The sequence below is a fragment of the Chelmon rostratus genome, chromosome 10, assembly GCF_017976325.1.
Source record: "Chelmon rostratus isolate fCheRos1 chromosome 10, fCheRos1.pri, whole genome shotgun sequence".
Taxonomy (NCBI): Eukaryota; Metazoa; Chordata; class Actinopteri; order Chaetodontiformes; family Chaetodontidae; genus Chelmon; species Chelmon rostratus.
This window is the reverse complement of record NC_055667.1, coordinates 25198109-25268274: the sequence shown is the minus strand read 5'-3', so window position 1 is coordinate 25268274 and position 70166 is coordinate 25198109. Positions and strand designations below refer to the sequence as shown.

Sequence of the window (70166 nt, the reverse complement as noted above, 5' to 3'; positions counted from 1 at the left end):
GACAGAACTGTATCTGATGTGTGATCATTGTGTCTCCCTCTCTATCCTCAGGCTGACCAGTGCACCGGCCTTCAGGGCTTCCTGGTTTTCCACAGCTTCGGAGGTGGCACCGGCTCTGGTTTCACCTCCCTGCTGATGGAGCGTCTGTCTGTGGACTACGGCAAGAAGTCCAAGCTGGAGTTCTCCATCTACCCAGCTCCACAGGTGTCCACCGCTGTGGTGGAGCCCTACAACTCCATCCTGACCACCCACACCACCCTGGAGCACTCTGACTGTGCCTTCATGGTGGACAACGAGGCCATCTACGACATCTGCCGTAGGAACCTCGACATCGAGCGTCCCACTTACACCAACCTGAACAGGCTGATTGGTCAGATTGTGTCCTCCATCACTGCTTCCCTTCGTTTTGATGGTGCCCTCAATGTTGATCTGACAGAGTTCCAGACCAACTTGGTGCCATATCCCCGTATCCACTTCCCTCTGGCCACCTATGCCCCTGTCATCTCTGCCGAGAAGGCTTACCATGAGCAGCTCTCAGTGTCAGAAATCACAAATGCCTGCTTCGAGCCAGCCAATCAGATGGTGAAATGCGACCCTCGCCACGGCAAATACATGGCTTGTTGCCTTTTGTATCGTGGTGATGTGGTGCCCAAAGATGTGAATGCTGCCATTGCCACCATCAAGACCAAGCGCACCATCCAGTTTGTGGACTGGTGCCCCACTGGTTTCAAGGTTGGCATCAACTACCAGCCGCCCACTGTAGTTCCCGGTGGAGACCTGGCCAAGGTCCAGAGGGCCGTGTGCATGCTGAGCAACACCACTGCTATTGCAGAGGCCTGGGCTCGGCTTGACCACAAGTTTGATCTGATGTACGCTAAGCGTGCCTTTGTTCACTGGTATGTGGGTGAGGGTATGGAGGAGGGAGAGTTCTCCGAGGCCAGAGAGGACATGGCAGCTCTGGAGAAGGATTATGAGGAGGTCGGAGTCGACTCCATTGAGGGTGAGGGAGAGGAGGAAGGAGAGGAGTATTAAAAGGGACACAAAGGCTTTAGTTAAACAGGAAATAATATTTCCATTCGTTCTTAAAATACATTCCAAAAAATGTTTACTGATTTCCAGTTTGGCTGTTCAGAGTAAAAGTTTCAGAGGGTGTAAGCAGGTTGTTGGGTTCGAAGTAGGTCGGAGTCTTTCAAAGGTGGGGAAGAGATATTTTAAGAGACCTTAACCACTTGATTCCAAAATGTTTGTTTATCAAGTCTCAGTTTGGCTGTATTCTAAATAAAGTTCCTGAAACACATGAAGTTGTCCGTGTTGTTAATGTGACTTTTTTTGTGACTCCTGGATCAGTTCCTGTAATCCAAAGAGGAGACTGTAGACTTAATCTGACAAATTGCTGTACACCAATTAACATATTATATATACATATATGTCAACCTACACAGTGTGCACGTTCTACTTTTAGACCATTGACATAAGTGTTGGTTGGACTACAGTCACATGAGCTTTGGCCTCCCTCTGCAGATTTACAGTGCTTTCTTTGAAATTATGTGATTTGATTTGTAATGAAATCAGGTGACATAAACCTGAAATTTTGACTTTGATTTGTCCAGTTGTGCAGATTTATGTTTCAACTCTGAAGACTTAAACTACAATATTGACATTTTTCAGGAGGTTATTCAGAAATGCTCAGAAATCACAACATTTGTAAAGAAATGTGTGAATGAGAGAGATTACATTCACAAATCGCTGCACTAATCCTTTCAACAGTAACAGCAGCTTCTTAAAGCCTCAGATCAAGACACTAAAAACATTTTATCATGTGGGGTTTGTGATTTCATGCATCAGTATGAGCCACATGCACAAAATAAATGAGAGGCATCTGCCACTCTAACATAAACACCAGTCTCCCCCTGTTTTCTTTAAAAGGTTTAAAACTGCGGGTCATCGAAACAATTTTACTGAATGAGACAATCAGGGAGGGTCTGGTTGGCACAGTCCTGAACCGTTTTGGATACGAGTCCAGCTGCAGTATTCCATCATCACACCATCTCAGGACACACCAGCGTATATGAGGCAGCTCACAACATCTGCATGATTCCTGTTCCACACCGAAAGGAAACCCTGTTAATCCTCTGGACAGCAGATTGTAAGAGCACACAGCTGCACCTGTTCCAGTCTCAGTTTTCATCACCACATGCACAAATAGCAGTGACACTGCAGATTTTAGCTTGAATTATGCAAACATAACTTTATTGTGAATGAGAAATCCCAAAACATTTAAATTTGAGTCAGTGCACAAGTTTGTTAACCAGCAAACGTTGTATGCAGCGACGGAGATTTGGTCAAAATTCAAACAGGACTTAGAAAAGCTCTTCTTTCATTCTTTCATTCATTCATTCCTGCCTAGCAGGATTAGCTGCAGTATAGTACGGTGGCCCTGAGGGCTCAACATACTGAGACTTCGACAAAGAAACTGCAAAGTGTGACGACAGTCAACGACATAGCCACTGTAGCCTATCAGCATGTACAGTGCTGTGAAAAAGTACTTCAGAAAAAAAAACAGACATCTTGAACATCCGTTAAATCACAGTTCTTTACAAAATTAATGAAAGGTCTCCATATATTCTCAAATATGTGCTGTTTAGCCTTTAGTATATAAGTTATCCTTTCTAATGGAAGGTTTGTCTCATCCATTGAGCAGTATTCGGTCTGTGAATATTTTTCCATAATTGTGCAATATATTTTTTGGCATACAGTAAGCTGAGGTCTATAAATGCTCGTTCATCTTTACTATGATTATGTGTCTCTGGATATAAGCCCAACAGAAAAAGCTTAGGGTCCAGTGAAATCCATTTTAAGATTATCTTCTCAATTATGGCTCTTACCTCCTCCCAAAATGTTTGAATTTTTGTACATTGCCATATACAATGAAACAATGTCCCTCTATGTTCCATACATTTTGTGCAAATGTCCGGTATGTTTTCGCTGTGTCGATTTAATTCCACCGGAGTCACGTATGTCCGCATTAACCATTTATATTGAATTACTTTTAGGCGTGTATTAATACATTTAGACTGGGCAGCAGCACAGGCTATTTTCCAATCTTCATCTGGAATTTCACTTGAATTGTGAGCTTTCAGATGAGCCAGATGTCAGCAAGTTGTAAAACTCTGATATAATACCCTTTCTCAAACTGTCCTTTGTCATCATTTCTTCCAACAAAGATTGTGGAGGTCTAATGAGTGCATTATTTTGATTTGCTTTAACAAAGCTTCTTATCTGGAGGTATATGAAGAAATGTTTTCTATTGAGCTTGAATTTAGACCTCAGTTCATCAAAGGACATCATTGTATCTGAGTTTACCATATATAGATCCTGGATCATTCTAAGCCCCTTAGAGTGCCATAATTTAAATGTTGCATCCGCTCTACCTGGTACAAAAAAATGATTACCCCAGACTGGACTATCTTGTAATATGGAGTGTGTTTCTTTTAAGTATTTTTTTATATCATACCATATCTTTACCACATGCTTTACAATTGGATTTTTAACTTGTTTCCGTAATCTTTTTTCTGTGTTTGAGTGTATATATAAGGGAAGAGGTAATTTTAGACCATTAGATTCCATTTCAGTCCAGTGAGGAGGATCGTTCTCTGAAAAATAGAACATAACAGACCTCAGCTGTGCCGGCCAGTAGTACCACAACAAATTTGGACATTTTAAACCTCCTCGGTCAAATGGTAAATACAGCGGAGACAAACAAAGTCGTGCCCTCCGTTTCATTATTTGCATCATATAATCCCTCATAATAGTCCCTGAAAGCATCATTAATTTCTTGAGGATCCACAATAACTTACCCGTACCCACAGTTGTGGGAGCCCCCCCCCCAAAAAAAACCCTCCTGTCTCCCGTTATGGCTAACGACAGTTCCACACTTAGTGAGGATCAGTCAATCCACTCTTTACTTTCCACCAACTTACAAATCTGTGCTGCTGTTACTAATGAGACATTAACTTAACTTGTTCTGAAATTACACCTCATAACGATTACATATTTGACCCCCATATAAAATGTGCCATATGTTTAAAGTGTATTTTTAAGTTATAACACCATCCTTCTACAGTCTCATCTATTGATTACCATTTTTGCTTCCAGTCATTTAACTGTCCGCAGCATCTTCCCAGATTTTCTTTATGAACGTTTGTGCTTCACCTGGGGTCTTAAAAGTGTGGGTTTGTCCTTTATATGTTACCAAAAGGTTTGCGGGGTGAATCACTCCATGTCGGATCCCTAGGTTGCGCAGCTCCTGCCGGACCGGATCGAACTGTTTCCTCAGCTGATGTATTCCCGTAGCCAAGTCTGAGTAAAACCTGACTTGCTGGTCTCCTTTTTAGCCCATGCAGCAGCCAAAACCGTTGTCTTGTCCTTGTAGTTGAGGACCTTCATTGGTGTTCTCGGCGGCGCCTTGTTGTCCTTCATCGGTCCTATTCGGTGTGCCCTTTCAATTACCACTGGGGCTTGTAGAGTTGCAGTATCCAGTAGTTCTGGAGTCCATTTCTCTAAAACACAGCATGAATCCTGGCCCTCGGCTCCCTCTGGTAGTCCCACAAGCCTCAGGTTGTTCAAACGAGATCTGGTTTCCAAGTCCAGAAGCTTCTCTTCCAAAGTTTAGTTTTTTGACTCCAGCCTGTTTACTTTAGCTTGCAGGTTAGCTACCCCATCTTCGGCACTGGAGATGCGTAGCTCAGCTTGTGACATTCGTTCAGAGCAGTCGCTTATCTCCTTCCTCATATCACTTATCGCCGCCATAATCCCGTCAAATCTTTTGAAAATTCAGTTTTTATGAAGTTAATAGCAGCCAGTATAGTTTCCATCGTAACATCGCCGGGTTCTCTGACTCCGTTGCCCCCCTGTTGCACCATATTAGCACTAGCTTTCGGTGTTTCACCACGAACTTGATAGTCAGTTAACTTCGGCTGCTTTGACGCTTTGCTCTTATCTTTACTTAGCTTGCCAACCTTTGGCATTACAGTATCCACACTAACACTGTGTTATGAAGCTGTGTTGCAAAATTAAGAATTTTTAGTAGAAATTGTAACAACTAAAACAGAGCAGCGCGGGATGCGTCTTCCTACGTGGCCGCCATAACTGGAAGTCAGTTACCACGGCCATGTTTGACTGTTGGTATGATGTTCTTTTTATAAAATGCTCTTGTTAGATTTACATCAGATGTAACGGGATGCACACCTTCTGCACAGTTCAACTTTTGTCTCATCAGTCCACAGAATATTTTCCCAGAAGTCTTGGGGATCATCAAGATGTTTTTTGTTGTTGTTCTTTTTGTTCTTTTTGGTTGTTTTCCCATTGATGCCATTTTTGCCCAGTCTTTCTTATTGTTGAATCATGGACACCGACCTTAACTGAGGCGGGTGAGGCCTGCAGTTCTTTAGGCTTTGCTCTGGGTTCTTTTGTGACCCTGTGGATGAGTCGTCGATGCACTCTTGGAGTTAATTGATAGGCCGGCCAGTCCTGGGAAGGTTCACCACTGTTCCAAGTTTTCTCCCATTGTGGATAATGGCTCTCATCGTTGTTCGCTGGAGTCCCAAAGCCTTAGAAATGGCTCTGTAACTCTTTCCAGACTGAGAGACGTCACTGACTTTGATTCTCATCTGTTCTTGAATTTCTTTAGATCGCAGCATGATATGTTGCTATTTGAGATCTTTTAGCCTGCTTCACTTTGTCCGACACTTTGTCTAGTATTTAAATTTGCTTGATGAGTTGAAACATTTAAAGTGTGACAAAAAAAACAGGGGCAGATACTTTTTCACAGCACTGCGGTCAAAGTCCCAGTCCTCCTGTCTCAGTTTGAGTATCTTGGTCGTTCTGGTTCTGGATGTGAAACAGTTACTGCGACAGACGGAGGAGGAGCTTTTAATGTGCACACTTCAGCCGTCCTCCTCAAGAGGCAGAGTGCGGTGCATCAGCAGATCTGCTTCAGACGCCGCCGACCTCAGACGCAAACACCGCAGCTTGTCTCATTACATTGCATAATACTGACAAGCATCATGGTAAGTAAGATTTTACATTTTCTTTTTTCTAGAGATATTGTTTGAAAGTCTCAGGGAGGGGCAGTTATTGGGTAGCTCATGGAATATTTCTCTGATGCTGCCCTCTCTTCTCCTCACTGCATCCGATTTTGACTCTGTATTGCGTAATTGTCAATATGCTATTAGACAAAACAGCATATGGCTGATTTTCATACCTTACAGAAATGTTGAATCATCCCATGGTGAAACAGCTTGGTTTGACCACTAGTTGTCACTAGTTTGTCACCCTCACTTGAAACCACTTTTTTTGCAGCTTTTATATAAATTCAAGTTCATCACACTCAAAAGATGGTTTTATGCCAAATTATACATCCCACTGTCTTCTAAACGAAGCCACCAAAAATAACTTTATTTGGTGTTTACTGTAAACGGATTATTCATTTCACGGGAGATGTCTATTCCCAGTGGAGAAGGTGAATGTGGCTTTTTAAAGAGACAGCACACTGCAACATGTCTGACCTAGATAATCCCCTCTCCCAGCAGTAATCCTGAATGCAATAGACACGGTCTTTTGTTGCAGCCGAGAGAAGCAGAAAAGGCAGATTCCTGTAAAACACACGATAAACTGAACCTCTGAAGTCAGACATGCCATTGTAGATAATGGACTGTTTGAAGTGTTGCTCTGTTTTTCCACAATGAACGCAGTTGGTGTTTTTAAATGTGCAGAAGGCTCAAGATTTTTAAACTCCCGTGATCCAAATCTTCTTTCTCTGTGTCCCAGCGTGAGTGTATCTCCGTGCACGTGGGTCAGGCTGGTGTCCAGATTGGCAATGCCTGCTGGGAGCTTTATTGTCTGGAACATGGGATCCAGCCGGACGGACAGATGCCCAGTGACAAGACCATCGGAGGAGGAGATGATTCCTTCAACACCTTCTTCAGTGAGACCGGAGCTGGAAAGCACGTCCCCAGAGCTGTTTTTGTGGACCTGGAGCCCACTGTCATCGGTAAACTCTCATTACATATATTTAGATAGTTGTCTCTTGAGTTAATTTGCTCAAACTCTCAACTCATCTTTGATTCAACCTGTCTCCTTAGATGAGGTGCGCACTGGGACCTACCGCCAGCTGTTCCACCCTGAGCAGCTGATCACTGGGAAGGAGGATGCTGCCAACAACTACGCCCGTGGACACTACACCATCGGCAAAGAGATCATCGACCTGGTGCTGGACAGGATGCGCAAACTGGTGGGTACATTTAGAGCAGCTTTTGGACTTGAATATGAAATGAAAAGACAGAACTGTATCTGATGTGTGATCATTGTGTCTCCCTCTCTGTCCTCAGGCTGACCAGTGCACCGGCCTTCAGGGCTTCCTGGTTTTCCACAGCTTCGGAGGTGGCACCGGCTCTGGTTTCACCTCCCTGCTGATGGAGCGTCTGTCTGTGGACTACGGCAAGAAGTCCAAGCTGGAGTTCTCCATCTACCCAGCTCCACAGGTGTCCACCGCTGTGGTGGAGCCCTACAACTCCATCCTGACCACCCACACCACCCTGGAGCACTCTGACTGCGCCTTCATGGTGGACAACGAGGCCATCTACGACATCTGCCGTAGGAACCTCGACATCGAGCGTCCCACTTACACCAACCTGAACAGGTTGATCAGTCAGATTGTGTCCTCCATCACCGCTTCCCTTCGTTTTGATGGTGCCCTCAATGTTGATCTGACAGAGTTCCAGACCAACTTGGTGCCATATCCCCGTATCCACTTCCCTCTGGCCACCTATGCCCCTGTCATCTCTGCCGAGAAGGCTTACCATGAGCAGCTCTCAGTGGCCGAGATCACCAACGCCTGCTTCGAGCCAGCCAATCAGATGGTGAAATGCGACCCTCGCCACGGCAAATACATGGCTTGTTGCCTTTTGTATCGTGGTGATGTGGTGCCCAAAGATGTGAATGCTGCCATTGCCACCATCAAGACCAAGCGCTCCATCCAGTTTGTGGACTGGTGCCCCACTGGTTTCAAGGTTGGCATCAACTACCAGCCGCCCACTGTAGTTCCCGGTGGAGACCTGGCCAAGGTCCAGAGGGCTGTGTGCATGCTGAGCAACACCACTGCTATTGCAGAGGCCTGGGCTCGGCTTGACCACAAGTTTGATCTGATGTACGCTAAGCGTGCCTTTGTTCACTGGTATGTGGGTGAGGGTATGGAGGAGGGAGAGTTCTCCGAGGCCAGAGAGGACATGGCAGCTCTGGAGAAGGATTATGAGGAGGTCGGAGTCGACTCCATTGAGGGTGAGGGAGAGGAGGAAGGAGAGGAGTAGGCCAGATAAGTACATTTAACTTGAAAGAGTCCTGAAAAATCCACAGAAGCGTAGCACCTTGCATTTGTAGTTAGATGTGTAATGCTGTGTTTGTGTTCTACATGTGTCACATCTGTGTGTAGTTGTAAAAACTTGTTTAAGTTGTTCGTGGACTGAAAATAAATCTGGGACAAAATTTAACTGTGAGTACTTGTCATTTGACTCACCTGTTGGAGGTAACGCCATCCGTCTTCGCTTTTTCCTCCCTCTCCATGTGTGTTCCATGCGTCGTTTCAGGCCATTCCTCTGTTTCTGATTATAGGGATCCAGTTAACTGCTACACATACATGTCAATATGAAATCAATATGGAGGCTTATTTATGCAGTAAACATATTGCTATTTATTTGGAGCAACATGCATATTCTCAAAAATCAAAATATAAATGATATGACGAAACAAAGGTGCATCTGTTCTAATTCTGAATCGATGGTTGATGTTGGTTCTTTTTTTTTTAGACCTGGACAATTTTATTAAGAAATATAATTAGAGCTGCTCACTTGTTTCACCTCTACTGCTGTAGTTATTCTTGTGAAAGGCTCATTGGTTCGCCCATTGAACGAGATATACCCCTGCAATGAACAGCAGTGACGTCAGACATACAGAAAGCACATATACTCAAAGAGGTGGATCAGAGAAAACAACATGCAAATATCTAAAATCTTGACCAGATACTGAACTAATATTTAAAAACTTGAAATAGTGTCTGGTAATATGTTGTCATAGTGCAAGTCTAGTACTCGCAGTAATACTACAATGTAAAGTTGTTCAGAATTGCTTAGATTAAAATAACTATACAGTGAATCCATATAAAAACACAGGCGACACAATATACAGATGAGTATATTACAAACAAATGGTACTGTAAGACTTTGGATAAAAACTTAAAGATGAGGTCATGGTTTGAGCAAGAGTAAATTCAACACACTGATTTACAGGGAAACAACTTGAATTCAATATTTTACTGTGAAAACTCTCAAAAACAGATGTATAAGAGGGATTTGTCTTTAATACAAATCCTTAAACTCTTTTTTTTGTGCCAGCATTATTCAAATGTCAAAAGGAAAAAAGAAATATTTCAGAAATCATTTCATTTTCATTTCTAAAGAAAGCAAAATGGAAAGATTTCTCGGTAAATGGGGACCTCTGGTGGTGGTGGAGGGTGGAAGTGAGAGAAATGCTGAGAGTACAAGAATTCATATCCTACATCAGGAAGAAGTTTTGACAGAATGCAGAGCCGGCCCTCCCTATCAGCGAACTAAGCAGCTGCTCAGATGAAACTTTAGAGCATATGTTTTTCTCATGCCCTGTGTCCACAAGTTTCTGGTAAGAAATAAAAAATTGGCTATCACTTATAATGTCCTGGATTTTGAATCTTCTCACATACTCCTTTCTGTAGATAATTTAAAATCAAACATCTCTGATATGATAAATCTAATCATTTTATTGGGTAAATATTCACTGTACTAAGTGGAGAAATAGTAAACCCTCCTTTCTCTGGTTTATTAATGATTTTAAGCTGTTTTGTCTGTTACTTAAAAAACTGCACTCCAGCAAAATAGCTAGAAAAATGGTGAAATGCGACCCTCGCCACGGCAAATACATGGATTGTTGCCTTTTGTATCGTGGTGATGTGGTGCCCAAAGATGTGAATGCTGCCATTGCCACCATCAAGACCAAGCGCACCATCCAGTTTGTGGACTGGTGCCCCACTGGTTTCAAGGTTGGCATCATCTACCAGCCGCCCACTGTAGTTCCCGGTGGAGACCTGGCCAAGGTCCAGAGGGCTGTGTGCATGCTGAGCAACACCACTGCTATTGCAGAGGCCTGGGCTCGGCTTGACCACAAGTTTGATCTGATGTACGCTAAGCGTGCCTTTGTTCACTGGTATGTGGGTGAGGGTATGGAGGAGGGAGAGTTCTCCGAGGCCAGAGAGGACATGGCAGCTCTGGAGAAGGATTATGAGGAGGTTAGAACTGATTGTGTTGGAGAGGATGATGAAGGAGATGAGTATTGAGCAGGCAGGCATTCCACTGTATTGCTGTGCCTCTGTTGTTGTTGTTATGTTAAAAATAAAGTTTGTATGCATTGATTTGGACTCTGCTATGCTGTGCTGGATTGTGTTGTTGTTGTTGTTTGGTTTTTGGATTTTTGTTGTTGTTTAATGAAAAGACAATAAGTTACGATAAAAAAAATTAAAGTTTGTTCATTGACTGCAGTACTGTTTACTTGAACGTTTTTTCCATTGGGCAGAAGTACTATTTGAGAGCATTTTAAATAGAAGTGCAGAATCTTCTGTTTCTGTAGTTTAATGCTGAGGGCAGCTGCTATCTTGGGAAGTATCAAATGGTTTGTGTGGTTTCAGATGGCATTAGTTTTAGTAATACCTTGTTGTCAAAGGACAGTTACTCTGCTAACATTGCACTCCAAGCCACTGATAAACATCTTTAAATAGCATATCTGCCTTAGATTCGTTATTAATTTGGTTCTCACTCAGATCTGAAATGTTCTGACTGTAGATGCTCTTGCTGCTCAGCTCACTTTAGTCACTTGGGGGCAGTGGAGTTCAACAGATGTTTGAACTCCACACCAGGCTGAAATGACAAACCACTGTAAATTTCAAGTTACCTACCAAATGATTTTTACAACATCAGGTGTTACAGTGCACCACTTACAGATCTTTTATCAATTGAAGGTGTACTTTATTCTTGACTTGGGAACTGCCTGGGAAGAACCGAGGCTCGACACTGGTCTGGTTTAAAATAGGGTGTGGTATTCACATTGGCCCAAGGGAGGGATAGTGGGTGTCTCACGCTGGCCGACAGGTGGTGTTTAAGAATACGTGACTCTGCTGTTACTAGACTCCATTTCTTCTGAATAATGAACGGCATTGTATGGAAACCAGGGAATGAATTTAGAAACTTATCAAACTAAAATTGTAAGAGGAAACATAATAGGGGCAGAGTGATGAAGATGCATAAAGAAAACATGACACATTCACAAGTGTTGTAAAAGTTTTTACTTAATTTTGTTGTAATTTTGACCAAGTTTGGCTACACAACTCCATTTCTTCAAATTCAGCAGTTATTTGATTTCATTAATGCACAAAAACAGACAAAAAATGGCTTCTACATGACACTGACCTACATGAATACAGTTTATTGAACCAAGCATCCAGTTCATCTGCCGATTTGTCTCTCCTGTTATTCATTAATGCATCGGTAGATTCAGAATAAAGTATCTGCCAAACATGTATTCCAAATATGAGCTCATGGGAGATTCATTAAAACTAGATTTTTGTAAATTGCTTGTAGATTTTCAGTTTTGGCATTAAAACAATGCACGACCACTAGTCTGTACGCTAATTTTCAAACTCAAAGGCGAAATGACTTTAGCTAAACACTCTTTGCTCCTCTTAAATCCCAAACAGTGATGGGTAAAAGAACAAGGCAGAACTACTAAACAGCACTTCTGGAGAGTGCTCTTGTCAATGTAAGACATGGAGTTTAGAATCATTCTATATTTTTCTCCATCTCACAGTCACGAGGTAATCTGACTCCTTTGGGAAATAAATAAATTTAGGGTTGCATATTTCCTCTGACAAAAATCCTACGACAGAATATTTTGAATGCTGAAAAGATGTGCACTTCAAAATGGTACAAAAATACAGACACATACACACAAAGTGCCCTCATGCGTACAAAAGTTGAACTCATATTTGGCTGTAAAACACAACAGGCCCTGAATATAATGCTGTGGAAGAGTGTGGACAGTTTTCTGCACTGAAACATACATGAAACCATGAACGCTACGCTAGCTCACAGGCAAACATCCCGACCCAGCTCCTGCTGCTGCCAATATAAACCAGCGGCTCGAGCAACCTCACTGCAACATGCAGTGATTGTTTCAAATAAGATCAATCCCAGCCTTCATTTCCTGCTCGCTTCTCCTATTGCAAAACATACACAACTCACATTTAAAACCACCTGGGTGCTAAACAGCACAGGAACAGACAGGACTTACGCAATAGCAGTGACACTCAAAAGCTTCCTATTTTCCTTCTCTATTTGGTTCATCAGCCCCCAAACCAAAGCAGCAGAATGACATAAATGCATGTAAATCCCAGTGAGAACAGGACATTTCACAGTGTAGAACACCACAGTCTCAAATACAGATTTTGCAGGATGTAATTAGCCGAAATGTGACAAATGGTGGAGTCTTCTTTGAGAGACTGAAGAGCAACAGGATGAAAACTATGACTTGTCTTTTTGCAGTGTTTTAGCAGTATTTTCTTCATACAACTGACACACACACATTTTTCAGCTTTTTAACCACATTGCAGATAATTAAAAGAATGATAGTGACAATCCCTAACACGTCTGCTGCAGTCGTCTTTCTCTCGACAATCAAGTTTAAGGTATAGTGGAGAGAATATTCAGTCTGCGTATGTTCACATTCCTTCAGCCGGCGATTACGTGATACAAACAAACATATGTTGTGACAAATTGTATTTATCTACAGTCTAATCTGCCTGACTCTGGTGTTGTGAGAGCCAGCCAGTGTGTGCCAGTTCAGGACTGAGTTAAAAGCCTCTTTTGTAAAATGTTCTGACACACTGTGAGCACCACCCTGTTTCTTCAGAACATGCTCTACCATCCAGGCCCGACTTCAACATACAAACATCATCATATTCATGTACCGTCCTTCAGTTTGACAAACCTCTGGGAACAGAGGAGCTCCACAGAGCCTCACACAGTCACACCAACAAAAACCATGAGAGGAGCTGTCTTTTTCTCCTTAGCCGTCTCTTCGATCTCTGGTCCTAACCGAGGAGGAGGCAGGCCATCCCTCTGCATCACTGCTGGTGACCTGCAGCAAAACAGGGCATTTCAATGGACTACCGTCACTCACAAGGCAAAGTTTACTGAATTTTCAGCAGGTTTTGACATCATGTGTGTTACCTGAGGTGGTGGACAATGTCTCATGACAAGATGTGTACGAAGAGGATGGCCAGGCCGATGTTGAGCAGGATAACCATGCAGATCATTATGGTGTTTGGGCCCTTGAAGAGACACAAACATACAGTGAGCTACTTGCTTTTTTTTTTGCTGAGAATCACATGAAAAGATTGTCTGAAGAAGTCTGTTGAAAATGAACCTTCAGCCTGGAGACGCTTCGTTTAGCTTAGCATAAAGACTGGGAGCAGGGGGAAACCGCTAGCCAGGCTCTGTCATGCAACTCTGTCTCCTTATATCACCACTGTGAGTGTTAGAGATTTAGCTTCATATCTAACAGACAAACATGACAACCGTGATTTAAACCAAACTCATTACTAGAAAGGTGTCAACAATTAGTTATGTTTAAGTGCTTTTATTTGACTCTATCCTGTAATGCCTTCACTGTAATGATGAATGCTGCATACAGTGCTGCAGTGATGAAAGGTGAGTAAAACCTCCAGACAACATTTAGTGCACCTCATGAAAAGATGGATCACTTGATGCCTGTTGTCCCAACAAATTATTCTGAACTCCAGCTAGCACCTTCACCAAATTATTAATTCCATCAGAATTAATAAATTGTGTTGATTGCGGCTCAATCGTAACGAGTGCGTCCTCAGAATGCAGCGTGACATCTCAGAAATAGGACCATTAACCTGCACATGATGGAACTACTGATGTGCTTTCCTTAGATGAGATTAGGTGACTTAAGCTAAACGCTAATGCCACCATGCTAACATGCTCGCCATGACAATGTTAAGATGCTGATGTTTAGCGGGTAGTGCTTCCCATATTTACCATCTTAGTTTAATTTGTTCGCATGCTAACTGATCAGCACTAAACACACACTACAGTTGTGTGTGTGGGAATGTAATTTTTTTTAGTTTTGCAGGTATTTGGTCAGTAAATTATGAGCTGATGGTGGCACTGGAGGAAATATAGGTTATTACAGTTCATCCTGAGGGGAATATGAATGTCTGAACCAAGTGTCATGCCAATTAATCCAGTAGTTGTCAACACATTTTAGTCATTACTGCCAGTGTCAACCTCTTGGTGGTGCTAGAGGAAAAGTGAGGGGATCACCAAAGCCACCAGTACGATTCATCCTCAGGGGATCATGAATGTCTGTACAAAATGTTGTGGCAACCTGTCAAGTTATATATATATATTTAAGCCACGCTGCTAACATGCCTAAAAATAATCAGATGTGAGCCAATGTGCATTTTTACTGCCTCACCTCCAGTTCCAAAGACTCTGCAGTCACCTCATTGCTTGGGCTCGACACCATCGCCTTCAGTCTGGCTTCTGCTTTGGGATCCACCTTCGTGGCTGGTTTGGCAACAACGGCTTTGGCTTCCACTTGCTTTGGTACTGTTTTAGGTTCAAGACTGGGTGCAGGTTTTGGGAACGGAGCCGGGCTGGGTTGGCGTTTTGGTAGTGGCTTTGTCTCTGCTTTGCTGGATGGCCTGCTCGCCTCCCTGGACTCCACTTTGTTCTCAGAGACGGACGGTGCTCGTTCGTGGACTGATGGAGCTCTTTCAGGTTTGACCTCAGTGGGTTTAGGTTCGGGGGTGACAGCTTTGGTGGACACTTTGGAGGTGGGGCGCGGTGCTTCTTCTTCATCTGGAGCGATGAGGCTATTCCTTACAGGGGCAGCAGCGGCAGGAGTGACGTCTGGAGCTTTTGCCTCGGAGTCAAACTTCTGCAGGGGCTTGATCTCCAGGTCAGAGCCCTGCTCGTTCTTGTTGCTCTGACGGCTGGGCGTGCGAGAGGGGCCATGACTACTGGGAGCCCCACCGCCCTCAGGTGCAGCCGTGGCGGGAGCAGAAGTGGAGGTTGAAGGGGTGGTGGGGCGGCTATTGGGCTTGCTGTTGGGCTTACTGCTACCCTTACTGCCACCACCTTTACTGGCTTTGTCTTCATTCCAGCTTCCTGGACTGAGGAGTTTGGGATCTTCCTTGCTGATGATGCCTGGGCTGGGGGAGGGGGTGCGGCCTGGGGATGAGCCAGGCATCAGGCTGTCCAGTTCATTCATGAGCGGGCTTTCGGGCGGCGTGGGCAGGGGCTCCTCCTCAGCCAGCAGCGGCTCGTGCATGACAATGTCTGTGTTCTCGCTGCCCTCCATGGCCTCGTGTAACACCCTCTTCTTCAGATACTCAGGACCTGCGTGAGACCGATTCAACCGGTTTATTAGTGTTTCTCTCAGCACACTCTGGTGAGTATGTGACCTTACAATCATTTGATGAATGTGACTCAGGCAAATTAGCATTTTTTGTTTATTTAGTGTCATTACCATAAAAAATGTAAAATATGTTGTTAACACACTTATCGGCTCCTCATCTCCTTTCTCATTTTAGAATCTTAAAATTTAATCCTACAACCAGACTAATTTCCTTTGACTAAAATATCAGAAAGTAGCTACAGGAAGAGAGACCTTAAATCTGAACTACACTCATTTCCTGTGACCACAGGAAGAAGCTGTGTCAGGTAGCAACTCTCACTTTCAACACAAATCTTTATTTACAAGATACAAGTTGTTTGCTCTTGTTTCAGGGAGAAAAAAGTGTGGAAAAAACGCCAAAGAAAAACACTTCACTATAAGAAATGATGAGAAAACTGAACATGTTTTCAACAAAGTAAAACTGAACTTCTTGAGAGGAAAAGATAGGGATATTTTAATTATGGTCAACAAATCTTATTAAAAAACGGCAACCAATAATGCGTTAAGGACCCGCCTCATATTTTCTGTTATTTTTAATTCAGATTTCTTTCCCCTGCTGGTCTTTGGCTGTTAGCCCCGAGGCTAATTCTTCCACTGAAGATCTAAATCTTTAAAAATATCTCACAAACATGCTTTCATTTAAAAAGTTTTAATAATAATTAATAATAATAATTATTATTTTAATAATAATTTCAGCTGCGGATTAATACAACTTTCGTATTCCCAGCAGCAGGATGATGTTTGTGAGAATAAATGGAGCTCTGTGGCACAGAGGAGTGTGATATCAGGCTGTGGATACACAGATAATATTTGTTAGTAGGATCAGTTCATTGTTGGTTTTTATCTTTTTATGAGATTTGTTGAGAATAGGCTAAAATACATAATATCACCAGCTTTATCTTACGAATTGTGAGGCTGAAGTGTTGTTTTTCCCCATACAAACGAACCGGACGGTGCTCACGGTGACACTGTATGTGTGTGTTGTTGTCTCCTTGGTGAGAGATCTTTCATGGAAGAATGCATAGCAGGACTCAGCCAGGCCTCGTCCATTTGTAGTATTAGTCAGAGACAATTCGGGCAGCCGCTCAGAAAGCTTGATGACTTTCTGTTTGTGTCTGACTCCTTTAAGCTCTCTGCTGCAAGCGAGGAAAAAAAAATGCAAGAGGCCCCGAACTGCGTGTCGCCAGACTCGCTATGAAACTGATACGAGCCCTTCGACCCAATAAGATGTTCCTTTTTTAGACATTCAAATGCTGCTACCCTTGTGTGGAGCCTCAGCCAAGGATCGGCTCGCTCAAGCTGGAGATATGCACAGGGACACATTATAAACCAGATGAGTGGTGAGCAGTTATCGGTTCATATTTGCTGTCTTGATGGGTGTGCTATTAGTCCTGACCTGTGGTGTGCATTCTGTGGTGCATTCGTGTCGTTTAGCCCACTGACCTGGCTGGTAGAAGGAAGGGGAGAGCTCTTTGGCCACCAGTCTGGCGATGCTGGACTCACTGTTGGAGGCCTGAGCGGCCTGATCAGCTGCGTCTGACTTGACCTTTGAATGGGACGTCCTGCAGGGGACACATGCAACACAATTCACCATAATTTCCTCTTGCTGTCATTGTGGCATCAGCTATAATCTGAAAGACGCCATTTTAATATTGTGGCACTCCATTCATGCACTGAAAAAAGCATCTGTGCTGATATCTGTCTCTGTACATTGTTTCACATTGTTCAGCCTCTGTTTAAAAGAAGAGTGAGGCATTCTGGGAAATATGCTTAATTGCTTTCTTGCCAAGAGTTCGATGAGAAGATCGATACCACTTTCGTCTCTACCTGTCTGTTAGATAGGAAGCCACGGCAAGCAGCTGTTTAGCTTAGCTTAGCATAATGACAGGAAACAGGTGAAAATCTGCCTGTTAGCACCTTTAAACTTCTCTCTCTCACACACACACACATTACATTTTGTTTGTTTAATTCATACAAAAACTGATCAACCAAGAAATAGTTCCAGCACATGACTCCTCGTACAACCACAGCTTTTGGTTTTTAAACTTTGGATTTTGTTTTTCAGTGTTTATGCTAAGCTAGGCTAGCCAGCGGCTGGCTGTGTCTTATACTCTTATCCTGTATTTTCTGCACAGACATGAAAGTCATGTCAATCTTTTCCAACTCTTGGAAAGAAAATGAATGAGCATTATTTCCCAAAAATAAATAAATGAATGGATGAGAGCTGTGTTTACAAAAAGTCTATAGACTCTTTGAACTTTATTAGCACAATTCTTCCAAACATGATAACGGTGTCACATTAAGCTGAAAATCACCAGAAAATAAATTGACAACAATTTTGATGAAGCAAAAATACCCAAATGACTACTTTCATCTTCTCAAATGTGAGGATTTACTGTGTTTCTTTATATGTGTGACAGTAAAGTTGAATATCTTTGGATTTTGGATGGTCGGTGGGAAAAAGGCCACTGGCAGACAGTTCCTCAGGATCTGGAAAACTGACATTGACCATGAAGTTGCTCAATAAATAATATGCATTACTAAACTTTGGCTTTTACTTTTACATCATCTGTTCTACCAATTATTATTTGTCATTATGTCACATGTTTCTGTTTGTTTGAATGCACTTTGACCTTGATTGTGACCTTCCACATCAAATTAAGTACAGACCTTGAATATTAACCCTTAGAGATGACGCCTTAAAACCGTTTATGACTGACCAAAAATACCACAGCACAGAGTTTGTTTATAGTATTCAATCATGGAGAAGTGAGGGCCGGGGGTGGGCGGCCGCTGGTCATATGGCTCATTAGTATTATTAGCTATCGAGACAGGAGGTGTCCTTTTCTGCTGTTGGGCAGGGACAGAAATAATTTATGCTTTTATCGCCCCCAGCAAGACAATGAGTTATTGCTGGCTAGTCACTGAGGGCTCCATCATCACACATATTTCAATGTGACCGGCAGACAGAGAGACAGAGAGGGCAGTTTGTATTAAAGCTTTAAGATGATGCATCACTTTCTCTCTGGGTTTCTCATATTTCCCCTTTAAATCACTGAAGAACAGGACAATCAGAGCAAATCTGGACACATGAGCAGAGCTAATACAAATAAAATACACCATAAATAATGTGGTGACTTTCACAAAACAAGCAGTAGCAATAGTCCCTATTATTATTATTTATCATCATGTTTCTGTCTTCTCAAAAATTAACAGGACTGAGAGTCTCTCGCTGCTCCGTGAGGCACAGCAGGCTTTGAGCTAAATGCTAACATCATGCTAACATTGTGACAATGACAATGCTCACATGCTGATGTCGAGCGTGTTAACCATGTTCACCAGTTCAACGTGTTTAATGTTTGTCCGTTAGCACTGAACACAGTGTGCGCAGCTGTGTGTGTCTGCATTTAGTCATGAATAAACTTTTGGACAAATTAAAAAATCTGACCGGATCAACAATTTATTACAGGTGGGGAAAAGGAACATGAAGACTCACAGCTTCAGAAGAGGCTTCATCTACTGGAGGCCATGCATTTTGACATTAACATCAATAGCACCACGCTGCTAAAAACCTGCTATCTGAGTGCTGACAGTTCAAGGCTGCCGCTGTGAACTGGGAGAATTACTGATTGTGATTACTCTGTGGATACTTGACATGCTGTAACTTTACACTGAGCTGAAAATAGCTCCCTGGTCCACTTGAGGAGTCAGTGGGGAAGGTGCTTCCCACTGGAACAATTAGAGACTCCTGAGGTTCCCTGTTCGAGACAGATGAGCTCCACCTGTCCACACACAGTCAGCACCCCCACTTCCAAGAACCCCTCCACCCTCTCCTCTCACATCTCGCTTAGAATTACGCTGCAATCATTCATTAAAGGTGGAGTTATAGAAGCTTTCTGGTACTACAAGACCATTTAAAAGTAAATCATAATCACCACACACAAAAGAAACACACTTAGAAATACACCATTTACAGTACTACAGTTCCTACTACTCATGAAGTACATGTTGTGTGTAGTTCTGAATGTGCAAACATTAAAAGTTGTGTAAAGGATAAGGCTGCTCTTATCCTTTATTATTCTAAATCTTTGAAAACAGGTCACAAGTTTACGGTTTCATTTGCATAAATAAGTCTCAGTAATTTCCTGTTCGTCAAACAGGAGGAAATAGAGCTTTTATCTGGGACTATTTTGAGGAGTGGATTAATCCACCTTTAGTGATCTAGTTAGTAGACCTATTTCTGGCAGCAGGGTGGTGTCGGTGGGATTGAGTCAAAATAAACTGCAGTGTGTGTGTCCATTATAATAAAGGCACCCAGCGCAACAGTGTGGCTCATTGATGTGTTTTAATAGTTTTTGGAAAACACAATACTGTGGAGGTGGAGGTCACCTGTACTTTGGCAGCACTCAGAGCAAATCAGTGTAGTTACACGCTTAAAAAGGAGGAAAATAAACTTGAAGTGTTAAAATAGGCCTCAGGTTGCAAATAAAACTCCGTGTTCGTGAGACCGACGGCTGAAAAATGCAGCTGAAATGTCCGTCACACACAGAATGGGGGTGTTTTAATGTTAACAAGATGGCAGCCGTTCACTTCTGCTGGGTTGGTTGCCAGTTGGTGGGTGGAGGTGAAAGGATGGTGACAAATAGCTTCATCCTGCAAACTGACTCCATCCTCCACCTCAGAGCGTTCTGGTCCCACAGTGGATCTGATCATTCAGCAGTAGCTGAGAGCACGTTCTGCACTTAAACACAATCTTTACATGAGCTTTTCCATTTTCTGACACTTTATACTCGTACTTCACTACATTTTAGAGGCAAATATTGTACTTTTACTTTTACCTGACAGCTACAGTCATTTCCAAAACATATGTTTCATTGATGTAAACTACCTAACAGCATGCAAAGTATCTGCTACAACAGACTGCTCACACAGTATTGCATCAATAATATCAACCCAGTAATATAATGTGTATATTCTTGTAAGACTCTAAAAGGGACCTTTTAGCAGAGTGAGTACTTCTACCGAGTATTTTTCATTGTGGCATCAGTACTTCTACTTCAGTGCAAGTTCTGAGTGCTTCTTCCACCACTGGCAGTACAGTGCAGTACAATACATAGTGGTGAAATAAGAACTGAGATCTTCAACTCTGTTAGGAGAGGATTATAAAAGTACTCCATCATAAGTAACAGTCATGCATTCATCATTTTACTTATGTAGAAATACAAAGTTATCACCAGCCAAACAGAGTGGCGACTGCTGGAGCCCATTTCTGCTAGTTTATATTAGCTATCTTATATTTTCCTCAGAAGAATTCATCTTTGAACTTACTTGTATTGTTTCAAATATTCTCTTTTCAGTTGTTTATCTTCTCAACACGACAATAAAAAGATCAAGTAAAAAACTACAGCTGTCAAATAAATGTGGTGGAGTAAAAACGTTTTCTTGAGGGGCAATGTGACAAAACGACTGGCTCAACATATACAAACGCATTTTGCAGTTTTTCTTATAAATGTAGCTAAAATTTGGTACGCAAACTTGTGATGTGAAAAGTAACCAGGCCTAATCTAACTGAGGGTACAAGCCTCCCATTGGCCGCCTGAAGTACCCGAGTCTGAGCCAGGAACCTGATCTATGCTGAAAATGAAAAGTTACCTTAACCTGGTCATAACTGTACGAGTGTAAACAAACCTGCATGTCTTGCCACCCAAAAGTTCCCCCTTGATCCTGTCTTGCATGTGTGCTGCTGCTGCTGCATCCTGAACATAGAGCCCAAGACGATTGTTATTGGTTGAAAGAACCAGAATAATAACAGGGTGCAGACTAACTCCGCCCAACAAAGCACATACTTTCTACCTCTGACAGTGCAGTAGCCATACAGCCGCAGCAGAATTAAACCCAACACTGAAAGAAAGCAGCTGAGAGACGGCCTGTTGCAGCAGAGTGACCAGTCGCTGCTACACCACCTTTCACAACCCACAGTGTGTGCTGGTGTCAATGCCTCACCAACGGGTCCACCAGCACAACTCTCAGTACCATAAACATGCAGAAACCTCAGACTTCCCCAGAGTTGTCTGAGTGGACTCATGTGTCCTTGAGTGTGCAGCAGCAGCTAATCCCTGCATCGCATTGCAAAGGAAAAACAGGTTTAACCCTGAAATAACCAGTCGAGTTATCCAGATGCAGATGCTGCATTACTGTATATCATTGAACCAGGAATTAAGGAGGAGGAAACATGTCATATGAGCTCATCATTACGAGCAAATCCCTTTGCATGCAAGCAGTCGTTTGATCCAGAAAATGGTGGAAGAAGTGCTCAGATCTTTAGGTCTTTCTTAAGTAACAGTACAAAAAATATTAGCATCAAAATATACTTGAAGTACTCATTAGGCATTATTTTCCACTGCTGCAGACAGAGGACTCAGGGGGGATTTCTTGAGATACTGTAAGCTGATTTTTCAGAAGTCGCCTTCTGGTCTTGTTAACATTGAGGTGTAACTGTGTTGGTCGTCCAGAGCTTCTCTGCAACCAAACATGACATTTGACACTGTGACCTAAATACCCTTTATGCTTTTAGGGCCGTCTCTGAGGAGTGAAGAGACGTCAGCTGCAGGAAGAGACTCAGCTGAGAAGAAACTGCCTTCGACGTCCAAAAATATGAGATCACAGAACGATCTGCGCCTGACAGGTTAATGTGGAGCCTTTCTCCAAGCGGGCCCCTCCGCTCGGCTGTTTTGTAACCGTTTGTTTCTTGTCACGCTGCAGTTGCCCTGGAGGCTGCCGATAGCGAGAGTTATTCTGGCATGTGCCACTGGATCTTTGTGGAGGGTCCTATTCAACTGTGTGTGTGTGTGTGTGTGTGAAAGAGTGATTTAGTTTCTATAAAAAGACGACTAAATGTTTCAGAGTCTAATTAAATCCCTTTGCCAAAATACACAAACATCAAGAGCTAATTGCAGCCTAATTATTGCCACATTGCTAAGAGGTCACATAAGGAGTAGCTTCAGAGATCTCACAGATTTCTCTTATTACTCATCAGGTATTCTTTCCTCTGCGACATCATTTCTCGTTAAATAAGTAACTCATAAAACCAGCCTGCAAATAGACCCGAGCCGAGGTCAGAACTGAACTGTGTTTACAAATGTTACGCCCCGGCTGATCGCTCACCAGCACAAAATGCTCGTATCAGCAGTACAGTATGTAATCCAAGCTGCACAACTAAAGCTAGGTGTGGTACATATATACGCTAACCCTTTATACCCAGGCACTTGCTTATGAGCTGTGTCATATTTATATCCGTCCAACCATTTGACACCACTGCTGACGCAAGACGCACCGAGATCTGCGATCTGTAACTGTTGCCGGCGAGCAGCGGAGCTAAAGAACACAGTGGGAGATAGAAACAGTCCAAATCAGCAAGCAGGCTGCTGCTTGTGCCATTTGGAGTAGGATGTTATTTGCTAAATGAATGAAAGTGAGTAAAGCAATATGCTGAAATAAGTGTGCAGACAGAACAAAAGAGCCACGGCGAGGAAACAGCCTGAGCGCGTCTGTGACGAGGCAGGAAAGATGGGGTTTGGAGGCAGGGGGGAGGGGGGATAATCAGCTGTTGCATTCCCCTGTGATTGTGATACAGCAAGAGTGTGCCTGCCCATATTTAGTCAGGGCTCCTCTGTGACCACAGGGCCCCCTGTGTGTGCGTCATTTACACCCTGTCCTGCCACACAGGTCCTCCTTCAGCCAGCCCACGCAACAGAACAATGTCCACAGAGTGTCTGAATGCCAGCGAACGCTTAGCTAACCGAACTTGAAGAGGGCAGGTCTGGCATTGCATGCAGTGCACAGGTTGGACATGTATTTTTAACAGTCGACTTCATTGCCAAAGGATCACAGAGTGAGGAACCCAGCGCCAGGAACAGACGTGTCATGTCTCCACTGCTTGTATAATAACAGATTTCAATTCAATGCTCAGGGCCGGTCAAGAGCAGCTGTTACCAGCACAACAATGCGAAAATATTCCATCGCAAGTAAAAGTCCTGCATTCAAAGTCCTGCTTCAAAGTACAGATGAATCATCAGCAAAATGTTCTGCAGAAAATGTCCCCTGTGACTTATGTATTATTGTAGATAACATTCGATTGTTAAGACTGATGCATCAAAGCAGCATTTTACTATTGTAGCTGATCCAGGTGGAGCAACTTTGTACTACAGTTTGGTAGTTTAGTCCAGCGGTTCCCAATCTAAGATCCCTCCAAAGAGTCACAAGATAAATAGAAACAATGTTCTGATACATGCATTTACTTTTTGGGTTTTAATCTCTATGTTTTCTTGTGAAATAATTAATAATTTAACAATTATTTAAATGAAACCATCTAAAAGGTGGGACTTTCTCATGAGGGGCAATGAGCCAGAAAGATGGATGACCACCAAGTTTAATGCATAAAAATACTTTGCATTTAATAAACTTTTCCAAAAGTTTGTATGTAAAATTTCAAAGTAACCAGTAACTCCAGCTGTAAAAAAAAGAGTAAAAAATACAGCACTTCCCCTGAAATGCTGTAAAGTTCAAGTATAAAGTAGCATAAAATAGGTTTACTCGACCCTGGTGAGAATATGTTTCCGATGAGGTCATGTTTGGTTTGTAAAGGCCACCGAGGTGTTGGTGAAAGCAGTCCTACATAAAGTGTTTGCTTCCATTGTCAGCTCTGTCCAGGCACCGGTGGATGTGCTGTAGGTGAGCTCAAAGCACTGATACCACGAACACCGGCCCATAACTCTCGTATACTGCTTATCCTTGAAGTACAATATTTAGATTTCCATCTGCTGGGACCAGGATCTGCAGTCCATCAGTGCAAGTCTCTCTGCTGTAAACACTGAGCTTATTTCAGGTGCCGCCGGCTGCAGATGAAAACACCAGTGCCATGTACGGTCACAGACTAACCGAAGGTAGACGTGTGCTCGTATGAACAGCACGCTGTGTTAGAAAGACACGATTCCCGACAGCTTGATCGAATGTCTTCATATGAATTGATTTCTGGATGCGCTGTGATCAGAAAGATATTCTTTTTCAAATAGGCGGTTAATCAATCAGCTCTTCAACACGTCACACTGATAAATGCTCGTGGAATCAATCTGTCGCTAAGTTAAAGGAACAGTTTGACATTTTTTTGGAAATATATTGGCTTTTTTTGAAGGAGAAGATCAATACCCCTGTCATGGCTGCCGGCGGAATATAAGCAGCTGGTTAGCTTAGCTTAGCATTAAAACTGGAAACAAGGGGAAACAGCTAGCCTGGCTGTCCACAATTAAAAAATCCACATGCCCACACACCTCTTAGCTTAGCATTTGTTAAACCCATACAAAAGTGAGGTGTAAAAATGGCAAATTGTGGTGAAACTTGTCAGTTTTGTACAGATTTAACTAACCAGACATGGCATGTTAACATGTTGGCTGTCAGGCTGTTTCTCCCTAATTTGTGCTAACATAAGCTAATCGACTGCTGGTGGTGGCATCATGCTATACAATCTTCTTATCTAACGATCAGCAGAAAAGTGAACTGTTCCTTTAAGGTTATTTTTGCAGCACATCATACATTCAAATGTTAATACCCCAAATTTAGGCTACACTAAGCCAATTTAAAATGTCGTGGTAATATCTTCGAAACTTCTTTGGGATTGCTAAATGTACAGCAGGGATCTCTTCTGCTGATGCACGGTAACTTTCCACACGGGTAAAATGCTAATGATCACATTTCACATCTATGCAAATCTATGTCTGTCATGTTTATTTAAATTGCTAATCACATAAATTGAATATCTTACAAAGGACAAGAAAACCTGAACTCATTAATTCACCGTGCACACTTCCACATATGCTTTCCACATTCTCATGGAGCACCAGGCGGAGCAGTGCTGTGAGCACACTGTGAACCCAGCAGATCTTTGTAAAGATGTCTCAGGGGCCACTCAGGGTGAACTGTAAACTCATAACTACTTGCTCCAGTGCGCAATTCTGCAACTTTTGTAAGAAATGTCCATATTTCTGCAACTGTGGGGACTGAAAAACATCATTTTTTTTGGAGACTGGAATAGAGGTCACCTTCATTATTCCATAAAATAGTCTAAAAAACTCCTGCATGTTAGTTGTTAAAGGAATAGTTTGACATTTTGGGAAACATGCCCATCATTTAACACCACTCTCATATCCACCTCCCAACCCCATTAAAGCTCACTAATTAACACGTTTCATCTCGTTTGTGAGCTTTACAGGTGCTCGCATACAGATATGATTACCTTTGGACAGGCTAGCTGTTTCCCCTTGTTTCCTGACACTCTTTATGCTAAGCTAAGCTAACCGTCGCCTAGCTTCATATCTAACAGACAGATATGAGAGTGATGTTCTCATCAAACTCAAACAATTCAATGTTATGCAAAAATAAACGTGTTTTATCATCAGGCAAAGACACACGTTAGGGATTGTGTTGCTCAGTTGAATTCCTGCAGTCAGTATCGTCACTGGTGGCACAATCCTCTGCAGTGATGAGTTAAAACATGATCTGCGCTCAGTTTAAGCCTGAGTCTGATTGCAGGGACTCACATTCATCTAGTGAATTTCAATAAACTTTGGTCTCATTTTTTAAATTCATAATAGGAAGTAATAGTTACACTTTTTTTCTGTGTAGGGGTTTGTCTTATTTTATTTGTGTTAGCTGCTCTTTTGAGCTCAGAGTCCTTCCACTCTTCAGTCATTTGCTGTCAGGCTTTGTCTTGTGCTGCATTACAGTCTTCATGTGCAGGAAAAGTAAATGAATCCTCCCTCTGCTACAAGCCGGGCTCACCAACGATCACCGGACCTGCTGCAAAAAGCATTTTCCCACTATCTCTGCAGCCACTAAGAAGAATGTTTCTAACAGTCCCAGCAGACACTTGGGACAGTGCAGCTTTAAAAGTTAGCTGATGAGATGTCAGACAGTGCACACTGTGAGGGAGCAGTGTTAACAGCGATAACACAGCAACAGTGAAGGGGTCCTACATCGTCCTACATGGATAAAGAAACCCATGATAGGCCGGAACATTAGGTTATCCAGAGCGTGATATGAAATCCTGCAGCTCGAACAGCGCGGCACTGAGCAGCCACTTCAGCTGCTGCACTCATTTCTTATCTGTATTGCAGTATTAAATAAACAGAATGACTCTTTGGTTGTGTTTTCTGTTAAGGGAATTACTGTGACCAGCAGCCAGAGTCATGAAGGCGCTGAGTGAAGTGTCTCTTTTTACTGCTGCTACTCTCCATATCAACTCATTTACATTCATCCGCTGCCCTTTGAGCACACTTGAATTTGTGGCACAAGCATCAGTTTAGCTGAAAAATAAACACTCTGTGAACTGTGTGTCATTGCTGGCTGCCGTCTGTGTTTGGATTAGACAGAAAAGCGGCACAACTTGAGAAACAAGTTGAAAATCTGTTGTGTTGTGGATTGAATATTTTCTTCATCCAGATGGTTAAAAGAATTCTGGAAATACTCAGTGTTCAGTGCTGCTAAATGACCTTTTGGGATTTTAAAAGCTCAAAACTTTCAAAACAGACACACTGTTTGCCCCCTGAAAGGTCAAGGTGGGAATTTTAAGTTTTCTGTATTTTTCATTTCCTTGCATTCAGTTTCCTCTCTGACCCACAGCTGTTCTATAACACTGTATTATGCATTATGTAGTAGACGGCGGCTGGTTGTGATCACAGTGCTCCCTCAGCTGTGGCATGTCTGTACCATTGCAGCAGCACAGATAAATGGGTGAGCCAGATAACCTCAAACCCGCTGAGGCTGATTGAGACGGACTGTAGCTGTGGTTGTGGCTGCAGCCATGGCTGCACTTCGGTATGATTATGGCTGTGACACATTAGTTTATGTTGGGTGTAACACCAACTACATGCATGGGTGTGCAGTGAATGGCTGGGCGTTGCAGTGAAGCTACTGTGTTCCTGAACTCATGCGGCGTGTTCACATCTGTCATGTCTGATAGAAGCTAACAGGAGCGGTAAAGAGTCTCACTGCACAGCTGCAGCAGCCGCATCTATAGCATCACGGATCGAAGCAACAGTGCAGCAACCACATCCACGGCTTCAACCAGCAGCTGCAGCTGTGCTCGCAGCCAGTGGATGTATACTGCTGCAGCTCGGCTTTTCAAAGGAGGAATGAGGAATAAATGCATCATGTAAAGTGTCACATTTCTGTACTATCTGCACAGCGTTCCCCTGAACTGGCAGTGAATAATAACTGGAGTGAACCATCAAGCTAACCCTTCAGAGAGTCCATAGTGTTGTGACCTGAATATAAAAGTAATCCATGAGTGATAAAAACGACCATGACAACAGTCCTCCGCAGAGATCGTCATTATCAATATTTCCCTGATAAATAAAATGAAAAAGAACTAAGAGGAATCATCTCTCTGCTCATCTGCTCTTACCTGGAAGCAGCGATCTCCGCCTTCTGCTTGGCGATGGCTGCGGCCCTCTGAGCACCCTCCACCGCCCGCTCCACCTTGTGCTTGATCTTGGTTCCCTTCAGCTGGATCACCCTCTTCTTCATGGCCTTCACCAGCATGTTGTTCATGTACTTGCCCTCCTCCTTCCCTCCCTCGGCGAAGGTGGTGCAGCCGTAGCCGTGTCTCTGGTTGTTCAGCCACTCGCCCTCGTACTTCAGCCCGCTGGACCTTTCGCTTATTCCATATCCTGAGCGCTTGTCGTTCTTCCACTCGCCCATGTAGACCTCCGTGGTGGTGGCGTCGATGTCGGCCTCCACAGGTGGGAAATCCTCGGCCCCGGCCAGGCTCTCGTCCCCGATGCTGATGGTGGAGTTGGTGTCGCTGGCGTTGGAGCTGAGAGCTGATTCTGTCCTCAGGAAGCTGATCTTGCTCTTCTGGCTGGACAGTGAGGTGCTCGAGTCGGACTTCTTCAGCTTACCCAGCAGGGAGCCCCTGCGAAACAGGCCCTTCTTCTTGGGTTTCACAGCCTCTGGGTCCACCTGGAGAGTGAGGGCGAAGCCTCCACGGGACGGCCCCAGCTGGGTAGGGGTGGCGACGGGTGTCTCCTCACCTGAGGCGTTGGTGGTGGTGATGATGGGGATGTCTTGCTGCAATACGGTGCCGTTGCTGTGCTCGCTGCGCAGGGAGGTCAGGGAGGTACGAAGAGGGGAGCGGACGACTGCTGCCATGCCATAAGGGACACTCTGACGGACGCCATAGCCGTGCCGCATCCCGCCAGTGAACTGACCCTGGAAGGTACCTGCAAACATCAGAAAACAGAGTAAATCTTTTCTAACCGCACCACAGAGAAAACAGGCTACTTTTTAGCCGTGCTAGCATGGAGGAGCTCTAGCTGCTGTTAGCATGGAGCTGCTCTAGCTGCTGTTAGCTCCAGTCTGTCAAAGGCTGGGTCCGCCACTTTGGTCCACACTGAAATATCTCAACAGCTACTGAATGGATGGCCATGACATTAGATAAGATATTCCCTGTGTCCAGAGGGAAGACACAGGGAGGATCTTTACGATTTTGTTGACCTTCTGACTTTTCCTCTTGCGCCGTCAGCAGGTCGAGGTTTTCACTTATCTTGTGAAGAATTTCAACATCTGCTGGGTGGATTGGCCAAACCTTCAGGCAGATAGCAAATCCGACTGTATTTGGTGCTTCACTGACTTTCATCTAGCGCCACCAGCAGGTCAGAATGTTTATTTGTCCAACACTTTGGTTTTTACCTGCAAAACTAATGACTTTCGCATCAACTGTACCTTGTTTTTATTGTGAATTAGCAAATTAGCATGCTAGCACACTAAACTAAGCTGGTTATCCAGGTAAACATTATACCTGCTTAGCATTAGCATGTTAGCATTGCCATTGTGAGCATATTAGCACGCTGATATTAGCATTTAGCTAACCACAGAGCCGGCTGTAGCCCTTTAGACATGGCTTGCTAAAGCTATGGAGCGAAAATAGCTCTCTCCATATAAAACTACCTGCACTTTTATTTCTGCCAGAATGTCATGGACATCTTCGGTGTGCAAAGTCTCGTTCATTAATGCCCCCGCTGACGGGTCATCTTGAGGTCTGGTCTCATGCTAAAATTGACATGGGTGTGGATGATAGTGACAGCACGGCCTCAGCCCGTGAGGCCAGGAGGGCATGGGGCTTGTGGGCTATTATTACATCCTGACATCTGGTGCTATCACATCCCCCACTGCCACTTCCACCAGACTGGGCTTAACGCTGATGAGTCAGCTGTTCAGGAGGGGAACCACTGCTATTGTGCACGCACGGATCACCACAATAAATTTTTATCTAACTTTAACTGAGTATTTTCATTTTATGCTTTTTAATATTTATACTCTGCTTCAAATATCTAACAGCTACAGTTTCTACTAGTATTTATATAGATTTAAATACAGAACAGTGCGTACATAGATGGTTATTAATAACTTTACCTACACCAGCTACATCGGGAAGTGCTGCTTATAATGCATCAGTAATATGAGATTGCAATATAATATACAGTAATATAACGCAGAGAAGGGCAGTTTTTCTACATAATGAGTACTTTAAGTACATGTTGCTAACATTTTTAGCTTTTTCTTGTAACTGAGTATTTTCACGTGCCAGTGCCTACTTTCACTCAAGTAAAGGCTCTGAATACGTCTTCCAGCACTGTTGATGATGGTGTAGTTTAACAAAATGGAAAGAGTCCTGTGGGGCTTCAAGCACCTCTTGACTGACAGCAGCAGGGTGACACTTTCCTCTGGTTACACACAGACTTCATAAGCGACCATAAGGATCGTCAGACTGCTGTTTCTTCCTCAGTGATTTGTCGCCTGCGATGAACTTGGTGCAATGGACCACATGACCACACTTGGTTTGAGGGCTTTTGGTCTTACTGTTGCATGATTTAGCTTTTGTCCTCTCACAAAAAAAAAGCCACACTGCAGTTTAATCCAGTGGTAGAAAGTAACTTCTTACTCAAGCATGCTAAGTACACATTTATCTGACACGTATAGTTATTATTTACTTTTCAGGTCTAGGTTTTAGACAAATAAATATGATCAACGGATAAAATACAATATATATACGTAGATGCAGAATAAATAAACTATCCAACAGCCTAAAACAGTTAAAATTAAATTCATCTGAACCAGCTACAACATTAAATACTGCATATATGTTCATATATCACTAATAATATTAAAGTTTAGTAACATACATAATACTACAACACTAGAAAGTGGCCATTCTGCATACAGAGTATATTTACTCTGTATGTTTAGCTGATAATACCTCTGTACTTTTACAAGAGTAATATTCTAAATGCAGAACTTTAACTTGAGTATTTGTACACTTCAGTAGGCCTTTGGTTACGTCTTCTTCAGTAAAGGATCAGAGTAATTCTCCCACCACTTCTGTAATGACAGGAATTTAATGCTGAGCCACTGTAATTAAATACATTTACTCAAATATTGCACAAATATTCTTTAATTGAGTATTTGCATTTGCTGCTTTCACTCCACTACATTTGTCTGATATTTATTTTTCAAATAAAGATTTAACATAGAAACACGAAAATTTTATAAAACATGATGTACTGTGGTAGATTACACTACCACAAGAGTATATTAAAAAATACTTCGATCAACTTGCTGCTGATACACATTACTGCATCAAAATAATGCAGTAATATGATACGTACCGTGCAGGACTTTTACTTACTAACTTACTTCTATTTAAGAAAGATTTTGAATGCATGAGTTCTACTCATAACAGAGTATTTTTACACAGTGGTATTGCTATTTTTACTCGAGTAAATGGCCTGAGTACTGTCACTGGTGTAATCACAGGACCTTAATGCAGAGATCCAGTGGTGGAACAGAACAAAGTAGACTTACACCTTCTCAAATACTGTATTTAAAGAACAATTTTCAGGTACTTGTACTTCACTTATGGTTTCCATTCTGTGCTACTTGAACATCTACTCCAATGCACTTCAGAGGGGTCTAACCCAGTTATGACTTCTAACAGAGTATTTTATCGTCCTGCTTTTACTTCAGTACTACTACTTTTCTGCAGTACAACATATCAAAAATGAGCAAATCTCACCTCCATCCGCGTATGTTTCTGTTCCGTATCCATCCTGAAGCCCATTATTCCATGTTCCTTCATACTTTGCTCCGCTGCCAGCACTGATCCGGATCCCGTATCTGCCTTTGAAGCCATGAGTCCATTCCCCTTTGTAAATCCAGTGTCCTTTGGTTTCTACTCCCAGACCGTGGCGCTTCCCCTGCGACCAGTACCCCTCGTAGGTGTTGCCGCTGGGCCAGGTGTACACTCCCACTACCTCGAAGCCGTAGTTCCAGGAGCCGGAGAACTCGCCCTGGCCTTTGGGTCCGGTGCAGATGCCATGGCCGTGCGCTTTGCCTCCCTCCCAGCCTCCGCAATAAGCTCCGCCGTCGTCAAACTCAAAGCGACCTCCACTCATGCCTCCCCGCAGCGCAAAGACGCACCGAACAGAAAGTAAAGCTGTTTCAGTCCGTTACCTGGCTAAAGATAAAACCTCCGTCAGTCTGACTTCACCTTCACCTGACATCAAAACTGGCTGGAGATATCCTTGGTGCTGAACTTGTGGGGGTTTCTTCTTCTGGAGGCGGTTTGGGGACTTCTGAGCGTGTCCATGAAGCTCCGGGACGCACTTCACACTTCACAGAAACTTTTTCCAACTGTTTTATCCTCTTTTACTCCAGCGTCTCCTTCTTGAATGTCCTCCAGGATAAATTGCGCTGCGTTACAAATTTGGATGGATGCTTATTGAATCGAATACTTGACAAGCCAGGGATCTTACATGGCTTTTTCCAGGTGACCACAGATAAAAGCCCCCTGTCCCCCTGCCACCCGGCTATCTCCTGACGCTCACTGCTGCTGCTGGAAATATTTTAGCAGACCTAACAAGGCGACCAATCCCCCCACCCCCCTCCCACACACACACACACACACACACACACACACACACACACACACACACACACACACACACACACACACACACACTTCCAAAAATACAACCCAATCCTTACTCTGCTGCCTGCAAGGAGCCATGCCAGGGTCTTGCCACCTCGGGACTGAAGTGCATGCCATTCAGGACTCTGCTCTCTACTGGCTTTCCCCTGCGTGCATGCAGACGTTTCAGTTAATGCAATTTGAACATCATTATTCTCTCTAATAGGCTATTAAGCTTGATGAAAGAGACACCTGAAGGAAGATAAATCTCTGTAATTCCCCACTGATGTTCCTGTATGGCCTGTGGTCTCATAGATCCCATGGTGTCCGGATAATGTCTGTGGCTGATGTTTTGATAACTTACTATATAATCACTGCACGGTCTATGCTGGGATATAGGACTACCTAAAGTTTTACTGTAAATTGATTGGATGATCTAATTTTCACAAATAGTAGTTAGAGGTATGGTTTGCTGCATATCTATATGAGCCTTCTTGCAAAATATACAGCTAACATTTTCACATATAGTCACATTTTTTATATTACATTGCAACCAATTTAATTTACAAAGACTTGGAATTGATGTTGGCTATAGTAGTTTGTTCTGTAAGTCACTCTCTTCACTCCCTCTGCTGGGAAATGCCATTAACTGCATCACAGTCATTCAATTCTCTGTGAGAGGTGAGCTGAACTTTTCAAAATACTAATGAGCAGTGATGGAATAAGTACTCTAATATTTTACTTAAGTAAAAGCACCAGTATGTTCATGCACAAACAGTCAATTATGAATTTAAAAATGTTGTAAACATTCAGGGCTTAGTCCAAAAGTAGGAGGAGATTTTTTCCCCATTTCCAGTTGCTATATGCACTGTTTTTCAAGCCATTTGAGATAATAAAGCACTCAAAAATTTCTATATCATCATCATTAATATCTATATTTATATTCATTGAGTCAAATTTGGGCAATCTATATTCATGTTTAAGGTATTTATGCCTATATTTTGGGTATATATATTTTAAATTGAGGCCATTTATTATACTTATCACTTGAAATTGTGTGTAATATCGCTGAAATTCTTGATTTGAGTCGAGCAGCGCTGTAATTAACCCACTAGAGTGGCATATTGACAGAATTTCAGTGGCTATTCAAAGCGTCATTCATCTGACAAATCAATTGTGATCGGCTTGATGTTCCACTCAGACTGTTGTTGTCTCCTCTGGCTGCTAGGCTTCATGGTGTCAGTCTGTGACTGAACTGTCTGTGGTCAGGTTGCATTGTGGGTAATGAAGGCACCAAAAAAGAGATATCTGCTGCATCATTTTGATTTTTGTTTTTATAAAAAAATTGTCCATCATAGGTCCAAAACTATTACAGGTGGACATTGGTGGAGACGTTGACTCTTTTAGAGGGAGAGGAAAGAAGAAAGTTGGACTTTTTCCTATTCTTTGCTTTTTTTGTGAAGAGTTGGACAGTTATTTAAATGGAAACATCAGAGGGACAGATGGGAAATATCTCCTCAGGGTAAATGTGACTGGTGACCTGAACTGGACTCTGTCTTCTTTGTAAGGGGTCACAAGACAAAAAAAATTGCAAAAGTGGCTTATTCTTTAAAAATGCATTGTAATTAATAAGTTTCTCCTGTTTTTTCATACAAAACCTTTGTCTGAAAACTTAATAGCAACTATTTATTTGATTTATCCATATGAGTAAAAAGTAGCCTCCAGGATTTCCCTCTGGAACATATAGTGTAACGCTGGCCTGCGCACTTCCCACCACTGAAATATAGGCCGACACACACGTTGCAAATATCTGCTGACATTTTCTTGTACTTTTTTTCGGTTGCACGTGATGACTTTTTTCATCCGGACGCGATTTACAGGAGTGGACCCCGACACGAGCCCTGTGCTCCGCGCGCTCCGTGTCCTTACTGGAGCCGCTTGACCTTCCGCTGAAACGCTCCCTCCGCCGCTCTCCAGCGCGCATGTTAGTGCGCAGCTGACCGCGTGATGCAGCACGGGCGCAGGTCGATTTAATTGTAAGTGCAGCAGCATGCTGTAGTAAGTGGCTATCTGCATGCTGGTTAGACTGTGCGGGTGTTTTTCATCTGGTTTCATTCGGAGGTGAAGCCGCTTTCAGCACCGGAGCTGTCCGAACCTGACGGATGCTGCCGCCGCGTGAGCCGATGCTGCTGCGCGCGAGCTGCTGAGATCCTCTCTCTCTCTCTCTCTCTCTCTCTCTCTCTCTCTCTCCTCTCCTCTCCTCTCCCTCCTCGCTCCTCTCCTCTCCTCCACACGCACAAAACGCTCTGTCATGGCGTCTTCCAACCATGTTACCCCCACCAACTGTAGCTGGTGGCCCATCTCAGCGATGGAGGAAGACGGCAAAATCACAGACGGGGAGGAGTGCGAAGAACCGACGGCAGAGCCCAAGCCCTTCAATAAAGACAGGCTGGTTTTGTACCACTGGACGCAGTCTTTCGCCTCCCAAAAGGTAAAAAAAAAAAAAAAAAAAAAAAAAGAGCAGAGCTTGAAAATGGAGGTGGCTCCACGTCTCTCTGCATGACATGATGCTACCAGCGTGGAGCTCCCTGTGTTTGTTTCTCTCTTGTGATCACAGCATGTTTTTTTGTGCATGTTTACTCCTGCACATTCCTCCGGAATACGAATACGATCCTGCAGCTGGGCAGATCTCCCATTCGAGACGCTCAGAAAAGCGCTGCAGCATGGGGCTCGTTTCCTCGACACATCGCTGGATTGGTGGTCAATATTCTGTTGTCTTTCATTCACCACTGCATAAATCACCCTTCATTTGTCATCAGCTTGCACCTTGTGTTGACATGTTGAAGCTGTTTTATCTCTGTGGCCACAACCTAGGTGCTCTGACACATGACATCCTAAATAATTGATTGATATGATGTGCAAAACAAACCAAAGGCCATCCTCCCCCTTCTGCAGCTGAATCACACCATATGTTGTTATGTCAATGGCTTCCTTAAGTCTTCCTTTGGTTACCTTGGCAGATACTCACCTGTACCTTTCCTATGAATTGAACATGTGAGGTAAACATGTTGTCTTCTGGCTATCAAGCTATTCAGAGCTCTGACAGCAGACAGTAATAATCAGTGTGAAGCTACATGAAGGCTTGTATGGGCTTTACTACACAATCAACATGTATATTAAAGGGCCACTCTACTCATATTACACACAAGGATCAGTTTGCTATCTTTAGGGGTACCACTCACCTGAAAACATAAAATGTATGATGTATTCTGTGGATCTGAGCAGAAAATAGCCCTCATGATGTCATAGTGATGTCAGGCTTGGATTCAAGACTTCAGTGTTTTTGCAGAACGTCTGTGTTCCTGGTGTGTAGAGTCTGTAAGATGTGGTCCTCACAAGGCGGGGAGGGTCTTATAGTGCTAACATCTGGGCTGAAGCTGCATTCTCGACTTGTTTTCAGGGTGTTTTTACTTTTCCTTTCTAAGACAAAGTGGCTCCACCACAGCGGCCGACACCTTCAACAAAGTTAGGCAACGCTTACTTTGCGAGCACAGAAAAACCACAGCTGGCATTAATATTTGAACAGATGTGGCAGTTTGTCGTCATGACATTTAATCTATATGATTCATGTACACAGACATGAATTTTCCAGTTTTTTCTTTCAAACCAACGTGTTTCAGGTTGAAGCATCTTTCGTGCCTGCACCACATTGTCACTGTTGTCCTCATTCTGCGGTCTGGTTAGCAATTATAAATAAGCAACATCTGGTTAGACTTTCAAAATAAAGCTTTCCGAGGAATTTGATCAGGTTTAAGGACTGAAACTCTTTGGTGTTGGTTTGGGTTAGAATAACGACTTCCTTCAAACAATCAATGCTGATTTATGGTTTCACACAGGAATCAAACACTGGTCTCCTGTGTGGAATTACCCATCGATCTGCCTCGTCTGCCTCCCTGTGACACTCTTTAAACTGCATCTTTATCTTACATTTATCCTTAACACTTTCAGAGTCATGCTGAATGTCCTGAAAAGACTTGAACATCGTGTCCACGTGCATGAATCTATACATTAAATTTGGTGACCGTCCTGATCCTGGCATGAAAACGGTGGTTGCTTACATCATCTTAGCTTTGTTTCGTCCATATCCATAAATTTCATCGTCACTCTCCTCTAAAGTTGTTATCCCAGCTCTGTATCTGTAGCCTCTGCTGCCTGAAAACGTCCTCTGTGTCCTGCTGTTCTTCGTAGAGCTGCAACAATTAGTCGCTTACTTGATGAGTTGTTGTAAAGAAAATGAATTGGCTGCTATTGTAATGATTGTTTCACTCGTGTTTAGTGTGAAAATGGTAAAAATTGTCTGGTTCCAGTTTCTTATGCATGAGGATTTGCAGCTTATATGATATGAAATGATATTTTTTTTGGACTGGTCAAACAAATCAAAAGTTCTGGGAAGTTGTGATGGGTGTTTTCCAACATTTTATTTCACATTTTATAGATTTAACTGTTAATTGAGAAAGTTACCTGCAGATCAATCCATTATAAAAGTAACTGTTAGCTATAAGACTCCTGATCACAGTCATGTTGGAGCTAGCTGCAGCCTGTGGGCGTATAAGCGTCAATGCCCTGTGGTCTTATGGGAAATGCTGTTTGTTAAATGTTGCTGAAAAAACAAATATTAAATAAATTATTGTAGACATTCTTTAAATCACCGTCCTTATTAAACATATGGAGTGAACACTGTGGATTTTTAGTTATTTATGCGATTACAAATGTCAGCAGGATGTTTGAATAAGGTTTTCTTCCTCGTGGAACAGAACTCTAAATTTCATTCTGGCTCTGTGTATAGAGCATTGCATTATGGGAAACGTAGGATCAGGTGTATGGAGAGCTTGACCCATACTAGGAGGTAAAAGTCAGGATATCTCATCTTCTGCTTCTTCCAGTTTGACCATTAAAAACTGATCGATTACTTATTTGAATCATATTTTAAAGCAAAGCATCAAGCATTATCTGGTTCTGTTTTTCAAAAGTAAGGATTTGCTTGAGTTTTTTCCGAATGTGAAAATAAGCAGAATCTCCTCTGATTTTTGGACTGAATCAAACATTTCATCTCTTTGGGTTTTAGAAAGTTGTGACGGGTATTTTTGACTTTATAGACCAAACAGTTCTTTTCTTCATCATAATTAACAGATGAATCAATAATGAAAGTAATCATTAGCCCTTGTGAGTTTCACTCTGCTTGTGTTTTGATCTTTTACACACCGTGCTATCGGATTGGTAAAATATTCTCATGCACCATCGCTGCCTGCATGCACTGTGAACAGCTTTAGCGCCGTCTCTGTGAACTGAAGGGTGGCGTTACAGTAGACTCATCTCCACTGTAGACCAACAACCTTGAGTCGATGCTCAGTCTCCTGTTGGTACGTCAGTTTTAAGGCTACGCCGTTGGCTCACAGCTGAGCTGCTGATTGTACCGTTGTCACTCAGCGGAGGGTAAACACCAGGATGGCTGTCATGATTATCACCTCAATCCCGGAGCTGGACAAGCTGAAGTGTCTTCACGCTGGCGTGTGACCGTGCTGTCAATGCACAGACTATAGACCGTGCAGCTTTAGAGCAACACACACAGATTTCAGTTGAATTTGCACAGCGATCCTGATTGTATTTGTTCATACAGTGGTGTATGACATTTGTTGTTATGCAAGCTGATGCGTGCTTTAAATGGCATTTCGGGGATAGCTTTTATGAGATTAAGAGGCCAAGCACTAGGTTGTCCACTCCGGCAGCATTGAACTGAACATTTTCTGCCTTAATATAACACAAATGATTGCAACGTGATTTCCTCAAAGTATCTGTGCAGCACCTTGAAAGATGGTGTTATATTTAGTCAATTTTGTGTGACTTGAAAACTCTTTCTCTAAAAATGAATCCTGCTCTAAACACTTTGGCAATGAGACACCGAAGTGACGAAGAAGACGGTAGCGTCATCAAATGTTCAGGGGGATTATTTACAAGTCTGTGTCTGCCTCAGCAAGTTCTTGAGGAGAGGGGGAAGTTGTGTCATTGAATATCTCCTGCACAACCCTTTATTCCCTCCTCAGAGGTTATAATGCTTTACGGCTAACTGCCACAGTACCTGTGCTCCCAGGGCTTGAAGTGGTTCATACAGTGTAGTCATCTAACTCACATGAGTGATGTATTGTGAACACAAGAGATATGATGAGGAAAGAGACAAATGGAGCTCAATACCCTGGAGTAACAGCACATTTAGAGGCCTCACAGATCAATACAACGCTGGCAATCTCAAGGCCTGCAGGTTGGAGATTTACACCTTCAACACACCTTCTGTGAGGCTGTAACACCGCTGTGCAGGGCAGTGTGCCTGCGATGATCCTGACAGTCATTTAAGAATTAGCTTCATGTATGTTAAAATATTACAAATCAAAGTCCTGCATTCGAAACCCGACTCAAGGAAAAGTACAAAAAGTATCGGCAGTAAAAGTTCTCATTCTGCAGAAAACTGTACAGTCGAGGTGCAGCTAGTTTTAACTACTTTGTATACAGTAATATATATATACATCCAGGGGGTCCAAAGGGGTGGCCAGAGAGTCCCCCATACCAGAGTCAGAAGGTGATACTGGAGGTATGTTGGCTTGCCAGGATCATGGATGCATCACTGGGCCGACTGGGTAAATGACCAGAGCCTCTGTGTGACACCACTGTTAACATTTCCTGTTGGTAAGTTAACGACTACAACAAGACACAAAAAGACCAGAAAGAGACACCAAAACAACTAGAAATACATTTAAAGTGACTACACAGAGACACAGCTGTTTTGTAGGGATGGAGGCCTTCATCATGTCTGTGTGCAGGGACCTGTTAAAATTTCTCCATGTCTGTAACCTTTTGCAGTTATGAATAGCAGCTTTTTATTGATATTATCTAATTTTAGGACATTTAATGCTGTTTGTTTTGGCATTCATTTATTACACTGAATAAATACATCGTGTACAGTTTATTCTTGCCAAAAAACGGAGTCTTAACACATTTTTACTCATTTCACAAACGTGCCCCCCTGCCTCCAAAGGGTCACAATCAATTTCTGGGGGACTGTGAGATAATTAATGTGGCAGGCAAAAATCTGTTAAAACTATTTGTATTTAATTTTGTCTCTCTCCTGTCTAGTCATGATCCTTTACCTCTTTGGACCTCAAACAAAACCCTGTGAGAAGCTGGTAGAACTGCTGACTAACTAGCTAAGTAGCTGTTATTAGACATCTGAAACGTGACAAGGGGCCTCAACTAGACACTGTTTTGTGGGGTCTCAAGCCAAAAAGTACGGGAACCACTCGTTTAATCTTTATTTCATAAGATTATCATATGTTTTTATGTAAAATCTTAATCCGTCAGCTGAACGTGGTAGAGTGCTTGAAATTTTTGTTTATGTGCATTACTTGAGTACATCTACTTATTCCTCTCAGTACTGTTGACAGCAGACGTAGTTTAAAGGTCCAGTGTGCAGGATTTAGTTGCATCCAGCGCTGACGTCGCAGATTGCAACCAACTGACCACCCCTCGCTTCGCCCTCCCCTACGTTGGCCAGAAACACGGCGGTGCAACATGCTCTGTAGATATAAAGAGTTCATTCTAATGTGACAAAGACACGACTCCTTATTTTCAGGTGATTTTACACTGAAGGAAACACAATCATGAACTTTATATTCCATTTCTGCCAACAGATCCTGAAGTTACTGTATGTTGTTCAGTAGCACGAGTTTATTTTGTGCCTTGCAAGCAGCTGAACTATTTGGCATCGCTGCTCAGGAGTGACTAATAATATTATATAACAAACTGTGGTTGCAGCATTACGTGTTGTTGTTGTGGGCATCGCAGGGGGACACCTCAGCAGCCTAAGACCTGAAACATTCAACTGTTTTATATTGAAACTGAAATGATTTCGTGCGTAACAGTTGTGCACTGATGGAGATTTTAAAAAGCTTTTCACTGTTTGCAGCTGCATTCACACATTTGTCCGAACCTGTGGTCCTGTTGTAATTGCTCTGCTCGTGTTACTAAATCACTCTTTTTTTATTTCATTACACCGTGTCTGACCATGTTCAGCAAAACTCCCATTTTGCTCGTCCTCCTAAGCAGCCAAATGTAGCACTTTATACCCCAAGTGTCATCTCCTTTCATTAATCTTATTCCCACTAATAGCTCTCCGTGGACCTTGGCTTATCCTTCATCCCTGTAGCGATGGATCCTGACTGTCCTGGAAGGCTTTTGCTCAAACTTGAGCACGCTGTAAAGCATCTCACTATTCTGCCAGACCACACAAACATTTCAGCTGAGCCTTTTTATTCTGTACAGCACCAGCACAATAACTTTTTATGTCATAGAGAACTGAAGCTATTAGCCGGCGTGCTTAGCTTTGGTAATGCTGCAGTGACTCTTTTCAACAACAGAAAAATTATGTTTGTTGTGCAATGTTTGTGTTTGACTTCAGATAACATGGATCATCAATCTTCCTCCTGTTTTTGTATTTCAAGGTCTTGGTTATGTTTTCAAAGGAGCAAAATGTTCCCACTTCTCCCTCTGCATATTGTTTCATACAAACGCTCACATGTAAATTGGTTCATGATAGAAGAAAAGGTGTGTCGTGTTCAGAGTGCAACAAAAAGAGAGATGTGGTGGAAAGCTGCAATAATTAAATCCCTTTAATGTCTCATCTTTCCTGCGTGTAATTGCAGGTGCGTCTCGTCATTAACGAGAAGGGTCTGGTCTGCGAGGAGAGGGATGTGAGCTTGCCGCTGCAGGAGCACAAGGAGCCGTGGTTCATGAGGCTGAACCTGGGGGAGGAGGTGCCCGTCTTCCTCCACGGGGACACCATCATCAGCGACTACAACCAGATTATAGATTACCTGGAGAAAAACTTCGTGGGAGGTATGGCGCAGTAATAATGTGGTTCCCATTTTATGATGCTGTCTTCCCTTCACTTTAAAATTGGAGTTTTAAACTTTGAGTTTAAAAGCATGATTGAAAGCACAGACAGATTACCCCCGCTAAACCCCTCCCCTGACAGCATTTGTCCAATAATAGCTCAGCATGACAGGTCTGTCAAGCTTTGGATTTGTCTGCATGCTGAAGTTCTGCAGCAACGCTTTTTAGTCTTTCCAAAACTAAACACACAATATTTGTTGTGTTAATGTGCTCTGACATGAGCTGTAATGGTTAGCATGTCTGGCTAACTATTTTAATGCCTGCAGTAGTAACTGACCAAACCTCCGAAGTGAAGGAGCATCATTACTGCATCAGTGACGGGGGTTACAGGTTATGTTCAACAGCTCCGTTCATGACTAACATCCACTGAGCAGTATTTCCCCTCTAAGTGGAAGACAGTCCTAGATGCTAGGCTCACGTTAGCGGTTTTGTCCTGCTCTTTATTGGGCTTTGGGATGTTTACACTCCAGCAGCTCCAGCAAAACCTGTTACCAGAGCAACCAGCATTGCAAGAACAGTTGCTGTTTCTTTGCCGATGCCTTCTGCACGGTTCATGGAAATGGACTTCAGTCCTGGAACATGCAGCTTTAGCTTCAGTCTTTTCGTACGATGCCATGTTTATAGCCATCACCTGCATATTTAATGCTCCTTTTTACAAGATGTCTGTTTTATAACCAACTGAAAACATTAAAAAGTCAGCTGCAGGCAGCATTTTCTACCAGCTCATCGGTCTTAGTTTAATTAGCTAACTAGTTACAGCTGATAAAATCTGCCAGCGTTCAGGTGGGAAAGCTGATGATTGCTGGCTAAAAATAAGAAGTCTGCTTTTGTGAGCTTCTGTCTGGAATCAAGGACACATTGTCCCTGTAACAGGCTGTGGTTTTAGTGGTGTATTTGTGAAACGATCATGTCATCAATTGATCTACTACAAACCAATTGACACACATTTAAGCGAGGGTTTTCAGGGGCAGTTTCCCAGTTTACCCTGCTGCTAATTCAGCGTTGCTCAAGAGCTTCAGAAAAAAATTTCCCAGTTTGTGAAGCTTCGATAGCAAAGACAATCGGAAGCCATCGGAGGCCATCTGTCGTCCTTGTACACTGTGTGTCGGTGTGTAGTGTACTGTGAAACTCTGTAAGTCATTGCAACAGTGTCTTTGCACCAATGTCACAAAGATGAGCTCCTCTGATTAGATTAGATGAAACTGGAGTGATCCCTGTGGGGAAATTCCAAAGTCCAACAAAGAAATATGTGAAATGTGCATTATGAGGCAGTGACTCAGATTCAGGCAGTCGTCCACTGCTTTTCCAAGAGTAAGCAAACGTTAAGATGCATGCTCTGAATCCTGTGATCTGTGTTACACTGACTGTCTGTGGGTGGCGTGTCCTATAGAGTCATCAGCTGAGACATTACGCTGTTATGTAACGTCCTGGGAGCCTCAAACCAGTAAAGGCCTGAGGGATGCTGGCCAATAACTGGAGAACTCCCTTGTCTTCATTTAGTTTGTGGTCACTTGCTCGGAGCAGCGATGCTTGAAAGCTTTGCAGAAGATCTGGTTGACTGCTCGCTCAGTAATGAAAGGCTAGAAGGCAATAACGGACTCTGGTGTTTGAGGTCATGTTCTCATTCAGACCCATTTGTTTTGGCTATTTGATATTGTGCTGCATGCAGGTAATTGCATTAATCTCTATTAGAACAAGTTCTTCTGAAGTTGTCCAAGAATCTGCAGCTGTTGAGTTTCCACCGTGTAATGAAACAGCTCAGTTGTTTTGTATTTTGGTCTGTTGAACGTTAAATGAATCCACCACATGTTTTAAAACCAGACCTCAAGCTGGACATGCTTTTAGCCAGAAGTCAATCTGCTGGATAAGACTTACGGACATGCTTTTTCTCTGCGTGTAAATCCCTAATGAATGCTGGCAACGTGGGCTGCAGCTGGCCTGCAAAGTGCAGATGTCTCAGGAAAGAGACTCTTATACCAGTACAGAGCTGCGTGGTGCCAACTCAGACTGCTTCACAGAGCTGTTGAGATGTAGCACCACTGTGTGAAAACTGTTCAATCGGACAGTCAGGGCCTCAGTTATGTCATATTCTGTGGTGGGCATCTCAGTCTGTTCGAACGTCGGGTTGTTCTTCAGATGGGTTTAGTTGCTGAGGTGTGATTTTCACCCCACTGCTGCTGCAGACCACCTCGATGACCGCTGCACGGCATGCCCAGGTCTGCATGCCGTCCCTGGGACTGATTACTCAGCTTTCTGGAGCTCTGCCAGGTGCAACTCCACCCTTCGCAAGCATCCCGGAGCATCCTCAAGCAGCCAACTGATTATCGGTGTTTTGTCAGCGGTGCCGTCCCTGTGTTTGGCTGGCTGTGACCCTGCACAGAGATAAAAGCTCACTCTGCTCCGCTAACCTGTCTCATCCTTAACACTGAGTCTCAGCAGCAGGTCATTAAGTTGAACATCCTCCCAGGCATGCAGCATGTAGCCAGCATGCTGAGTGCTAGCACAAGAATGAGGACAGCAAAATATAAAAGCTGGTCCCTCCAATAATAACTGCAGGAAGTTCCTCCGCCCAGCCAACAAATAGTCCAGCACATTTTTAGCAGCGATTTAACAAACAATATACATGTTAATTAGTGAGAGTTGCTGGAGGGTGCGCTACCCTTGGGCAGAGCCAGGCAAGTTGTCATCTCATGTTTCAAGTCTTTCTGCTAAGCTAAGCTAACCAGCTGTTGGCTCATACTTAAAGGGACACGCCACCAATTTTACTCACAAGATCAGCAGATTATTCGTAATGAGATGCTGCGCAGCCTGTGCAAACATCTCTTCTGGTTCTGGAGGAGTTTTGTCCAGTTTGAGAAAATAATTCATACTGATGTGATCAAAATGATCTGAGATTACAAAGTTACACAGAAATGTTATAAAATACACTGAAAAAACAGTAAAAAAAATAAAATAAAGTCTGGCAAAAGCTGACAAACACCATCAAATTACAGTAAAATAACCCTTTAGTTTGTTACGTTCTGGGGATTTTTAAAGGACCCACAATGCCACACTCAGACAGAAACCAGGAGACCAGAGAAAGTCAATAGCTTTAATGAGTCTTGTGCAAACAGACGATCACAGAACTCAGAGGTGGAACAGCCGGAGAAGTGTTGAATCCAATACGCACTGAAGACAGCGACAGGGAAAGGCATGAGCTGAGCCAGGTGGGGGCTGCACACCTGAGCGCAGGCAACACACAGACCCACCAAGCGCTGAGATATGTTCAGAGCTCGGTCGCTACCACACAGACGAACAGATGGACACTGGGTGAGGCGCCGCTGCTTAAATACTGTGTCGGCAGGTGAGTCTAGATTGCTTGATGGAGGGCAGCTTTGCTCAGGAGGAGAGGAGGCCGGACCCTACCTGTCGCCACGCCCCGCAGTGAGGCAAACTCAGACATGACAGACAGACAGGGGACAGACAGGAGGGGAAACACAAAGATTCAATGAGGACTAAGGAGGAGAAACTGTGGCGCCCCACATAGTTAGCGTGCAGAGAATTTTTGCTAAGATGGAAAAATATTTACTATAGACTTTCTCTCCATTTCTTAGAATCAGAATTGTCTCAACTTTATCGGGAAGCTTATGGGGACATACAAGGAATTTGACTCTGCGACCAAAAAACCCCCCAAACAAAACTTAACATCTCTAGATTGTTGAACAAATGTATAAATCTTCAAACAAAAAAAAGGAAAATATTGCAGAAATAGAGACTTTATGATGTGGAAGACTCATAAAGTGATGAGTTGCATTATGGGAAATGTAGTATCCACAGTTCTTGGTGTTTGACCCCCAGAGACAAAATGCTGGTTCATCTCGTGCAGCTTCAGTTTTTAATTTTGACTCGTTTAAATTTGACTGCACTCGTCTTCTCATCTAACTCTCAACAAGAAAGCAAATAAGCGTGTTTCCCAAAATGTGGAACTATTCCTTTAACGTGAGCAGATAAATAGAACAGATCAGGCCAGTGGGGGATTGGTGCAACAAGCTTACAGCGGAGCCTCATTAACCCGTGGCCTCATGTTGCTGTGCTTATTGTGTTTTTGTTCATCTGGATTGTCCTTGAATCTCATCTCGCGGGGTTACACAGTGTTTATAGCCCGGACACGTCTGCTCCTCTGTTCAGTGTGAATTCTCAGAGGCTTGTTTGTCTCCAGGAGATTTTTTTTTTCAAATTGCTTCAGTATTATTTGAATGTCGGGCTTTGTGAAACATGAGCGGTGGAGTCTGTTAGCAGGTTGCTATGCTGTTTCTATCTGAGAGCTGGAGCACTGAGGATTGTGTTTTTTTGGGGATGTGTAACAGCAAGCTTAGTAACGGCTGCTTAGAAATCTGACAAGTTTATGAAAATATACCAAGATTATGAGTGTGCAGCTGTCTCTACATTCAGTGTCGCTGCTTTGTTTGCACGTTACGTCGAACCTGCATGTCCTCAGAGAGCCAGGAGACAGCTCTGAGCTACATATAGATGTTTTCCTGTTTTCATGCCTGCGTCTCGCCCGCAGACACGGTGGCTCAGCTGATCCCTGATGCGGATTCGCCTCTCCACGAGCGTGTGCAGCAGTACCGTCAGCTACTGGATGGCCTGCCCATGGACGCTTACACACACGGCTGCATCCTCCATCCAGAGCTCACCACCGACTCTATGATCCCAAAGTACGCCACCGCAGAAATACGTAGTAAGTGAAACCGTATTGTGTGGGAGTGAGTGTTTAGAGTTCTGCATCGAATACAAGAAGAACAGAGGGGGTTGTAGTTTGGAGTGGATTCAAATCAACAGAAAAATCATAAAACATTAATATAATGGATCTGAATTCAAGTAAAATAAAACCAAACTCAAGTCAAGCAAGATTTTAAGGACTATATTTAATGTTTTGGAACATTTATTTGCTTTCTTGTAATCTCAGAAAAGTCCCTCCTGCACTTTTGAATGGATTAAACAAGATCTATATTAATTTCAAAGGTGTTTTTTGTTATCTTTGGACTAACCATTTTCAGTCTTTGTGCAAAGCTAAGCTAACCAGCTGCAGCTTCATATTCACAGAACACGTGCGAGAATCTTCTCATCCAACTCTAAAGAAAGCAAATAATCGCATTTCCTTAAAAAAATCTAACACAGTTACTTTCAATGATGTTCCTGACTCAAGCAGCCTGATTTCCTCTGGTAGAGTCCTGTGTCCGAAGTCGTGACTCCATAACAGATCAAATAGCTCTGCTCTGAGATCTCATACCGGGAACACAAAAACACAAAGAAACAAAGATCTGAAATAGCTTTCCCTGAGGTGCTAATCAGAGATGCCAAATAAAACAGCTTTTAAAGGTCCAGTGTGTGGGATTTAGAGGATCTATTGGCAGAAATGGAATATTATATAAAGAACTACGTTTTCATTAGTGTATAATCACCTGAAAATTAGCAACTTTAGAATGAGCTCTTTGTATCTACAGAGGGAGCAGTTCCTCTGGAAGGTCCACATGTGACCCATGAGACCCACAAGGCGATTTATACAAAACTAGACAGAAAGTTTTTTTATCTGCGATCAAAGAAAATAACATAAAACAACAGGCTGGTGGTCCTGAAACGCAGTGAGCATGTAACAGTGATGACATGCATCATGATGAGAAAAGAAAAAGCAGACATGGAGTGTCTCGCTTCCCCAGAGAAATGGACGAATGATTATTTCTCTGTTGAAGGAAAAGTGGAGTCAGTGAGTTAGTTTGTGGGGACGAGCTCTCAGAGTCACTACAGCTTCAAACATGCAAAACTGGATGAGCCGCAAGAACAAGTCTGACTTTGACTCTGAGCGTCCTGCGAGCAGCTTTCACAGACCACATTCAGACAGAGACTCGGTTATACAGGCAGGTTTGTGGTGAGCGAGCTGGGACCTCCTTCAGAAGGTGACTCTGTGACAGAGAGCCTTGCTGCTGCTGTGGAGATGCCAACATCACACAAAGTCAAGCTGGTCCAAAGTGGCAGTTTGTAGAAAACCCACCTGTGAGTAGCATCATCATCATCATCATCATCACTACCAACTGACATCAAATGCTTCACCAAAGAGAAGCAGTTCCAGCCGTCACAGAGGTTGATGTGATATATGTGTTCAATAATTTAGTGTGACCCTCGAAGGACGTTTGAAAAAATGGCCTTTGATGAGAAAAAGGTTCCCCACACACACCTGGAAGGGGAGGGTGAGGGGATTCAGGGAAGGGGTGTTCAGTTGGTTGCAATCTGCAACCTCACCACTAGATGCCACTAAATCCTGCACACTGGACAAAAATAAATAGCAGGAACTGGACGTCTCTCATCAGTCAGGAGCTCTTGGACAGGACAGAGTCTATGAGACGTCATCCTGTTCCTAAAAAGACCCGGTGTGAGACTCTCAGTGGAGAGCAGGACCAGATCCCGGAGTGACCGGAAACAGAAGGCGCCACAAATTCAGCTGAAGCCACTGAAGTGTGTGTAACACGCAAAGACACACAGTGCTCACAGAGGCACGTCGTGCTGTGCGCTGATGCAGCATGATTTCATGTGACAGCGTGCTCTGCTGCATTTCACAATGCATGTTCACACACGTTTAATATTCGGAGTAGATGATGTGTGTCTATGAGTGTGTGTGGTGTGTTAGTAACATGGTTCTTTGTACCATTACAGAGGTTTGAATCTTTTATCAGCAACAATGAGAAGCTATGTAAAGTATAATATTTATTTATGAGACGTGAAGGTTTGTTTTTGCCTCATTTTCCATGTGTATTTTTATTTTTGATGCATCATATGAATGGATTTCAGTGTTTTCAACTCGCTAATCTGAGCATTTACAAGCTCTCGAGGTTGAGTGAGCTTCAACTTTGGGACCAACTAGGCTCCGAAAGCAAAAACAACAGCCAGGCATTATGGATGCAAAGCTATTCATCTTCTTTGCAGCATTTTCCACATCATCAACAAACAAATCCCTGTTTTTATGGGCTCGACGTGATTAGCATGCGGTGCAATTTGACGCTACTCAATACAAAAAAGCCCTGAGCTCAGCACACTGTAGTGATGCCAGATTTACACACCTCAACAGCTGATATCAGGCCTCCCAGTTTGAACTGCAGTGCTCTCTCCATCCATCCATCGATCATCCAGTGAAACTCTGGTCTGCGTAGTTTCTGTAAACTCTATGTGAGTGTATGTGGTCAACAGTGCAACAGTGTGGCTCACTGGTGTGTTTTGAATAGTTTTTGATCACCAGTGCAGCTCTGAGGCAAAGAGGAGGAAGATCAAGACACGATGTATGTGTTGTGTGTGTGTGTGCGTGTGTGTGTGTCTTCAGGACACCTGGCCAACGCTGCGACAGAGCTGATGAAGTTGGACCATGAAGAGCCTCAGCTGACAGAACCGTACCTGTCCAAGCAGAAGAAGCTCATGGTGAGTGTAGAGCACATTCATGAGATTGAAACCTGTTAATCTATTTCTGGATTCATCCAAAACTTTCATTATTTAAAAAAGACTAATGATGGAATTAAAGGATAACTTTCGTTTTTTACAACCTGGACCTTATTTCTAGCATTAAATACGACCATTTACTCACCCAGACAACTTTGGTGGAATTTGGAGTCGTTTTGAAGAAATTAGCTCCAGAGGAGCGGCACGTATATCCGTATAATGCGAGTACTCGGGGCATCCATGCGCAGCCTCTATATAACGCATAATCTGCGGCGAAACTCGTTCATATTCCAATATTTTGTTATGATATGCTGGTGCTATTCCCCTCTGAGCCCGTGGTGGCATGTTATCAACATCCGGCGTCTCTAGACAACTACCTCTGACGTGGATGATGTCATTACCGAACGCCAGGCGCTGCGAGCAGCCAGCCACAACACGGCTAACTCTGCAGCGGTCGGCTACGAATACGCAATAACGAACCATAGCTGTGCCAAACTACAGCTAAACTAGCCGAACGACTCCAAATGCCACCAAAGTTGTCTGGGTGAGTAAATGGTCGTATTTAATGCTACAATTAAGGTCCAGGTTGTAAAAAACGAAAGTTATCCTTTAAGGCAGTTCAGTGGCTTTTAAGGGATAAATTAATGGACTGTAATAATTAAGGTTGTTAGTTGATTAATTTCAAGTTTAAGAGTTTTTTTAAAGGGGCAAAAATTAAAAACTTAACTTAAAATTTATTATAAAACCATCCTTATATTTATACCTTCTGAGCACACATGTTTCAGTTTAGGGGAAAGTTCAGGTAAGGGGATTAACGCCTTAAAATTTGGGAGGTATTCTCCCAAATTTGGCCTTTGAACCCCTGAAATGACATATGTAAAAAAGGTGATTAAGGTCAAGGTGCACATTAAAAGATAAGATAAAAAAAGGTAAGACTTTATTAAAAGGTACCTATATTACCTTTTATTTCTGAATTTTAACAGGCTGTTACAGTTTAAAACCCCTTAATATTTACCATCAATTTAACCCAAAGCTTGGCTTTAACATCATTAATAAGGTGATTTGGTAAATATTAGCAGCTAAGCATCAGCATCACTGCTAGCATATTAGCATTTAGCTTCTGCTCAAGTGCAGCCTCAGAGAGGCGGCAGTGTGGTTGTAGACTCTGAAGGCAGCTTGTTTCGACCTCCGGGGATTTAAGTATTTTTTTGTCTTTTTTGAAAATGTTTGTCAGGCAAAAATCTTGGACCACGATAACGTGAACTACCTGAAGAAAATTCTGGGGGAGTTAGCCATGGTTTTAGATCAAGTGGAGGCTGAACTGGAAAAAAGAAAACTAGAGTATCAAGGTATGTCCAAACCATTATCATCACCTCCAGACCATCAAATATTTGAAATATTTCCACCGACGTGTTCATGTGCTTTCCATTCGATTGCAGGTCAGAAGTGTGAGTTGTGGCTATGTGGACCTGAATTTACACTAGCTGATGTCTGCCTCGGAGCCTTGTTGCACAGGCTCAAGTTCTTGGGACTTTCTAAGAAATACTGGGAGGACGGCAGCCGACCCAACGTGCAGTCCTTTTTCGTGCGTGTGCAAAAACGCTACGCTTTCCGCAAGGTCTTGGGCGACATCCACACGACCCTCCTGTCGGCGGTCCTACCCAACGCCTTCCGGATGGTAAAAAAGAAGCCGCCGTCCTTCTTCGGGGCCTCTTTTCTCATGGGCTCGCTGGGAGGGATGGGCTACTTTGCCTACTGGTATTTAAAAAAGAAATACATGTAGTGAATGCCCTCTTGTTGTGTTCAATGTCTGTGTATTTGTGTGATGTTTCAACTTTTCTGTAATGTTTTATGACTGCAGGAAAACATAATGAATCTATATAGAGAACACTATTACTTACCTGGGTGAACAAAGAATATTAAAACATTCCATAATAAGACATTCTTGACAGCACATTTTCTGGTAATCAAGGCCTTCATCGAGTTTATTTTGTGGCAACTTGCCGCTCACGTGCCGGCGAGTCCTTGTTCAACTTTTGTTGGAGGCATGCATCAGGTCCACTTATACTGAAAACTTAAAGTAGAAACCCAGACAAAACGTTAAACACAGTAACACCAACAGGGGTTGACTGACCTTCGCATGCCACTATTATAGTCATTACTCATACCTGCTCGTCACTCCTCCATCAGCCTGAGGTTTAACCAGTAAAACCAAAGGAAAATGTACATGACAAATACTCTCTGATAAGTGCTGTGCTGCCAGAAACTGCCACAAGAAATGATGAAAGGATGGAGGAAAACTTTAAAGGAGGAGCTCAACATCTTGGGAAATTCATTAAATCATTTCTTTGCTGAGAGTTTAGGTCGATACCGCTCTCGTGTCTGTCTGGTAATATGATGCTACGGCCAGGGGATGGTTAGCTTAGCCTAGCATAAAGACTGGAAACAGATGGAAGTAGCTAGCCCAGCTATGTCCAAGCGTAAGCAGACCTGCCTACCAGCACCTCTAATGCTCACTAATTAACATGTTATGTCTCGTTGGTTTGGGACATGAGCTTTGGAGGTGCTGATTGGCAGACGAGCTGTTTCTGATTACATCCAATCACAGCGCAAAGCATCCATTTTCTGTAAAATATGAACCCAAACATTTCTGAAAAACCCAAAAGGCCGTTTAACAAGACTTACTGCTGTTCTGAAGGCATCATGGCTGTATGCCAAGTTTGTGGCCAGCTAGCAGCTGGCTAGCTTAGCTTACTGGAAACAAGGGGAAACAGCAGGCACCAGTTGGCCCAAATATTTGCACAATGCAAAAGACTCTTGTGACAGTTTTTTCTATTCCAGCTGGCCAGAAGTGACGTGTCCTTGCTCTGCTTGTGCATTATTTTGTATAAAGAGATTAAATATCCAAAAGAAACATATATAAATACGAATATAACCGCTAACCTTGTTCTTTTTTTTTAGAATTTTGGTTCACAATGTACAAATTGAGCAAGGAGATCCTGGCGACAGTCTTTGTTTGGACCAGGAACAACAAGTGCAACTTCAATAATTAGTATTTTTATTGCACAGAAAACTGAATATTTGTTCTATTCAGATGGTTGGAAAAGTCTGGCAACAGTGGAATGTGACCTTCTGGGTTTTTCACAGATTCCCTGGTTTATATTTGTAGGAAAAGTGGATTCTTGGCGTTGTGACTTTAATATAATGGTAATAAATGACAGGTACAAGTTCCCAGTCTTCATGCTAAGCTAAGCTCACAAGCTGCTGACTGTAGCATCATATTAAAGTGCATTTCCCAAAATGTGGAGCTCTGCCTTGAACTAAGTGTGCACCCTACACACAATGAATCACAGACACACACTTGCGCTCAGAGTCTGTTTATTTCGAGCACCACAGGTCACACAGCACACACTGGTCCACTGTCACTCACACGTTACAAAACCTGGGTGTTACACTTGGCTGAACTGGTAGAAAAATTGTAAATTCTGCGTCTCTGGCACAATAGTGTTGCATTAGCTGTAGGATGTAGATTTCATTGCATGGGTACTTTCTTATCGTGTGAGCGTCTCGTGACGGGAGGATTTTGTATCCCAGAGGCAGAATTTATGATCGCTACCGAGCATCAGAACCACAGATTTCTAAACGTTCTGACGCTGTTTGTAACCTTTGAAGCACCTGCACTGTGCAGTGTGTTGGAGATGGTCCCTCAGCAATACTGAGCGAGAAAAACCCCTGGATTTTACCGCGGCCTGTTTGTCGACGACTCCTCCTGACAGATGCAAGATTGTTTTTACAGATAGATATTTTTTAATTATACATCGTCTCACTTATTTCACCGTGCTGAATTTTTAATGAGCTCACAGGTTAAATAAGGGGAACAGGGGAGGAGAAGCTGACTCATCTGAAGGCTAAAAGGAGTATGACGAGGAAAAAGAAAGCCTTTCCCCCTGTTAGCCTCGCCAGCTGTCTCGTTGTGTGATGATGCAGTGTACTTCTCTCGCTCCACACTTACCCTTAATGGGAGCCTTTCTGCTGTTTCTGAGTCAGATCTCCAGGGTTTCTCATGCTAGAATTCTGCTCCTGAACCTGTGCACTCTTTAGTTTTAACTCATTACGTGAGGTACTGGCTGGAGGTGTACGCTGCTTTTGGTTTTATGGCTGGTTATACAGACTTTCTTGCAGTGAGGACTCGCAGCTCAGTGTTTCTTTCTGTCATTAAGAAGGATAACTACCAGGCTTTGGATAATGAAAGTCATTTATTTTCCAGTTTGGATGCTCCCTGTTTTCTCCTGCGACAGAAACTCATCTCTGCAGGTGGTGATTAGCAGCACGCTGCAGCTGTGGCAGATTACGTTAAACCAAAGACGATGATCAGTGCTCCTTTAATAGCAGCGTCTCCCTGCTGCATCACATCTGGTGATAAATCTGATTCTCATCCAGAAAACAGAAGTGTAGAAGCTGTAGCTCAGCTTCATATTTGGTAATGGAGATATGGAGAGTGCAGTAAAGCCATAGACAGCAGATTTAAGTGTCTGGAATCAATCCTTCATGCCTGGAAGACATTTGAGATATGCATTTAAGGAAACAGGGAGGTTATCTGTTGTGAAACTGCTCTCACATGAGCAGCAGTGATGCAAATGGCAAAAAGAGAAGATTTAAAAATACATACCTGAATATTTATTTATTTCATAAGTTCTGACGTAAGCGAGAGGACTCTGAAGTGTAACATACTATTTCCTGTTGCAACTGAATCATAATTGTTATTTTATGTTGACTTTTCGATGCTCAGACATTCACAAACGTTAAGAAAACCTCATAACCAGCCAGTCATCGTGAACAATTTTGGTTACTGCAGGCACATCTGTTACAACCTCTGCTTCTTCTGACTGAAATCATGCTACCTGAGGGGTCTGGATCTGTACTTCTGGGAACACACAAAGAGTTCAAGTCGAGAAATCCTAGTTGTGATTTGTGGCCATTATATTTCACTATAGTATTTTTTTATTTCTTACTTTTTATTTTTTATATTTCTATATATGCATTTATTTATGGTGCTTTTTATGATGTTTGTTCATAAGCCTTAATTTATTCAGTTGCCATCAATGACAAATAAATAATGAAAATGGAATACGCAGATCCTGGTTTTTATTTCACCAAAACTCGCTACGTTCGCTTCAGTGTAGAGCTTGTAAATGTGTATTTCACATGTCATTAAACTTATTGATATTCTTTAAAATTCTGCTATGATTTACACGTACGTTAGGGACAGTTGTTGCGTTTCCACCGCAGGGACCAGGGTCTAAATTAAGTCCCGGAGACATTATTTTGCTCAGGTGGGAGAAGTAGAATGCAAACTTTGGGGGTGGGGCTTGCAGTGCTAACAATTTCTGATTGGTCGAGTACTCTGAGGATTTTCTTTTCTTCTTGAATCTTTCAGACACGATTTTTAAAATCTGCAGCTGCAACCCAAATTGTTTCGACATATCAAAATAGAGTTACAGCACAAAGCTGTAGGGAAATAAAAGAAAATAAGACAGATGGACGTATCAGGTAAGAATCAAGTGTAAAAACAGACTAATCTGCGTATTCTTCAGGGTCTTTAGGCTGCGGTGCAAACGCAAACAACAGGCTGGAGGAACCTTTGTGTCATCCAGAAGTAGTTCTTGGGAATAAAAGTTCTGAGTGAAGAGCATCTTAATTTTCCCAACAGTCCCAGTTACACGCTGAGGCAGCTGTCATTTTATATTATCATTATTGTCAACAAATTCTTAAAAAAATACCAAAAACAAAGAATCTCGTAAGTCAACTTTTCCTACCACGTCTGTGGCACTCAGCCTCGAGGACGTCAAACTTTAATAACAGGTCAATTAAAAAAACCCTTCAGTTTATATTCATGGTACTTTTCAGAAAACTACAGTTAATACCGTATTTGTTTTGGACTATTTTCAGACGCAGATTAATGCATATTTGTTGCTTTAGTAAGTATTTCTGGCAGCAGGACTGAAAATAACAAAGTGCCTGTTTTCATCCATGTGTTTTTAAATGTTTCTGGACAACACTGGAGCTCTATGGCACAAAGGAATAAGATATCAGGCTTTGGCAATATTTGATGACACTGCTTAGCAGGTTAATTCAGATTTAGAGATTTCATATTGTAATTATAAAATTACAGCTGAAACAATTAGTTGATTAATCAATCAAAAAAAATGGCAGATTAATCTATAATAAAAATAATCATTAATATTTCCAGGATTTCAATATCAATAATTTGCACTTGCAGGGCTGGTTATAACTACAGTCTACGTACTGTATGATGAGACATTAACAGTATTTTTATACCTGCTATTCAAGCTACATCCTCTGAGCAAACTTCACATATAGTGATGACACACGCTAACCCCGAACGACATGTGATGAGAAACGGACAGTTCATTTAAATGAAACGTGAGCCCACTCTAGCTACAGTCTCTTATCTGACTTTGTTCTGTGGGCAGTTTCCTACAAAAACAACAAACAGCTGCAAAAATATACAACATCAGTGTTAGCCGACTGGAGCTGTAAACATTCTAACGTGATCCCACTCAGACTTCTAAAAACTGTGATTACTCTGAGTAAAGCACTGTAAGGCAACAAACTGGGAGACAATAGTGCAGCATGCAAGCCACACACAGAGTGAAGGTGAGACGCCGAAGCTGGGCAGCAGAGCAGCGTCTTGCTTTGATCTCAGATTACCAAGAGTCATTTCGGGAGCAGCAGCTGCCAAACACCATGAAGGAACTACAAGCCAGTCATCCTGAACAAAATGACCTTTCCGTGAGGAGGGAATAACTTAAAATAGCTTTAACTAGCTTGGGCAGCTTGGACCCAAAGACAGATAACCTCAACATGAGTGTGTTGTTTGGAGGATGGCTGCAACATTAGCAACAATGTTGTAGGGAAGTATGAGTGCAGCTCAGGCGTGTTGTTTCTGTCCAAACCTGTGAGGCTGAGGGGGGAGTCCTGGTGACAAAGGATTTAGATACCAAACCCGGTATGTCAGATGCCACCCCAACAGGCCACATATGGTCCCGAGCAAATTCTGATATAGATCATGGAAGTAAATAGAGGTGCAGGTAAACATCCACACCCAAATGATCACGATAAGATTCAAGGCCAAGTACAGCAGGTTGAGGACCATCCTGTGCAGTGCAGGGAGACTGGCTCTCTTGAGGGAGGCCATGTGTGCCGTTTCCTCCATGATGAGGAGAGCGGAGTACGCCAGGATGAAGGAGTGTCCTGAGATGTCGAAGCCATGCCAGCGGAAGCCGGCCCGCCTGCAGCTGGCTTTGGAGGTGAACTCCTTGGTGATGACATCCATGGTGTCAGTTTCAAAACACGAGCCGGTCACGTCCTCAATGTAGAAGAACGTCTCTGTGCAGAAGTACCAGATGGCGGTCGCCACAACCAGAGACAGCAGCCGCCGGCCGAGAAAGTACACACTCCTGCTGAAGGAGTAGGTGAGCAGGAGGAAGGGCGTCAGCAGCAGCAAATTCCACCCCCAGGACAACTTGACAAAATACCTGCAAGAGGAACACAGTGTCCACAATAGCACTTAGTTCATAGTACTCATTACTGAACTATGTTTATCAGTTTATCTGCAGTCTGAAGCAGCTCTGTTGTGAAGATACCTTTTTGGTATTTGTCACTTTGCATAAAACAAGTTTCCCCTCTGAGTATCAATACAATTAATTATCCATCTTAACCTTTATGTATTTACATCTGCAGGGCTACAAACACTGATCATTTTAATTAATAATTCTTCAGTTGACTATTTTCTTCATTAATCAATTATTTACCTAAGAAATGTCGGGAAATACTGAAAAATGCCTGTTCCCAGAGCCTTCAAATGTCGCGTTTTGTCTGATCAACAGTCCAAAACCCAAAGATATTTAATTTACTATCATTTATGACATAGAAAAGTTTCAAATCATCAGACTTGAGAAGCTGGAACCAGCAAATGTTTGGATTTCATATTGGAAAAAATGACTAAAATGGTTAATTGACTCTCAATAATTAAACTGTTGTAGCTCGATGACACTACAGGCAGCAGGCAGTTCACTAATCCCAATCAGATGAAAAGAAAATATGATCCACATGAATACAAAGAGACAAAGAAAATACAAATTACTTGTCTTTTCTAATTCCCACTACAGTCAAAGGGGGATGAACTCTTTCCATCTGGTGAGTTCTTAACGCAGCAATGTTGGTTATCATTTCAGAGCTAGCTTTAATCTAAGGGTTTAATTATACAACCACTGCTGTCATGTCGGCTAAAGCTAAATTTGATTTGATGGTAAATCATCAGATTTTAGTCCGTTAACATTTTATTGCAAGTTTCAAGTGGGACTTACACGCCTATCTTTACAGGGCTAACAGTTAACTTAAGCAGATTGAGAATTACTGTTAATGAATTAGAGTTAATTCACAGTGATTGCAGGAATGAGCCTTTGTTTTCTGTTTATCTCTTCGTCTTGTTTTGAACTGTTCGACTGAGCAATGAAGGCGAAATGTTGCAGCACAGCAAATAGCTGCAGTTTACCTTTGACCTACTTTACTTCAGCGTTGCTAATTTCATCACAGTCCGGGAATTCTTGATGGTACTTTCACCTTTCTGTCATCAGTCGGCCACCTCACAGTCAGCGACAGGTGAGCTGTCAGCAAACCTGAACTAGCAAACAACATACTAGCACTACTTACACGTTCAGGGCATTTTTGCTGCTGCTGAAATATGTCTGCGGGACGAGCTCCAGGTACTGCAGAACTGATCCCACGAATGAAATCACCAAAAACATCCAGGGGAACCGCTGTCGGACGGCTGGTATCTTCCAGAGTTTGACAAAGTTGTCCACAATGACATCCAACGCCGCCATGTTGACTCCACTGAGCAGACTAACCGGCTGGACTGACTATGACGTCACTACGGCTCAACCAATGAAACTTTGGCTGCTCGTGCCGTTCTTCTTCTTTCTTGCTTTTAAAGGCGGTTAGCGACCTTCTTCTTCTCTTAGTCCTTAACGGCGGACCACAAGCTTGTAGCTGCAGATGCCGCCACCTGCTGTAGAGAACAGTGTACTACCTTATACTAGATCATACTGCACAGTTATGATTATATTATTTTTTAAATTATATATGTTGATAGATATATAAAAAGTCAAGAAATTATGCACCCAGAGACAATTATTTCCCCCAAACAGCCAAAAAAAAAAAAAAAGTCCCGAATCAGAAGGTGGTTGAATGCAGCTGAGTCCTCAAGTGCAGGAAAAAAAAAATTGTCATACTGCTTACACATGCATGTAATGGAGTGTTTTCACAGTGTGGAAAAAGGGGTAAAAATAGACCATTCTTCAGTTTTTTCTGCTTTTCACCGGCAGACATACAAACTCATGCCACCCATTTACTCTGCCATCATTTCTCTGAAGTATTACTGCCCAGAGTAACACAGCTGAATGTACTGTATTTGTCCTGTATGTCATGTTTGTTGTTATTTTGGCAGTGATTTTGTTTCCCTCCACAGTAATGCAGCAACTGTTCAGGATGGATGGTCGGACAAAGTCAGGAAACATCTATATTAACGATCAGCCTCAATTAAAAATTATATTTCAAGATGTGGAGGGATGGTCGTATTCATAATCCCACAATCAGAGTTATATGCTTCAGACGGAAATTAAATACATTCAAATGTAAATGTATAAACTAACAGAGTATCTTTCAGGGTCATTGTGTGAAGTAAGTTTGAGAGACTCCGCTGCACAGACAGACTCCCTCACACACTCCTTTCTTGCTCCAGGTCATGTTTGCTCAGACGGAGCCTTGTCGTGTGGCATGTGGATGTAAGGCGGGGGGTCAGGGTGTCAGGTTTTATGGCTCATGCTGACCTCAATATAAGAAGCTAAATGCAATCACACACACAATGTAGACAAATTGAAACAGTTAAATGCTGAAAACATGTGTTTTATTTTACATTATATATATATAGAGAGAAAGAGTCTGGTTGGATAACAGACAAGAAAACTGAGTCAAATTAGATTTTTGTATCTGATAAAGTCATATTTCTCTTCTGCTGGTCAGTAACTTACATGAGGTGAGAAGGTTGATGCACTGATGTGCTTTATTTATCTATGAAGATCTATACTGGAACAACTACCTACTACTGCTACTCTGACCAGATCTAATACAGTCATTGTGTCAGCTAACAGAGCATTTTAGCTTTCACTGTGCAGCTTGTTCATACTGAGTTTGGAAAAACTTTTAAAACATGTGCTCACTGAAAATGAAATGAGTTGCAAAGAACAAAAATTAAATCCCTTTTGAGGATTTTAAAACATTATATTCAAGCATGTGAAAGTCACTTGTAATTGTTGTCTTTAACGTTACACAGAGAACCACAAGAACTCATTTCTGTGTGTATGATTATCCTCTATATGATCTTGGTCATGAAAGAGCACAAAAACAATATTTTTAATGTTTGGCCTCATCAGCTTCATTGATTTTTGTAAATATCTGCTTATTCTGAATCTGATGCAGCAACACGTTTCAAACCAGTTTGGACAGGAGCAACTAAAGACTGGGAAAGATGTGGAACGCTCCAAAAACACCTGTTTGGATCATTCCACAGGTAAACAGGTTGATTGGTAACAGGTGATAGTATCATGATTGGGTATGAAAGGAGCATCCTGGAAAGGCTCAGTGGTTCGCCAGGTTTAACACTCTGTGAACACATAAAGGATGTTACTACATGGACTCAGCAACATTTTGTAAAACTGATGTCAGTAAACAGTTTGTTAATGATTGAATTCTGTTTTTATTTATGTTTTACACAGAGTCCCAACTGTTGTGGAATCAGGGTTGTACATTGAAGGATTAAATAAAGCATAAGAAATGACTCAGATATATAATCTTCACTGGCTGTGTGTATTCCACAGTAATGGAGGCTTGGGGCAACAGGCACTTGACTCTTGCTGAGTCATGCGATTGTACTGACAGAAAATAAATCTCCCCTTATAGCATCTGAATGCAGGACGAAGTTTGTCCTTGATGCACTCTGACTTGGCAAACAAGCCTCTCCTCGAAATGCAAGTTTCCAGGCACGCCTGGTATTTGGCTGATTGTTTCGACTGCAAACAACAAAAAAAAAGCATCTAAATGAAAAGGTTGCATATTACAGTTCAGACATCTCACCAAAAGAATTGATTTAAAAGACCTTAAGAAGATGTCTGTGGTCGGATTAAAGAGTCTTTACCCCAGACAAATCATTTGATGCATATTAAAACACTGAAAACAATCAGCCTCTCTCACTGCTCGAGCGCAGATATCCTCGTGTGAACATGCTAAATGCAAACACTGAAGCCTCTTTGAGAATGAGAATCTCAAGCAAACATGAGAAAAGGGGGGAAACCTCAGAGACTCTGCAGACATCCTGGCTGGTTTATGGAGAGGCTGAGGCTTTGCTGTGCAGAGAGGAAAATGTTGCTGTGAATTATTAAAAAATGCACTGTTAGTGTCCGCTGACGCTGCAGAGAAACTGTGCTTGTTGTGAGAGCTTCAGTTTTCCTGCACTGACTAACTTTTGATCCGTTTTGTTGTGAAGTTTTGTTCTGTACTTCTCAGAGAAAACCTTTCAGGGAAATGAACATGAACAGTTTTTCCACCAGTGGGCGGAGCAGCAACCTGTTAATGCAACACTGACACATTATGACTTTAGGAAGTTGTGATGGGGAACTTGTTGCCTGTGTGCACATCCAGCAGAGCTACATTTGCATTAATTCAGAGTCATGTTTATGTTTACTCTGCTCTTACTCCCCACCAACACCTGAATGAAACATCTTTAGCTGCTAAATACTCAGCAGCTGTTGTGTCCGGTCAGTTTATCAGAGCCTTCTTGCTGAAAACAGCTGCACTGACATCACAAACAACGAGCTGAAAGAGAGTAAAACGCTGTTTAAAGCTGAGAGGAGCTGCAGAGTCGGGTGATTATCCTCTGTGGCTTCATCGTTACAAAATGAGAAAACAGCTGGGGGAAAACCTCACAGTTAATCAGGTTAACTGGCAACAGGTGAGTCACATGATTGGGTCGATAACGAGCAGCCAGAGAGGCTGAGTGTGTCTGAGGTAAAGATGGGGAGGGGTTCACCGCTCTGTGACACACTGTGCTGCCTAATAGTGCAAACAAGAATTATGTTACTCAACGTAAAACTGCAAAGATTTTGGGGATTTCATTATCTACAGTACAAAATGTCATTAGAAGATTTTTCAGACACTGCAGTGAAAACAGACCTGATTCTGTAGAGGACTCCCTGCATGAGCTCAGGAACTAAAACCCATCGTCTGTGAACACAGTTCATCGCTGCAGCCACACATGAAGTTACAACTCTACCATGCAAAGAGGAAACTTTACATAAACCAGATCCAGAAACACTGCTGCCCTCTCTGGTCCTGAGCTCATATAAGATGGACTGAGTGGAAAACTGTCCTGAGGTCTGACGGGTCAATATTTTAAATTCCTGTTGGAAATCATGGGCTGAAGAGGAGAGGGGCCCTCCAGCTTGTTATCAGCACGCAGTTCAAAAGCCAGCATCCATGATGGTTTGGTGGGGCATTAGTGTGCATGGTACATGGGTAACCTGCACTGTAGCTCTCTTCACAACAACAGACACAGGTCGGTTCTTTGAAACGGGCATTTTTAATGAGCAGGTGTCTTCTCATATCGAGTTTCCTTGACTGTGATAAATTACATACAAACAGTCCGTGTCACAAAATACAATCCATCACGTCATGTTGTAAACATATGCAAATAAAACTTAACGAAAACGTGAACAACAAAAAGTACCTCATTGGCTGCTGGTCATGAAAAGAGGTCCGTTGGCTTCACATTCGACAGTTCTACTTAAACAACGTGAGCTGTGCGTTCACAACTTCCTCCAAAGTCCTTCAGTTAATACTGTCGTAGCCACAAACAAAACTTTAGTTCCGCCATAGGAACAACAAAAACGTACAGAATAAATTAATTAACCTGTAACTTATTAATCAGTCATTAATACTTTAACACCTTTTAACCTGTTTTTAACCTTCAATGAAATAAATTATTTATTAACTAAACCAATGAATTAACTAAATAATTCTGCCGACTGCATTTCTATATCAGCACTTACATGCACATTTATGAAGACTCCAGTAATGCTGAACCACGTGATTGTTGTTCTCCTCAGTTCCCGAACACTAACAGAGTGATGTTCAAAGAAGAGGTGATGCAGCAGCGTGGTGAGCCCGACCAAACTTCATTCAAACGTGTTGAAGTCTAAATGAGGATCTAATTTTCAAAAACAAGGAAATTTCTCAGTTTCAACATTTGTTGATTTGTTGTCTTTGTGCTGTTTTCAGTTAATTTCGGGCTGTCAGTGTTTTGCAGATCATCACATTCTATTTACATTTCACAGTGTTTCCCTCACAGCTGCCACAGCTTTTATAGCTTGTTTAAGCACTTTCATAAATCCTGGTCAACAGTAGTCCAAAGAGCTGTAACTCAAGTGCTGCAGTTCTGCACTCCAGTTGCCTGTGAGAGGAACCGGCTGCTGCTGCGCCGACAGCTGGTACAGGGTTTGTTTTATGTTCCCTCTCGGGTAAATACAGGATGCCACTGAGTCTCCTCTTCACCTTTCAGACGCAACAAGGTCACAGTGAGCGTTTGTATTCGAGCGCCCTGCAGCGTCTCAGACCAGACGGATGACGCCATGCTGCAGGGGGTGAGGGAGGGTCTCTGGGAAAACCGTGTGGTCTGGTCTGGTCTGGCCGGAGAATCATCCTCTCCCAGATCTGACCCATTTCAGACTGTCCTGCAGAAGTTTGCCTGCTCAGATTTCCTGAATCATTCCTGCAGAAATATCCACTGTGAACCAGCTGGAAACGGCTTTGAGTTTTATTATTTTCAACAGGAAATGAAATCGTTCCAAGTCCTCTGGAGAAAAAGAAGCTCAGCCCTGCCACTCACTGACACAAACATGTCTTCGTAATGATTCTATCCTTTTACGTGCATGTCGTGATGAGACCTCATGATGGCATTTATCCAGCTCGCAGGGTCATGTGACCAGATGGTCCAGCTGAACAAATGCCTGCTGTATGTTTGGTGATTAATCGGGTCAAACTTTTTATGTCTTCTACTTTTCTGAATGCAAAAGTCTTGGCAGTCACATTCCCAAGTTTCTGCAATTTTTGTCCTTTTAACTTTGCAAATTCTGTATGGAACAGTCACATTTCCATCTTCTGTCTGTGTTAGTAGGAAGCACTTCAATCTGTGAGTAAGGGCGGCACAGTTTGACCTTTTCCACTCCTTCACATTTTGTCTCGTCGGATTTGTTAATGTGTTTTGTTCACGAGCGTCATGTCCCGTCTTGCACTTCCTGTTTTACTGTGAAACCTAACTCTCCTCTCGTTTCAGGCCCCTTGACTTCCCAGTGTGTTTCCCGCCTGTCTGATTGTCTACCCCGCCCTAATTGTCTCCACCTGTTCCTTGTTACCTCTTGTATATATAGTCTGCGTCTCCCTTTGTCCTGTGCCAGATTGTCTCGTGCCTTGTCCTGTACTTGCCTTGCTATCTAGCTTTCCATGATCCTTGTCTTCTGTGTCCCTGTAAGTCTAGTTATTAGTATAGCCTTGAATCTTTTGTTTGCTACTTTGTATCTAGCCTTTGAGATTAGTTCAGCCTTGCACCTTTTGTTAGTACTTTGTTGTTGAGCCATCTTTGAGCCTTTGATAGTTTTTGTTCTTTAAGTTTATCCTTTGCGTTTTCTGTTGTACTTTGTGTCATTTATCAGTTTGTATTTCGCCATTTATCCTGAGCATGTTGAGTTAATAAATTCCTTTATTTTTGAAACTTCGCTGAGCTGTCTGTGGTCTGCATTTTGAGTCCTAAAACCTTGTGCCTCCGGGCCTGTCACATTTACATATTATCCTGTGAGAATTTTCCAAATCTTCCAAAAAAAGACTGTCTGTCACTGTCTGCACACCTTCACCGCTTCTGTTTTGCATTGCTGCTTCAGCTTTTTCCCCTCTTTGATGTGCTATTATAGAAATATTAACTACGTGACAGAACTGACATGCATGTGACCATTGCTGAATTTAACTGTCTGATCCTTCGAGTAAAACCTTCAGCAGGGAGAGTGACGCTCAGCTGCCACTGAAGACCCGAAAGATACCTGACAAAATCAAGCTGATGAAGCTTGTTAAAGAACATAATGAGAGTAAAAATAGAAGAAAACATGCAGCTCTAAATAATAAAAATGTGCAGGCTTATAGGCAGAGACAGAATAAAGAAGCGCCTTGTGTTGCACACTGTGAGGCTGTCCTTCAGGTGAGCGGAAAAACAAGTCGGTCAAGCTCAAACACCAACAACGAGACGTGACCCGGGAAGCTTCCACGTCGTTGACCTTCTGCACGCCAGAGGCCCAGCGCCTGTTTGATGGAGCCGTCTGTGCATTTTACACACAAAGTCACCAAGTCTGGCAGCCCTCTGCTGAGCCTGTGTGGAGGTTTGCTGCGAGCCTTTGAACAGGGCCAGTGGGTGACACGCAGAAACCCCTCGGAGTGACACTGTTTCAGTCATGTGATACGTGTTGTGTATTTTTTAATTACTTGTGGACGGTAACAAAGATGGTTCAGGACCCGAGACGCTGTATCTAGGTCATGTGGGTGTGGCCGCTGACTCGCCTCTTTAGCAGACGTGCAGCAGGTCCTGCGTCCATTGATTCCAAGGGAGGAAACTGCCTTTGTTGGAGACCTGTGTCCGTCTCAGAAACCCCCTCTCCACCTGCAGATCTGGAGCAAACATTTAGCTAGCACATGAAACGAGCAGCGAAATGAGGCCGTGTCATAATTTATTGGTGGACGTGAACTATTTTGAGCATATTTATTATGCTTGTGCTCGACTTTTCTAAGCTATGTCATTTTATTCAATTTTTTGGCTGCTTTTTCAACACTTGGCCAGATACAACAGATGAAAATCAGATTTTTAGTGGAGCTTTTGCCCTGTCAAACACACTTAAAACATTTTTTATTTTTATTATTTCTTATGTTTGTTTTTACTCATTTCCCTGCAAGTTACTTTATTTTACTCTATTATCTTTATTTTATTTTATTAACTTTCCTATCTTTCTTATTATCTTTGTTTCTAACACGGGGGTTGCAATGCAAATTTCGTTGACATGTCCATGCTCAATGACAATAAAGGCAATCTTGAATCTTGAATCTCGAATCTCGAATCCAGCGGAGACCTAATTTATTGATATGATATTTCAGCATTGGTGTAGTGACACACAGCGGCTCATGTCACCAGAGTTCATTTATAAAGTAATTCTCTATGATCATTGATTAGACTTTTACCTTAGTAACTATGGTGCAACTGATTTTAGTGGCTGATTCATTTACAAACTAACTAGGAGTATCTACGCCTCAAGTGCTGACTGTCCCGAGCAGACAACTCACACACGGTTGCAGTGGCGTGCACAGAGGGGGGGCAGGGGGGGCAAACGCCCCCCCTCGTGGCCCAGTTTTTGAAAAACGTGCGCTAAAGTACCCTCTTGGATGCTAAAACGCGCTCTATAGTGCCCCCTGGGAGCCAAATCGCATGCTAAAGTGCCCTCTTCAGTGGCGAGGACACACTTTATGTGCCCTTTTTTTCCTTTCCGCCCCTGCCCTTCAAAAAGTTTGTGCACGCCACTCCACGGTTGGTGCAGCCTGGTGCTGGTCTGGCTAACAGCAACGTAATTCGATAAACTGATGTTTCTGATTGTCATTTCAGGGAAAATGCTGCATTTCCTGTTCTGACATTTCATGCAGACATTGGTAGCATGTTAAAGCGACACGGATCAAGTTCCTGTGACTCACTGGAAAAGTTAAAGAGTTAATTTCTCTTCTCTCACACACTGCAGACGTTTGGGCACTGGTTGGTTTCATTTGATCTGGTGTCCTTGCTTTCATTTCATGCTCCAGCTCTCGGTCTGAGCTCTGGTCTCAGTGATCTCTTTGACCCCAGAAGCTGCAGATCCAGCTGGTGCACTGACCCCTGGCTGCGTCCTCACTCTCTTGTTACAGTATATTACACATTGCAGATGATCTGTGGGTGAACTCCTGCTGTGGAGCATCTGTAACTGGATTCATTTATTATATAACATATAATAAATGATAATTATATGAAGCATGTCTTCAGAGGAAACGCTAACAAAACTGCACATTAATAAATAAGTCCTATAATAATATGTCCTTACATGTATGTAACGTGCTACAAAAATATTCTGTTAGAAGCTTATAAATGATAAATGGGACAAGTGCTGATGTCGAACATATAAACAAAAACTGTGGCCAGCAGTTTCCTGTGCTTGTGATTTTCTCGTCAGTAGAGAGAAAGAAGGAGAACGTAGGTTTAATGAGGAAGAAGAAGTGCACAGGAGGGCTCAGTGTGTCAGAGACCCTCTCAGTCCAGTTAAAACTCTGCTGCTCATGACGAACAGGCTTGTTTGCAGAGGCTCGTGCTGAACTGGGGCTCTGCTCTGCGTCTCTGCTGCTCTGTGAAAGGATCCGCCGATGAAGGTACGACACTCAGCTTTTCACTCTGTTTATCCTGATCTGCTGCATTAACATTTTTTATGTTTTATGCAGTGTTCCAGTTGTAACACAACTACCAGTCTGTATAATGTTTTACTTCATGCTAAACAAAACAATTATCTAATTAAAAGAACACATTTTTAACTCTCTAGTGCATCTGGCTGACTGTCACAGTCTGCCATTTATACATTTATACAATTTTCATACATTTCATACATCTCTAATCAAAAAAATTTGGCATAATGTCACACTTTTCCTTTTATATAAACACAATCACTCATGGATCTCTACAGAAGTAGAATTACTGGTTTAAAGAGTATATTTTCAGCTTTCAGCTCATTGTTTTACCGCATTGATTCACTCTCATCAGGGATGTTTGCAGCTGCAGCAGCTGTTTTCTGTGAGAAAGCATAAAAAAACCCACAGACACACACAGCAGCTAAAGAACCAGATGTTTTGTTAAGGAGTTGGTAGAGACCAAAAACAGAGCTAAAAGAGAGTGAATATCGAACTTAACTTCATGTTCATGATTTTTCGATTTGTTGTGCAAAGGCAGCGTTGTGCAGTTTGGCTGCTTGTTGGTAAATAACGTGCTAAATGATGGAGATGGTGATGTAAAACTATGAGCGTGGTCAATGTTTATGCTCTGACAAGTAGATTTTATGGTCTAAAGGTGAGAAAGGAACCTGATCGAGTGGTTTTGTATTTATTGAAAGTATTCTAGTACAGTGTTTAAGAGTAATTCGAAGGTATTTGTACTTCACTGCACACTTGCCTCCTGGTCAGAGCTGTGCAGGGTCGTGGTGCAGCCGCCTCCTCCCCCACAGGGCTAAGATGGGTGCAGCTGGTGTTCAGCTCCTGTTGGCTGCCACCCTGTGGATGACGCCTCACATGGGAGCTGCAGCTGCTGCCGCTGTGCTGTCGAGCTCCACGGAGCTGCTCGACACGCCCAGGGCCGGAGCTGAGACGCAGCCTGCCTTCGGGACGGTCGACGGAGCTCCTCGCAGCAGACGCAGGAGAGCCATTTCCTCCAGAGAGATCAGCGCCCTGCTGGATTACCACAACTGGGTCCGCTCCCAGGTCTCCCCCCCTGCAGCTAATATGGAGACGCTGGTCAGTGAAGCAGGCAGACACATGGTAGTTTGGGTTTTTGATTTTTAGGTTAGTTTAGAGTCTGGAGTCCATCTGGAACAGCTCAGAAAACATATGAAACTTTTATTATTATTTTCAAATTTTACAGAATTTCTTATAATAGAGCTGACAACATGTTTCCCCTGCTATAAAATGTGGGTAAATACAAATGATTTTCATGTATCTGTATCTGTCATTGATGTTGAAAGTACTTTTTTTTACTCAGGAATAATCCAAAACCCCAAATAGGTGACTTTGTATTTTTATTGGGGTTTTATAACAGCCCATAAGAGGCATAACAGAGCACAAGATCTATTTGGGGTCAAACTGACCCAAAATATTATTAACATCACAATGTAGAATATTATTCTGCATGTCTTGTGTTCATAAATAACTTTTTGGCAAACAAAGGGAATGTGTTCGTTTTCATTCAAAGAAAACTTTATATAACATATAAAACATCAAATATTTTATTATTCAGTGTCATTTCAACACTTTATTTTATGGTCATTTATGTAACCAAGTTTGTGAAAATGGGAACACTCACCACCTCAATAATTTTCATTTTTAATGAGTTAAGAGAAAAAGCAGAATATTATTTTTGCAAGTATTATGATTATTTTTCCCCAAACAATGGGGAAGTTGAGCCAATCTCAAGTGGAAGAGGAAGAAGAATCAAACTGAAACATACCTGATGGCACAAATGCATCAAATATATTCTGCAAACTGATAGAAAACTTACCTCGATGCAAACAACACAAAACAAACAGAGTGAAATGAACGACCCGTGTCTCTCTTCTTCCTCTTCTTCTTCTTCTTCTTCTTCTTCTTCTTCTTCTTCTTCTTCTTCTTCTTCTTCTTCTTCTTCTTCTCTCTTTCGTGGCTCTGAAGCTCTGGGATGAGGGACTGGCTAAGTCAGCTGACTCTTGGGCGTCACGATGCGTTTGGGATCACGGCCCGACACAAGCCATGAAATACATGGGCCAAAACCTGTCAATCACTTCAGGAAGGTGGGACAAAGAATCAGGCCTTGGTTTTTGCGCTGTGTTCTGATCCAACAGATCCAATGAATGATCGGATGTGTGCTGGATGTGACAGGTACCGATCCATCACCGATCTGGTCAGGTCCTGGCACGACGAGAGGCATCACTTCTCCTACCCGAACAGGTGCAGCGGGTCTGTGTGCTCTCACTACACACAGGTACAGTACAGGTAGATGCGTCTGCTTCGGACTGAGGAAGCCGGGATGGATTTAACCATTTTGTGTGTTCAGAGTGACAAATAAGGACAGAATAAGCTCTTTCTCCCAAAAAATACAGTCATATAAATATGGACAGATGAGTTCATAACACTGAACACTGATTGAAGCTCACGAAAAACTTGTGTCGTCATCATTTTGTGATTATATTTAGGGACAGTTTGAAATTTAAAGGTCGAGAGGGCAGAAAAGGAGGAAGGTTATATATAGTTTTTATTCTTGTTGAAGCGACAGTGGTGCTGTGAAGGGTCTTTTTCTGATTTTTTAAGCATGCACAATTCTTGTCTTGTCAAATCAAACTGTTGCGTCAAATAAATTCAACACCAGTTTATTTTCCTCATCAGAATTGACCAGCTAGAAGGATCAGTCTGTGAGAGTGGGGCAAAAAAAAAGTATATCAAGCTGATATCTGCTCAACTGTGTTTGGCATAAATCTTGAGATATTGGTTGGAGGGTATAAGTTTTCTGAATGTGGACATGTGCATGGCTTCAGTCTGTGGTTATAAGCACTGATGTGTGTTGTGGGGGCCCTTTCAGATGGTGTGGGCGAGCACCAACAGAGTGGGGTGCGCTGTCAGGAGGTGCTCCAACATGCACGTGTTCGGGAGCAGCTGGAGGGAGGCAACGCTGCTGGTCTGCAACTACTCTATAAAGTAAGAAGAGCTTTGGAGTTTGACTGTTGGGGAAATGCTCATATTCCTGCCAAGAGTTAGAGGAGACTGTTGGAAAGAAGCTAGCTCGGCTCCGTGTGAGGGTAACAAAATCTGCTAATGAGCCACACTAACCAGCTGCTGCTGGCTGCACCTTCATATTTGGCGTAGATATGAAAGTGGTAGCGATCTTCCCGTCTAACTCTTGGGAGTAGAATAAAAGTATTTTCCTATACGACAAGGAAATTATGTAGGAATGCCTCAGTTCATAGAAAACATTTCCTAACAAACTGGCCACTAATCAAATCAGTGTGAATCTGGGGCGTTCAGGGCCCCCCGGGTCGATTTGATCAGCACAAAACAGGACAACATACCGAGTGTTTCTTGTCTT

The 70166-nt window shown here is 42.7% G+C and overlaps 7 protein-coding genes across 10 annotated transcripts in view; 5 read left to right on the top strand and 2 right to left on the bottom strand.

The window, feature by feature from the left end:
• Positions 1 to 1297, top strand: part of LOC121612418 (tubulin alpha-1A chain) — a 2993-nt gene extending 1696 nt beyond the window's left edge. The window contains exon 4 of the mRNA XM_041945297.1: positions 52 to 1297. Within this exon, the coding sequence (XP_041801231.1) occupies positions 52 to 1032 (981 nt within the window). The 3' untranslated portion in view covers positions 1033 to 1297. The remainder of the gene's footprint in view (positions 1 to 51) is intronic.
• A 4661-nt stretch (positions 1298 to 5958) lies between these two features.
• On the top strand, positions 5959 to 8560 carry LOC121612420 (tubulin alpha-1B chain-like). The gene is made up of 4 exons (XM_041945299.1): positions 5959 to 6068; positions 6829 to 7051; positions 7143 to 7291; positions 7389 to 8560. The coding sequence occupies exons 1-4, from the start codon at positions 6066 to 6068 to the stop codon at positions 8364 to 8366; spliced, it is 1353 nt and encodes a 450-aa protein (XP_041801233.1). The 5' UTR covers positions 5959 to 6065; the 3' UTR covers positions 8367 to 8560.
• Positions 8561 to 9973: 1413 nt separating this feature from the next.
• On the top strand, positions 9974 to 10420 carry LOC121612429 (tubulin alpha chain). The gene has a single exon (XM_041945308.1). It carries the CDS (start codon positions 9974 to 9976, stop codon positions 10418 to 10420), a length of 447 nt encoding a protein of 148 aa, XP_041801242.1.
• A 987-nt stretch (positions 10421 to 11407) lies between these two features.
• Positions 11408 to 32523, bottom strand: jph2 (junctophilin 2). The gene is made up of 6 exons (XM_041945291.1): positions 31748 to 32523; positions 28079 to 28895; positions 17065 to 17183; positions 14638 to 15563; positions 13365 to 13465; positions 11408 to 13272 (listed from the first exon to the last, which is right to left on the bottom strand). Exons 1-5 carry the CDS (start codon positions 32124 to 32126, stop codon positions 13385 to 13387), a joined length of 2322 nt encoding a protein of 773 aa, XP_041801225.1. The 5' UTR covers positions 32127 to 32523; the 3' UTR covers positions 11408 to 13272; positions 13365 to 13384.
• A 2429-nt stretch (positions 32524 to 34952) lies between these two features.
• Positions 34953 to 50888, top strand: gdap1l1 (ganglioside induced differentiation associated protein 1-like 1). Of its 4 annotated transcripts, none has more exons than XM_041946388.1 (6): positions 34953 to 35132; positions 41392 to 41584; positions 46188 to 46361; positions 48993 to 49087; positions 50340 to 50454; positions 50545 to 50888. In XM_041946388.1, the coding sequence occupies exons 1-6, from the start codon at positions 34953 to 34955 to the stop codon at positions 50886 to 50888; spliced, it is 1101 nt and encodes a 366-aa protein (XP_041802322.1). The 4 variants fall into 4 exon arrangements, with proteins under 4 accessions (XP_041802322.1, XP_041802321.1, XP_041802323.1 ...); XM_041946387.1 differs by having other exon boundaries at positions 34953 to 35133; positions 41384 to 41584; XM_041946389.1 differs by lacking the exon at positions 46188 to 46361.
• A 1599-nt stretch (positions 50889 to 52487) lies between these two features.
• On the bottom strand, positions 52488 to 62962 carry fitm2 (fat storage inducing transmembrane protein 2). Its single transcript, XM_041944963.1, has 3 exons — positions 62817 to 62962; positions 57842 to 58024; positions 52488 to 56664 (listed from the first exon to the last, which is right to left on the bottom strand). The coding sequence occupies exons 1-3, from the start codon at positions 62960 to 62962 to the stop codon at positions 56058 to 56060; spliced, it is 936 nt and encodes a 311-aa protein (XP_041800897.1). The 3' UTR covers positions 52488 to 56057.
• A 3753-nt stretch (positions 62963 to 66715) lies between these two features.
• r3hdml (R3H domain containing-like) overlaps positions 66716 to 70166 on the top strand; it is a 4172-nt gene continuing 721 nt past the window's right edge. The window contains exons 1-5 of the mRNA XM_041944962.1: positions 66716 to 66721; positions 67523 to 67849; positions 68759 to 68877; positions 68966 to 69068; positions 69663 to 69778. Of these exons, the coding sequence (XP_041800896.1) occupies positions 66716 to 66721; positions 67523 to 67849; positions 68759 to 68877; positions 68966 to 69068; positions 69663 to 69778 (671 nt within the window). The remainder of the gene's footprint in view (positions 66722 to 67522; positions 67850 to 68758; positions 68878 to 68965; positions 69069 to 69662; positions 69779 to 70166) is intronic.

Excerpts from the sequence above, each read along its gene's own strand:
- jph2 (XM_041945291.1), bottom strand. The coding sequence starts at position 32,126 with ATGAGTGGAGGTCGCTTTGAGTTTGACGACGGCGGAGCTTATTGCGGA. Across the intron at positions 28,896-31,747 it reads AGAAACATACGCGGATGGAG|GTACCTTCCAGGGTCAGTTC; the intron begins GTGAGATTTGCT and ends TGATGTTTGCAG. Across the intron at positions 13,466-14,637 it reads CAGAGTCTTTGGAACTGGAG|GGCCCAAACACCATAATGAT; the intron begins GTGAGGCAGTAA and ends TGTCTCTTCAAG.
- LOC121612420 (XM_041945299.1), top strand. Across the intron at positions 7,052-7,142 it reads CCTGGAGCCCACTGTCATCG|ATGAGGTGCGCACTGGGACC; the intron begins GTAAACTCTCAT and ends CTGTCTCCTTAG. Across the intron at positions 7,292-7,388 it reads TGGACAGGATGCGCAAACTG|GCTGACCAGTGCACCGGCCT; the intron begins GTGGGTACATTT and ends CTCTGTCCTCAG.
- fitm2 (XM_041944963.1), bottom strand. The coding sequence starts at position 62,962 with ATGGGTCAGATCTGGGAGAGGATGATTCTCCGGCCAGACCAGACCAGA. Across the intron at positions 58,025-62,816 it reads CTCGAATACAAACGCTCACT|TGGAGTCAACATGGCGGCGT; the intron begins GTGACCTTGTTG and ends TAGTCTGCTCAG. Across the intron at positions 56,665-57,841 it reads AGCAAAAATGCCCTGAACGT|GTATTTTGTCAAGTTGTCCT; the intron begins GTAAGTAGTGCT and ends TTCCTCTTGCAG.
- gdap1l1 (XM_041946387.1), top strand. The coding sequence starts at position 34,953 with ATGGCGTCTTCCAACCATGTTACCCCCACCAACTGTAGCTGGTGGCCC. Across the intron at positions 35,134-41,383 it reads GTCTTTCGCCTCCCAAAAGG|AATTGCAGGTGCGTCTCGTC; the intron begins TAAAAAAAAAAA and ends TTTCCTGCGTGT. Across the intron at positions 46,362-48,992 it reads CGCCACCGCAGAAATACGTA|GACACCTGGCCAACGCTGCG; the intron begins GTAAGTGAAACC and ends GTGTGTCTTCAG.
- LOC121612429 (XM_041945308.1), top strand. The coding sequence starts at position 9,974 with ATGGTGAAATGCGACCCTCGCCACGGCAAATACATGGATTGTTGCCTT.